The following is a 72,089-nucleotide window of genomic DNA, read 5'->3' as shown; positions in this document are numbered from 1 at the left end:
TCTTGCACACGATTACAAGGACAGATCACTAAGCAAGCCCTCGAAAAGATCGAACTAAAATAAGTAAAGGAAAAAAGATAGTGGGGATGATACGATACCGGGGCACCTCCCCCAAGCTTGGCGGAAGCCAAGAGGAGTGCCCATACCCGATGCTCAATTTTCCTTTGGTGATGAAGAAGAAGGTGGTGGTGATGGAGAGATCATGTCCTTCAAGATCAAGAGATACTCCAATTTACGTATGATGCTCCGGAGGAAGATGATGTGCTCTTGATGTAGAATATTTTCACGAGTGAGGTATTTATTCTTCACACGGACCGTTTCAATGATCCGAAAGGCTGCAATCTCAGTAGGGGTAAGATGAGCATAGTAAGGCTTAAGGATATCTTCTTCTTCCTCCTCGGTCGGCAATGCTTGTTCAGCAACCGAGGGTGGATATACGGTGGCCTTCTTGCCCTTGTCTCCCTTGACGGCTTCCGTAGGCTCCTCCTCTTTAGCTCAACCTTCATCAACCAAGCATCTTCTTCCATGTTGTTGTGGGAGGAGGAGGAAGACATGATGCCTAGCTTGATAGATCTGACCGAAAACAGCAAGAAAAGAGAACAAAAGATTTCTCCGTGTTACAGTGGTCAATAGGTTCGGGGGGAGCGGGGTATATAAAGTTTTTTATCTTGGAAAACAAGCAAACAGAAGAAAAACGGAGTCCGGAAGGTGTCCCAGGTGGGCACAACCCACCTGGGCGCGCGTGGCTGCCAGGCGTGCCCTGGTGTCTTATGCCCACCAGGGTATGCTTCCTGGAAGTTTCTTATTTTCCTAATTTTCTAAATATTCCAAAACTGACAAAAAATATTTTTGTGGATTTTTCGGAGTCCATTTACTTACCGTATCACGTACCTCCTTATTTCACGATTCTGGAGTGTTCCGAAAGGACTCTTTTATGTGTTCTTCCGGTGTCAAAGTTTGGATAATATACTTTCAACATTAATGGGCGTACCTAAGATATAATGTTTTATTCGTTGCCCATTAACAACCTTCAGGTTAGTACCTTCGGCATTATTTATTTTGATAGCTCCAGACCGATAAACCTCCTCGATAACATAGGGTCCTTCCCATTTAGAGAGGAGTTTTCCTGCAAAGAATCTGAAATGAGAGTTGTACAAAAGAACATATTCTACGACTCTGAACTCATGCTTTTGGATTCTTTTATCATGCCATCTTTTAACTTTCTCTTTAAATAACTTGGCATTTTCATAAGCTTGGGTTCTCCATTCATCTAGAGAGCTAATATCAAATAACCTATTTTCACCGGGAAGATTGAAATCATAGTTGAGTTCTTTGACTGCCCAATATGCTTTATGTTCTAACTCAAGAGGCAAATGACAAGTTTTTTCATAAACCATTTTATAACGAGACATACCCATAGGATTTTTAGATGCTGTCCTATAAGCCCAAAGTGCATCATCCAATTTCTTAGACCAATTCTTTCGGGAACTGTTGACAGTCATTTGCAAGATTAGTTTTATTTCTCTATTACTAAGTTCAACTTGACCACTAGACTGAGGATGATAGGGTGATGCAATTCTATGGTTAACATCGTACTTGGCAAGCATTTTATGGAAAGCACCGTGAATAAAGTGTGAACCACCATTAGTCATTAAATATCTAGGGACTCCAAACCTTTGGAAAATAACTTCCTTAAGCATTTTAATAGAGGTTTTGTGATCAGCACTACTGGTTGGAATAGCTTCTACTCCATCCGTCCGGGTTTATTGGGCCCGTTAGCCAAAACGCAAAGACCAAGACAAGACATTAAAATTAATGGCCTGTGATTTCTGAGCGGGGTAACAACCAATCAGAGTTTCTAGCAATTATGGCATGCAGCCGGCTGCACATTTCCTCTTTGCATGCAGCCAGTCACGCCCCACGTTCAACGCTTGCGGCAGTTATTGCACGCAGCCAGTTGCATGCGTCTCTTCGCATGCAACTAATTGCGTGAGAGTTTAACCAATCGAACACATATCCAGTGGAGGTGGATCGAGGGAAATAATTGTGTGCGTTTAGCGGCCTTACAAAAACAATACACAGCTAGTTGGCTCACGGGCCCAATAAACCCGGACGGAGGAAGTACCCATTTAGTAACATAATCAACAACAACCAAAATATGTGTATACCCATTAGAGGAAGGAAAAGGTCCCATGTAATCAAATCCCCAACCATCAAATGGTTCAACAACAAGTGAATAATTCATAGGCATTTCTTGACGCTTACTGATATTACCTATTCTTTGGCATTCATCACAAGATAAGACGAACTTACGAGCATCCTTGAAGAGAGTAGGCCAATAAAATCCAGATTCCAATACCTTCACTGGTACGCGTCGGTGCTAAACATACGGTTTTTAACCCCTTTCCGCGACGGCATTTGGAACCATCGCCAAGTGAGTGTGGGCGATAGGGGGGGATCCTTCCCACACGACCGAGAAACCGTCGGGGATATGCCCTCCTGGCACACACGCTCGACAAAATGAGGTCGTGTGCGACCGGTGAGCGCTCAAATACGGAAATACGTATAGTAGAGCTAAAAAATACAATTATACGGTGAAATTGTTTCCGGTCGCAAGTACATCCCACACAGTCAGTCCCCGCTAAACGTTTCCGTTCGTATGTACATCCCACACAGTCGCTCCAAGGAAAACGTTTCCGTTCACAGGTGCATCACACACAATTTTTCCCATTAAATCATTTGTGATAGCGTTGCCATTGCACACGATATTAATAATTTTATCGTTTGCGTTATTGAATGCATCACACACGGTGCATAGAAGAAACTGTGTGGCAAAAAAGCTGTCCATCACACACACTTTTTATGTGGTAAACGTTTGCGCAAGGTGGCCTAACGCAAACAGTTTTCAAGAGAAAGTCGTGTGTGCAGTGGAGATTGATCGCACACGTAGTGGATCCTAGAAACGTTTCTAATCTCCACGTATATCACAGACGTTTCGTTTTCGCAAACCGTGTGCAGTGTAATCCCTAATTTAAAAATCACATGTTTTGAATTTGAAAATAGGCAATCACTTATTTCATATCCAACCATGTTTATTACAAATATAGGTTCAACCACGAATCCATAATTCGATGCACATGTACATATACTGAAGAACTACAGAAGCACCAAGTAAAGAATGATGAACCACAGTTGTACTAAAGACTGTAAAGAGAGAGGCGAAAGACATTCTAGTTGCTGGAGAAGGTGAAGCGGAATGCCTATATTGTGCCCTCCTCCATGCGTAATGCGCGCACGACTCTAGGCCAACCCCTTGTGATGGCTGCCCATCCATCCTTCACTGTCTTCATTAGGACTTCTCGATGCTCATTGTAGTCTGGATGAAATACTTTAACCTTCATTGCGTGTCCACCAATCATGTACCTTGCGAGGTAATCTTGAGTGAACTGCTTCGGGAACCACTGGGAACGAAAAAGATTCAGACATTGTTGTCTAACAACTCATTATGGGCAGTAAAAAGAGAAGGCTGCAGAGTTTGTAGTTACCATCCTACAGCTCACTGTTGTGTTGGATAGAGCATAAACAAATAATTTGCTTGCCACCATTCGTATCTTTTTGCTAATAATCCTTATCAGTTTCCTCACTTGATGCTTGTTCATCAATATCTCATTGCCCCATACGCAAAAAGGGTCGATGCGTGGATCCTTGCCAAGGGCATATGTACCTACAAGCAACAAGTCAATATTAGAAGATAACTAGTGTCCAAGCCTGGATCTATATGCACTACATTATGGAACGACGGGGGGAGCTGAGTAAAAGCCGAGGGATGAAGCTAACCTCGGCGGAAAATGGTGGCCACTCCCGTTGTTGTCCTGCATAAGTAGTGGAAAGGCATGATAAGTACAGCAATCTTAACATCAAACAAATATAGCAAAGGTAAACAACATCATCTCCAAATGATAGATTGAATGTGTTGGTTTCAGCATGCTGTTAAAGCAGATATAAAATGGAAGGCAATGTTACCGACAGCAGGCTTAACAGCCATCAAATATTGCAATTCAAACTGGTATTGTTGAAAATGAATAGAACTTAGGTAATGCTTAAACATCACACTGGATAAATGTGTAAAACTGAAATAAAGGGCATGTGTTAACTACACCAGGAATAACTGGAACCAAATATAGCCGTTCAAACTGGTATTGATGTAGTCGAGCGGCACAATTCCGACTTGCACATAATGAACAACACATTGTGAATGACTGAAATAAACAAGGCATAAATGACCAGTATAACAACCAAATATAGCCATTGAAAACTAGACAGAGTCTCACTGCAACCAACCTAACAAGCAAATACAGATAAATAGGGCATATGCTTGAAAACTGGACAAATGCTCACTGCAACCAACCTAACAAGCAGAGATAAACAAGGCATCTGCCTGATAACTGGACACATGCTAAAAAAAGCAACCTAACAACCAAATACAGATAAACAAGGCATCTTCTTGATAACTGGACAAATGCTAAAAAAGCAACCTAACAACCAAATACAGATAAACAAGGCATCTGCTTGATAACTGGACAAATACTCACTGCAACCAAACTAAGAACCAAATACAGATAAACAAGGCATCTGCTTGATAGCTGGAAAAATGCTCACTCCAACCAACCTAACAACCAAATACAGATAAACAAGGCATCTACTCACTATAAACAACCAAATATAGCCATTCGTGAAACTGAAGTGGACAATTCATACTTAAACATCACATAGACCTATTGAACAATACATTTTTGCATAACTAAAATAATTAAACACAACACAGTTAAAGCACCGCACGACAAATGCTACTACAACAAAGGGTACGGGTTGGCAAGCTAGAAAAGGTAAGATTTGCTGATAGAATGTTGCCTCACATTTCATGGACGGGGTCCTTCCAGTTGGAAGAGCACAGACCCATGGTGCGCTCTCTGATGTCACAGATGGGTCGTTTCACCTTGGAAGAACCTTCGTGGGTGCCCTCCTCGTGGTCGTGGTCGTGGTCAATGAGATCTAACTTGGCAATTGAGGATCCCAAGCCGCCGCCGTAGAATGTGTCCTTCAGAAGTGACAAAATGGGCTCGATGGCGTATAAAGCTCGCAAATCCTTGACCGCTTGGCGGAGGAGATCAGCGGTAGGTCCGTCGAAGAGAGCTACGGCGGTTGAACCAGAGGGGTTGGGGATGGACCACTTAACCTGTGACATGGCCCGCGTGAAGCCGTCGGTGTAGACGAGCTTGATGTCGTAGCCAGCTTTCCAGAGATACAGTAATACGCTAGCCCGCTGACATGAAGCCTTCGGCATGGCAACGTAGTCAACGTCTTCACCGGCTTCCGCGGCGACGTGTTGCTACAGGATCGACAGGTCGGGGCGAACGGCGGCCACCTCGCCAACGTCCGCCGGAGAGGCCATGATAAACCTCTTCTTGGCCGAACGCTCATCGGGATCCCCGGGATACGTGGTCGAGCTTAGGCTGCGACATTCTAGAGCAAGGTATGTGGATCTGGCGGGGAGGGACACCGCAGCCTCATCTAAAAACTCAGGGGAGTGGGGCGACGGTATGGGAATCGCTGGGTAACCTGAACTTTATTATCTAAGCTAGGAGGAACGGGCAGACCGACAGGGTTGGTGGCGGCGCTGGCGGCGACCGCGAGCTAGGGTTCGAGGGGGACTGTGGAGGGGGAGTGGTGTTTGAGGATACGCCGCGGCTACTGAAAATTTTAGTAATGGTGGGTGGAGATGGTGGTGGACGAGGGAGGGCGACGGTTCAAATGCCTCGGCTACTGCAATTTTACTATAAGGTCGGTGCTGGAGGAGTGTGGGCGACGGTTGAAGTATGGCGGCTACTAAAATTTGGGTAAAGGAATTGATGCGGGGCGGGACTGCCCAAGATCACGCACGGTCCAATAACAATATGCGTGTATGATAATAACGAAAAGTGGCGCGGATCCGCCGATTTTTGCAACGCTCAAGGCAGGTAGTTTGTTTTTTATATTTCTAGCTAGCTGGTCTATCGCACACGGTTCATCCTAATTTCCAAATAAACTTACCCGCCTTTAGCTTGCACAGGTGGTGGTTTTACAGCGCACTTGCATCGCACACGGTTCAGCCAGTACCTCGACCCTTTGCTCGCGCTTGCGCGGTCGTGGTGATTTCAGCGCACTTGCATCGCACACGGTTGAGCCAGTACCTCCACCTTAATTTGCTCGCGCTTGCGCGGTTGTGGTGATTTCAGCGCACTTGCATCGCACACGGTTGAGCCAGTACCTCCACCTTAATTTGCTCGCGCTTGCGCGGTCGTGGTGATTCACATCGCACTTGTATCGCACACGGTTAAGATATTATACTCCATGTCCGTTGAGGGTCATCAGAGTCTTTGCAGCAAAAATAACGTTAGAGAGGGTCAAAAGACAACCACACCAGCATGTGGCCCAAATAAATATGAGTGAAAAGGGTGGTTTGTGATGTTCAAAATTCGAATGCACAACTTTGACCCTGCGGGCCCACGGTTGGGCGCGTCGTTGAAGATCGATGAGAGGGGCCAGAAGTCAAGAACCACCTGGAAGTGGAAAAATATATGTACGAATATTGGGGATGTTTAAAACTTTAAATACACAATGCATAACTTTGGTGGCACCTGCCTCGCAAACCCGAAAGCACCCTAACAACCACCTAGCTAGGATATATATTGACATAATGCCGTACCTAGCTAGGATGCTTGGCCCACCACCTCCCACTTCGTGACAGCGGGGCGGATGAACGTAACGATCGATACTTTGGTCATACATGCATGTTGCCATGACCTACCATAAGACGGACCAATGAATCTTTCGTTTGGTCAAATGACAGTTGTTGTTGTCGATAAACCGCTTGGGCCAATAGATTGAACCATCATAAAAATCGCACGAGAGGGACCACAAAACTAGCACCTCTTGCATGCAACCCAAAATGATGTACGTTGGGAAGGGGTGATGTGTGTTTTCAATATATAATAATGTACAATTTAGATGTGGTGCCTACCTCTCGATACAGACAACAACCATGAAGGCAAGGTAAGGACGAGATACGTACGCAGGGTTTGATGTAGGTCAAACCGAGCAATCCGAGCATCTGGAAGGGAATCCTGACAACGCATGAGCTCGAGCTTTGGTTGACCGACATTTGACGGTGACCGGCCCTAACACGAACTAGGAGGAATCCATTCATGGCCAACACATACCCCTCATTACCGGTCAAAGGGATGATATATATACACTCGGGGAGCCCACAGATATTCGTGTCATCACAAAAAACCGCACAAGGGAGACGTGGTCGATCAGAAGACCCCGTATACACTGCATGCGGCCCGAAAATATGTATGGGTACAATGGTGTATGATGTGTTTAAATCCCAAATGCACAACTTCGATGGGCCATGCCAACTACATTACAAACCGCACACCGTACCCGACTCCAAGCCTGGTTCAATACCTATGATGTCAGTTTCCCAACTTCGAGGCGGCAGCGGCGGGGGGGGGGGGGGGGGGGGGTCGTCCCACGCATGCGCTCAAACTTTATTTTGTCTAGCATGGGACACATCTATATATATCTATACATCTATACACCTATATAGTGTGCGAATAACTTTGAAAGTTGCTCGTTGGATGAAGCCAATCTGACAGTACAGAGATGGCAAATCCGAGCACTACTGGCCGTTGGATATCATCTACATTCCACCAGATTATGCCACATGTAGAATCTAGAAGACTCCATGGTTGAACTTAAGCATAATGCACAAACCTCAAAACACAAGCACTTCTCCTTTGTTCTCTAGAATCTTCCATATCTTAATTTCCCAAACCTTTTATTTCTAAATGAATTGTCACTTTTTGTTTTTACATTTACAATGCACAATTCCATGAATCTTAAAATAGTTTTTTTGTATAAAAATAATTGATTTTGGATGAGATGAACTATAAGAATTAAACGAACATCTACATCATGCATATCTAGGAGAAGAGGCGGGAAACCGATGAGAGGAGTGGCGAGATAGCCTGTTTTGAATGAAAACCTAGTAGCGAAGGAAGCGTGAGCTACACGATGCATGCGCACAATGCTTACCCATGTACTGCATGTGCTGTCAAAAGGGCTCAGGGTTTCCGTTCGATCTGGGAGCATCCAACGGTGCACACGTACGACCCGTGGGGTTTGGGTTTTGGCCAGTCAGAATGCACGACTCAGATCGCGCGCGCAGCTGGGGGGGGGTATCATACGTAAACCAACATTCGGTGGAAACCGGTGAAAACCATGAGAAAAAGATGTTTTGTAGTTTAAAAAAATGCGGGATGTTAAGAGGATGATGTTTTATTGCCACACAAAATTTCAAGTTGAAACATATTACGAGATGTGAGCTATGAAAAAGACAAAATCAGTGTTGAATAGTGCCGAATAGTAATGTCACTATTCAGGGCGGAATTTGTCTTTTTCATAGCTCACATCTCGTAATGTTTTTCAACTTGTAATTTTGTGTTGCAATAAAACATCACCTTCTTAACATCCCACATTTTTTTTCCAGATTTTTATGAAACTTTAAAATATGGTTTCCACAAAGTTTTCATTGAATATCGACTTTCGTGAGTGAACCGTGTGCTATTTGAAAACATTTCGTGAGAACAATCTCGGTTTTTCAATCCCCGTAAATCCAAAACTAAGCTGAAAATCGTGAAACCTGCCATGGTGTCACGACATGGCACTTATATGTCGAGGAATTTTTTTCGTCCATTGTGGCGCAAGTTTTATTACAAGCCTCTTACAAACCGGAGCTTCTCTCAAAGAAGCCTCGTGGTTCCGATAGGGAAACGTGTCCTCCTTGTGGGCGAAACGTAATCACTGCCTCTTTTCACCTTGTATTTTCTTCTACGGGCAACATGGAACGACAGGATATTCGTGCTGAAATTTAAACTTATTCAGGGTTCGTTTGGCCTTTTTATACACTAATTGAGTTTCCTAGGCATTTAATGTCCATAATTCAAATCTGAACTACAAATACATGCTCCAGTTCACCAAAATGGCTAGAAAAATTATACTTGTGTCCTTGGGTGCATGTTTAGGTCCCATGCCAGGAATGGGAACGAATTACAACCGTACCGGTGTCATGGCTCGTTCTCAAACATTTCGAATCTCGGTTTTTAAGTCCCCATAAATCCAAAACTCACCAGAAAGTCATCAAAGGTGGCATGGTGTCACGTCATGGCATATATATGTCATGGTAAAAACATTGTCCAATTTGGGCCAAGCTTTATTACAAACCTCCTACAAAAACTAGAGCTTCTCTCAAAGAAGCCTCGTGGTTCTGATAGGGAAACGTGTTCCCTTGTGGGAGAAACATAATCACTGCCTCTTTTCGCCTTGTATTTTCTTCCACAGGCAACATGGAACGACAAGATATCCGTGCTGCAATTTAAACTTATTCAGGGTCCGTTTGGCCTTTTTATACACTAATTGAGTTTTCTAGGCATTTAATGTCCATAATTCAAATCTGAACTACAAATACATGCTCTAGTTCACCAAAATGGCTAGAAAAATTATACATGTGTCCTTGGGTGCATGTTTAGGTCTCATGCCAGGAATGGGAACGAATTACAACCATACTGGTGTCCTGGCTCGCGTCAAACATTTCGAATCTCGGTTTTTAAGTCCCCATAAATCCTAAACTCACCAGAAAGTCATCAAAGGTGGCATGATGTCACGTCATGGCACATATATGTCGTGGTAAAAACATTGCCAATTCGGGCCAAACTTCATTACAAACCTCTTACAAACCGGAGCCTGTCGCAAGAACCCTCGTGGTTTCGATAGGGAAACGTGTCCCCTTGTGGGCCAAACGATAATCACTCCCTCTTCTAGCCTCGTATTTTCTTCTACGCACGACATGGAACAGCTGGAGATTCGCGCTGAACTTTGAAATTATTCAGGGTTCGTTTGACCTTTTTTATTCATTAATTGAGTTTTCTAGGCATTTAATGTCCATCATTCAAATCCGAACTACAAATACATGCTCTAGTGCACCAAAATGGCTTGAAAAAACGTACATATTTCATTGGGGTGCATGTTTAGGTCCCATGGAACGAATGGGAACGAATTCAACCGTCTCGCCATCCTGGCTTGGCCACAAACATTGTGTATCTCAGTTTTTAAATGTCTGTAAATCCAAAACTCACCAGGAAATCATGAAACTTGGCATGGTGTCACTACATGGTACATATAATTGTCCAATTTGGGCGAAGCTATATTACAAGCCTTTTACAAACTGGAGCATGTCGCAACCCTCGTGGTTCCGGTAGGGAAACATGCCCCTCTTGTGGGCAAAACAGTAATCGCTGCCTCTTCTCGCCTTGAACTTTGTTTTCTACAGGCAACATAGAATAACAGGAGTGTCGGGCTGAAATTTGAAACTGTTCAGGGTTCGTTTGGCCATTGTATATATATTACTAATTACTTGTCAGGACCTCGATTCCAAATCACATCGATCTAGCCTGTAACACCTCATATCACTTTGCGGCCTCATACACGGTATTCCCACGGGTGTCGCCTTACCATGGCCTGGGACCGTTTGCGTCTTTTGGCTCACGTATATGATAGTGTCGCTAGCATCCATATGACAGAGAACCCGGGCCGACATGGCTAGTCGTGAACCCAAAGCGGCACTAACTTACGGGGACAGGCATACATGAATCAACATCGAGCATGTCGGTCAGCAGCGTGTGAATCCGGGCTGTAGCACTGGGCTAACAGGACTCCGAGAACCCGAGCTGTAGCAGGCTAGGCAGGACTCCGGATGTCACCGCGTGACATTTCCCCGAAGGGACAGACACAGGAACGAAGCGAAACACATGCCGGCCAGTCAAGTGCTCCGGAGAAGTAGTGCTGGGCTAGCAGGACTCCGGTGAACCGGGTTGTAGCGGACTACTATGGCTCATGGACGCACTAGACTACATTTCCCCATAAGAGAGGCTGCCAAGGATAAACAACTAGATTGTTGGATCCCACACATACCAAGCATTTCAATCATACACACAATATGCTCGATATGTGTAAATACAACATGGCATCACAACAAAACTGTACAACTCAAGTACTTTATTTAAAGGCTCCGGAGAGCCATACATATCATACACACAAGTATGGGTCACACGACCCAGCATTCAAGTCATACAAACATAGAAGCCAACAGCGGAAGTAACATGTGTGAGTACAGACAACTAGAAAAGAAAAGAGGCTTAAGAAAGCCTGGCTATACTACACGGTCCATCGTGAGCTCAGGATCACCACCTGGGCTTCAGCCTACTCGTCGACATCGACGTCTATGAAGAACCCATCAGAAGGGGTTGCAGCGTCTTCTGTAAAACATAAATTGAGCAAACATGAGTACAAAGGTACTCAGCAAGACTTACATCAGATCCTACATACATGCACATTATCAAAAAGGGATGGTGGGGTTATTGCAGCAAGCTAGCTTTCACTCTTGGCTAAGCTATCTTACGAGACTCCAACTTGAAATTGTTTTGCGCACTCGAGTCCACTACACACCACTTCAATACACTAACGAGGATCCATCTCCGTCATTCTACGGAAGAGCCATCCTCGGCACTCACGCTTATCTTGAGGTTTTTAGTAGTATCCATTTACTTTTCTATGAACTGTATAGGCAACCAAGTAGTCCTTTACCGCGAATGCGGCTATTCGAATAGATGATGTTAACCCTGCAGGGGTGTACTTCTTCATACATGTTTCCACCACTTAGCGTCTGCACACGACATGTGCTCGGCAGACTTCAAGCGAAAGCCGACATGGGTGTAGAACACGACCTACCTAAACACCTAAGTCTCTAGTCCAGGTTTATCGCCTATCCAGGTTCCATCCGCAGGGAGTCCGGCCGAGGTTTCCACATACGGCCCCGAACGATGTGTGCAGGGTTCCCGAGATACCAAACGGGCATCTGGTACAACGTGCCACGTACCTACCGCATCACAGCCCACCCCGAGGGTCAGCGCTGCCCACGGCCTCCAATAAGCTACTAACACCAGAAACTACTTGCAACTCCTGGACAGAGGACTAGGGTGGATAAGAAGTCAAGCGGGGTCATATTTCAGGGCCCAATGCATGGTAGTAGCTGAATCTTAAATCACACTTATAGATCTCAGTGCTTAAGGACGGTTCCAATGAAACAACCCACCATGTACTTCTACATGGCCTCTCATCGATATCTTTACCAAATCGTGTTCAACACATCACCCTCATTACCGACATGATCATTTCACTCTAGCCCATCACCCAGATGAACCAGACCTGACACGACTCTAGGCATAGCAGGCATAGCAAGGTAGGAAACACATACACATGGCTCAATCAACTCCTACACATGCTAGTGGGTTTCATCTAGTTACTGTGGCAATAACAGGTCATGCAGAGGAAATGGGTTCAACTACCGTAGCACACAACAGTTTGAATCACGTTGTCTTAAATGCAGTAAAAGAGAGCAGAAGCGAGAACATGGGATTGTATCGATATGATCAATTGGTTGGTTGCTTGCCTTGCGGGTCCGTGGACTAGTATTGCTCCTCGTTTGGATACTCGTGATACTCTTCGGGGGCAGAACCTGCCGCAGAGAGCACCGATACACAATCATCACCAAACAATGTGCAACAATATGATGCATGCATGAGACATGGCAAAATGAGTGTATTGGGCTAATGCAACTAAGACCAGATGGGTTTGAACCATTTTGAATCAAAGATTCAAGTTCCAAGCTCATACATGGCCTTTAATAGTGCTTTCTCATGTTCTGCACTAAACAGCAGTTTAGCTTGCTTAAACATGCATGAAACCAGTACAGATGGATAGATTGGATTTTTCTGATCATTTTTCATATATAACACTTTGCATTTGGAGCTATAGATTAATTTCTATGAATTTTTGAAGTTTGTAGCATTTTCTGGAATTTCCTATATAAGAATAAATCCGGTAAATGAGTTATTGCGTCAGCATTGCGTCAGGGTGACGTCATCAGTCAACGGGGACGGTCCAGGTCAAACCAGTGGGTCCCGCGTGTCAGTAGTTAACTAAACTAACTAAATTAGTTAAAACTAATCTAGGTTAATTAGCAAGGCATGGCCCCACCTGTCATTGAGCCAGGAGGGTCAAACCCCTAGTCAACTGGGCTAACGCGCCGACGTTTAGCCGCCAGTGAGGCCAAACGCGGCAGGGCAGTGCGGGTTTCCTCCTCCGGCGACCAAAAGGGCGGCGGAGGGCATCTACGTGAAGCTGGGGACGAGCCGCGTTGAGTGGTGGTGGTGGTGGAGCTTGGGGTCGCCGGAAACGACGCCGGCGACGAGCTGTGCGGCTGCCGGATTCGGGTGAGGACGAACTCGTCGTTGTGGTGCTCTTGGAGGCTCAAGGCCAGCTCCTATTTGATCTACGTGACGAGGTAAACTCTTTGGACAAGGTGGCGAGGCCGTTGCGTGGCCGGAGTCACGTCGGCGACGAGCTCGGCGGCGGCGCGTGCGGTTGGGCTTCGTGCGGTCACTATGGTGCTCGAGAGCGGGAACGGAGAGGACGGGGAGGGGCAGAAGCTCACGGTGCACACGATGAGCTAGGCGGCGCGGTCGGGGACGAACTGCTACGACGATGACGGCGAAGGGGATCTTCGACGGTGGCGGAGTCGGGCGAGGTTGATGCAGTTGCTTCGGGGCATGCGAGCGCTCGGGGCTCGGCCTGCTCGATGGAGAAGACGACGGCGGAGCTGTTGGACACGGTCAGGTGATGCGGAGACGACGGTGGCCACGTCTAAGTCGGCGAGGTGGTTGCGGCTGCGTCGGCCATGGCGGAGGGAGGCGAGGGAGAGGCGACGGGGGCGAAAGGAAGTGTCCAGGGGCTCGGGGCGGCGACGTGGAGGTCGACCAGCTCGTCCACGGGCGAAGCGGCAAGCAGGTGGCGCCGTGGCGAGCTCGCGCTCGTCGGTGCTCACCTCTCTGCCTGCCTGGCGAGAGGAAGCATCTGACTGGCGCGGGCCAGCACAGTGCTGGGCCGCCAGGTGAGCCGGGGCGTGGGTTTGGCCAGGTAAGTCACTTTCCCATTTATTTCTGTTTTATTTTATTTTTGTAAGTTTGTTGCATTTCTAGAAATACCTAGGCATCTCCAAAAATCACCAAAGTGCCCATGGCCAATTTTTGGAATATATCCAGCATGGAACATTTTAGTTTGGGATTATTTGAGCATTTGAAATATTTTATATTATTTAAATGCCCAAACTCAAATAGCTAATGATTTAATCCAGTGACCTTAAGATGACCTAGAAATTTGTGCATCACTTTTGGCAGTGGTTTCAGACCAAGGTAGAGGTGATGAACATTTTAGAAGGGCATTTCAGGTTCATTGAAAATATTTTTAGTAAACCCTAGTTGGTTTCAGGGGGGTGCTGGGGGTTCTGTCATCCCCATTTCAAGTTTCTGATGAAAGATAAACATGATGCAACACTCTAATGCATGAGCTAGCTAGGGTGTGACAACTCACCCCCACTTCGAAAAATCTCGTCCTGAGATTTAGGGTCCTCTGGAAAGAAGGCGGGATACTCGAGTCGAAGACGATCCTCCCTTTCCCAAGTTGCTTCTTTCTCAGAATAGTGCGACCATTGAACCTTGAGAAACTTGATATTATGACATCGAGTGGTATGCTCGGCTTGATCGAGGATACGAACGGGGTATTCTCGATACGTGAGATTATCTTGAAGATCAAGCGTTTCGTGGTCCACTCCATGGATAGGATCTGAGAAGCAACGCCTGAGTTGAGAAACATGGAAGACATCGTGGACTCTGGAGAGATGCGGAGGTAGTTCCAATTGGTAGGCAACTTCTCCTCGTTTGGCAAGAATGCAAAAGGGTCCAATGTAGCGAGGAGCCAATTTGCCTTTGATACCGAAGCGATGGGTTCCCTTCAGAGGAGTAACCCGAAGGTAAGCCTTCTCGTCAACCTCAAAAGTCATAGCCTTATGTTTTCGGTCATATTGGCTCTTTTGACGAGATTGGGCTGTTTTCAACTTTTCACGAACGATGCGAACTTGCTCTTCTGCTTCCTGGATCATATCCGGGCCAAAGAATTGTCTTTCCCCGGTTTCTGACCAGTTAAGAGGCGTTCGACACCTTCGTCCATAGAGAACTTCAAAAGGGGCTTTACCCAATCTAGATTGGTAGCTATTGTTATAAGCAAATTCGGCAAATGGAAGGCATTTCTCCCAATCCAATGAGATAACAGAAGCTTGAAGCATGTCTTCTAGAATCTGGTTGACGCGTTCTACTTGACCACTTGATTGGGGGTGAAAGGCGGTGCTAAAGGAAAGGCGGGTTCCCATAGCATTTTGGATACTTTCCCAAAATCGAGAGGTGAAGAGACTTCCTCGATCAGAGTTGATTTCTAGTGGAACACCATGGAGAGACACTATCTGGGAGTTATACAAGTCTGCTAGCTGACTAGCGGTTAACTCTCACGAACAGGCAGGAAATGGGCCACTTTGGAAAGACGATCGATAACGACGAAGATAGCACTATTCCCTCTCTTGGTCCTGGGAAAACCGGTGATGAAGTCCATACCAATTTTATCCCATTTCCATTCAGGAATAGCTAATGGTTGAAGGGTGCCAGCAGGCCGTTGATGCTCTGCTTTTACGCGACGGCAGACGTCGCAATTAGCAACAAACTGAGCAATGTCTCTCTTCATCCTAGTCCACCAGAACCTCTGGCGTAGGTCCTGATACATTTTGGTGCTACCGGGATGAATGGTGAGAGGAGATTCATGAGCTTCCTTAAGGATCAACTGTTGTAGATGCTGGTTCTTGGGAACCACTAGACGATTCTCAAAGTACACAACACCATGATCATTTGTAGAGAAACATTTAGCATCTCCGCTAGCAATGTTCTCCTTGATCCGGGATATCCCTTTATCTCGCTTTTGGGCAGCGATGATTTGATCCGTAAGAGTAGGTTTCGCCACCAAGGTGGAAAGGAATCCTTGAGGAACAATGTGAAGGTTAAGCTTTCGAAATTCCTCATGGAGAAGTGGTTGACTTTGTTGTAACATCAGATTGTTACAATAAGATTTACGACTTAGTGCATCAGCCATGACATTGGCTTTTCCTGGGGTGTAAGTTATCCCTGAGTCGAAATCTGTGATCAACTCGACCCAATGTCTTTGCCTGAGATTCAAATCCGGTTGGGTGAATATGTACTTCAGACTTTGGTGATCGGTGAAGATTTCGCAACGATTACCGAGGAGGTAATGTCACCAGGTTTTGAGTGCATGGACTACAACTGCAAGCTCTAGATCATGGGTAGGATAATTTTCCTCATGTGGGTGCAATTGCTGTGAAGCATAAGCAATTACATGACGATTTTGCATGAGAATGCAACCTAGTCCTCGTCGCGAGGCTTCGCAATAGATAACAAAGTCCTTGGAGAAATCTGGTGGTACCAGTATGGGAGCAGATGTCAGGCGTCTTTTCAGTTCCTGAAAACTGTGCTCGCACTGTGGGGTCCACTCAAACTTTTTATCTTTCTTGAGGAGTTCAGTTAGAGGTTTAGCAACTTTGGATAAGTTCTCGACAAAGCGGCGACAATAGCTCACTAGGCCAAGGAAACTTCGAACTTGCTTGACCGATTCAAGTGGAGTCCAATTAAGGACGGCTTGAACTCGCTCGGGATTGACAACAATACCCTTACCAGAGATTACATGGCCTAGGTAGGTCACTTCTGGCAACCAGAATTCACATTTAGAAAATTTGGCATAAAGGCGATGCTCTCGAAGTTTCATCAACACTAGCCTTAGATGCTCGGCATGTTCTTCATCATTCTTGGAGTAGATGAGTATATCATCGAGGTAAACCATGACGAATTTATCCAAATACTCCATGAAGATTGAGTGCATTAACCGAGAGAAAGTGGCTGGGGCGTTGGTTAAACCAAAGGACATGACGGCGTACTCGTATTGGCCGTAATGAGTAACAAAGGCCGTTTTGGGAATGTCCTCGTTCCTGATTTTGATTTGATGGTAGCCCAACCTCAAATCCATCTTAGAGAAGACTGAGGATCCAGCAAGCTGATCATACAGATCGTTGATCCTGGGGAGCGGATACTTGTTCTTTATTGTGACCAAGTTGACGGGTCGATAATCGACAACCATCCGATCCGTACCATCCTTCTTCTTGATGAAGAGGACGGGACAAGCCCATGGAGACGAACTAGGACAGATGAAACCCTTTTTCAAGGACTCATCGAGTTGTTTCTTAAGCTCGGCTAGTTCTAGTGGTGCCATCTTATAGGGTCTTCTAGAGATTGGGACAGTTCCTGGAATAAGATCTATCACATCTCGGTCAGGTGGAACACCTGGCAGTTCTTCTAGAAAGACGTCCGGAAAGTCACGGACTACCGGAACGTCTTTGAGGTCTGGCAAAGGACTGACATTGAGAGAATATAGCTGCCGCTTGGCTACTCGGGTCAAGACATTGACTATCTCTCCCGAAGGATGTGTAAGTTGAACAGTCCTAGAGAAGCAATCAATCTTGGCATGATGGGCTGACATCCAGTCCATACCCAAGATGATATTAATATCCGAAGATTTGAGGGCTATCAACGATGCAAGGAAAACAAGTCTGTCGACCTGAATTTCATTCCCATGGCTTACTCTAGAAGTTTTCCATTTGGATCCCGGGGTTTGAATTACCATGGAGGTGGGCATATCACAAAATGTGGTGTTATGCAGACGAGCATAGCCTTCGGATATGAATGAATGAGATGCTCCAGTATCAAAAAGGACAGATGCCAGATGGCAATTAACAAGGAGCGTACCGAGAACGACGTTAGGATCCTCCTGAGCCTCTTCAGCTGAGACACAGTTCACATGGACACGTGCAGCGGTGGCCGGCTTGGCATAGTACACCTTCCCTGTTGGCTTGCCATGGCCAACAACCTTTCCAGATTGGTTGGGGTTGGGGTTGGTCTGGGGACACTCTCGCGTGTAGTGGCCCGGTTCTCCACACTTGAAACACGTCACAGAGCTGGTGCGTGGAGGAGCATTGTTGGTTGAACCACCATAGGACTTAGCTGGTGCATACTGCTGAGCTGGACGAGGCGCCTGATAGGATGGCCTCGGTGTGAACCTGGGTGGCAGGGCGGTGTTAGGTATCCACACCCGGCGCTTCTGAGAGCCAGAACCGGATGAGGAACCAGTGTCACAGCCATGCTTGCGTGTTGCCTCGAAATCAGTCTGACCTGTGTTAGCACTGATGGCCTTGTTCACAAGCTTCAGGAAGGAAGTACACTCGTGCAGACGGAGATCACGGCGAAGCTCGGGGCTAAGTCCCTTGCAGAACCTTGCCTGCTTCTTGGCATCGGTGGAAACTTCCTCAGTTGCATAGCGTGCTAGGTTACCGAACTCCCTGCTGTATGCATCCACAGAGAGTCTACCTTGGGTGAAACTACAGAACTCCTCATGCTTGTGATCCATAAGACCTTCCGGAATGTGATGTTCATGAAAAGCCTCACTGAATTCTGCCCAAGTAGTGACCTGGCCAGCTGGGCGCATGGCCTCATAGTTCTCCCACCAGAGACTGGCGGGGCCTTCGAGATGATAGGCAGCAAACGTGACCTTATCAGCCTCAGCTACGAGTGCAGAGCGTAGCTTGTGGGTAATGCTGCGAAGCCAATCATCGGCGTCGAGGGGCTCGACGGAGTGATGGAAGGTGGTTGGACGTAACTTGATGAAGTCACTGAGTGACACCAAGTTATTCCTCTGGTGCAGAGCTGTGTTCTGTTCGATGCGTTCCAGCAAACGGTTAGTCTCCCATTTGTTCCTCTCGGCCTCCAGCATGACCTCAGCCAGAGAAGGAGGATGAGGCAGGTTCGCATCTCTAGCTCCACTGCCTTCAGCCTGCTCCGGGGGAGCAGGGTTGTTGCGGGTGTTGACCATCCTAGGAAAACAAGACAAATGTTTAGACTAGGATGATTAGATTCTGACATAGAAATGCAGAATGTAAGGGATAACTCGGAATGCAAGATGTTCATCCGTATGAGATGGTAAATACAGAAACTGCTACATTTATTCCATCGTCATACACACCATACAAGGTTTAGTACAAGACCAAACTGAGTACAACTGCGGTGAAAGGAAGATTACATCCCATCGAAGGCATCCCAAGCTCCTATACATTATTTTTCTACATCTCCAGAATTTGGTACACACTAAGTCATATCCCACGAGTCACGCAGGACTGTGGATGATATAACTGTTACACTACTAGTGGTGCTACCATCAACTCAGACATCTCCGTAATAATCTTCATAGAGATTACCCCCATGTCCTGGAAGCTGGACGTGATCATCTGGAAACAGTCGATCCTGTGGAGCCTGCGGTCCATAAGGACACAGATGTGGCCTTGGTCCAACAAACAGCGGCAGACGAGGTCCACGGGGAGGAGTGATGCCCCCTACATCACGCCAATCCATACGATCTGGCAGACTAGACCGCACGGGGTACAGATCCCGCATATCCATATACCCAGCCTGCACAGCAGGTGCAAACCGGGTCAAAGTGGCCTAGTGATCAGACCGAGAGTTGAAAAGCTCCAATCGCAAAGCACAAATTTCGCGGTCCTTATCCTCAAGCATCTCTGCGGTAGTGCGGAGTAGCGAATCCTCATGAGAAGAGTCGGTGTAAATAGTTGTGTAGTAACCTTCTGCCCCAGGGAGTGATGCTGGCATATAGCAGAAGTCAGTGTTCCGAAGCAAGGCAGTTCTAGCCCGCATAATAGTCATCATCGAATAAGCAGCGTCCTGCACGCACATCTCGATGGTAACCCCAAGTCCATATGAGCAATGGAGGGGTTCAGTGGATCCAGGATAGGAAGGGAATATCCTGACTGTGTAGAAGTATTGGCTTTGATTGAAATCTCTAAACTCCTCCTCAACGGTGTACTCGGGATACCATCGGTAACCAGCCTCGATCATTACCCGGACCAACATAGCAGTGTGGCCAGGTACATCGAGGCAACGAGTCAACCGAACAACTTGATTCTGGGTGCGGGAGGCCATCTGAAACATGATGTAATGCAAAGACATTAGAATTTCTAGCAGAAATTGGACAGCATAACGGCTGTAAATGCTCAAAAAAGATTTTGAGACACTTTGCAAAGAATTGCATAGACACTCAACAACATCATATCAAGGTTCTGGGTCCATCTTATCAACATAATGGGGTAGTAGAACTGAACTAGGCTTGTATCCATCAAACCTATAAGGTACTACTGATTAGTAACACGTGAACCTGATAGAGAGAAGAGATCCTAGTCCTTAAACCCCGGTGGAAAGAATGGACTGACTCAGATCAGAATGCCATGTGGTAAAGGAGTAAAAAGAACCTTACATTCCATCCCACAATCAATTCCCCTACATATAACTAAAGCATTTCTAGACTCAACATCGACCAGTTTGGCTTGGAGAACCTACAGGTAGTCCGACTCTGATGCCAACGCTGTCAGGACCCCGATTCCAAATCACATCGATCTAGCCTGTAACACCTCATATCACTTTGCGGCCTCACGCATGGTATTCCCACGGGTGTCGCCTTACCATGGCCCGGGACCGTTTGCGTCTTTTGGCTCACGTATATGATAGTGTCGCTAGCATCCATATGACAGAGAACCCGGGCCGACATGGCTAGTCGTGAACCCAAAGCGGCACTAACTTATGGGGACAGGCATCCATGAATCAACATCGAGCATGTCGGTCAGCAGCGTGTGAATCCGGGCTGTAGCACTGGGCTAACAGGACTCCGAGAACCCGGGCTGTAGCAGGCTAGGCAGGACTCCGGATGTCACCGCGTGACATTTCCCCGAAGGGACAGACACAGGAACGAAGTGAAACACATGCCGGCCAGTCAAGTGCTCCGGAGCAGTAGTGCTGGGCTAGCAGGACTCCGGTGAACCGGGCTGTAGCGGACTACTATGGCTCATGGACGCACTAGACTACATTTCCCCATAAGAGAGGCTGCCAAGGATAAACAACTAGATTGTCGGATCCCACACATACCAAGCATTTCAATCATACACACAATATGCTCAATATGTGTAAATACAACATGGCATCACAACAAAACTCTACAACTCAAGTACTTTATTTAAAGGCTCCGGAGAGCCATACATATCATACACACAAGTACGGGTCACACGACCCAGCATTCAAGTCATACAAACATACAAGCCAACAGCGGAAGTAACATGTCTGAGTACAGACAACTAGAAAAGAAAAGAGGCTTAAGAAAGCTTGGCTATACTACACGGTCCATCGTGAGCTCGGGATCACCACCTGGGCTTCAGCATACTCGTCGACATCGACGTCTATGAAGAACCCATCAGAAGGGGTTGCAGCGTCTTCTGTAAAACATAAATTGAGCAAACATGAGTACAAAGGTACTCAGCAAGACTTACATCAGATCCTACATACATGCACATTATCAAAAAGGGATGGTGGGGTTATTGCAGCAAGCTAGCTTTGACTCTTGGCTAAGCTATCTTACGAGACTCCAACTTGAAATTGTTTTGCGCACTTGAGTCCACTACACACCACTTCAATACACTACCGAGGATCCATCTCCGTCATCCTACGGAAGAGCCATCCTCGGCACTCACACTTATCTTGAGGCTTTTAGTAGTATCCATTTACTATTCTATGAACTGCATAGGCAACCAAGTAGTCCTTTACCGCGGACGCAGCTATTCGAATAGATGATGTTAACCCTGCAGGGGTGTACTTCTTCATACATGTTTCCACCACTTAGCGTCTGCACACGACATGTGCTCGGCAGACTTCAAGCGAAAGCCGACGTGGGTGTAGACCACGACCTACCTAAACACCTAAGTCTCTAGTCCAGGTTTATCGCCTATCCAGGTTCCATCCGCAGGGAGTCCGGCCGAGGTTTCCACATACGGCCCCGAACAATGTGTGCAGGGTTCCCGAGATACCAAACGGGCATCCGATACACCGTGCCACGTACCTACCGCATCACAGCCCACCCCGAGGGTCAGCGCTACCCACAACCTCCAGTAAGATACTAACACCAGAAACTACTTGCAACTCCTAGACAGAGGACTAGGGTGGATAAGAAGTCGAGCGGGGTCATATTTCAGGGCCCAATGCATGGTAGTGGCTGAATCTTAAATCACACATACAGATCTCAGTGCTTAAGGACGGTTCCAATGAAACAACCCACCATGTACTCCTACATGGCCTCTCATCGATACCTTTACCAAATCGTGTTCAACACATCACCCTCATTACCGACATGATCATTTAACTCTAGCCCATTACCCAGATGAACCAGACCTGACACGACTCTAGGCATAGCAGGCATAGCAAGGTAGGAAACACATACACAGGGCTCAATCAACTCCTACACATGCTAGTGGGTTTCATCTAGTTACTGTGGCAATAACAGGTCATGCAAAGGAAATGGGTTCAACTACCGTAGCACACAACAGTTTGAATCGCGTTGTCTTAAATGCAGTAAAAGAGAGCAGAAGTGAGAACATGGGATTGTATCGATATGATCAATTGGTTGGTTGGTTGCGTTGCGGGTCCGTGGACTGGTATTGCTCCTCGTTTGGATACTCGCGATACTCTTCGGGGGCAGAACCTGCCGCAGAGAGCACCGATACACAATCATCACCAAACAATGTGCAACAATATGATGCATGCATGAGACATGGCAAAATGAGTGTATTGGGCTAATGCAACTAAGACCAGATGGGTTTGAACCATTTTGAATCAAAGACTCAAGTTCCAAGCTCATACATGGCCTTTAATAGTGCTTTCTCATGTTCTGCACTAAACAGCAGGTTAACTTGCTTAAACATGCATGAAACCGGTACAGATGGATAGATTGGATTTTTCTGATCATTTTTCATATATTACACTTTGCATTTGGAGCTATAGATTAATTTTTATGAATTTTTGAAGTTTGTAGCATTTTCTGGAATTTCCTATATAAGAATAAATCTAGTAAATGAGTTATTGCGTCAGCATTGCGTCAGGGTGACGTCATCAGTCAACGGGGACGATCCAGGTCAAACCTGACCAGTGGGTCCCGCGTGTCAGTAGTTAATTAAACTAGCTAAATTAGTTAAAACTAATCTAGGTTAATTAGCAGGGCATGGCCCCACCTGTCATTGAGCAGGGGGGTCAAACCCCTGGTCAACTGGGCTAACGCGCCGGCGTTTAGCCGCCGGCGAGGCCAAACGCGGCGGGGCAGTGCGGGTTTCCTCCTCCGGCGACCAAAAGGGCGGCGGAGGGCATCTACGTGAAGCTGAGGACGAGCCGCGTCGAGTGGTGGTGGTGGTGGAGCTCGGGGTCGCCGAAAACGACATCGGCGACGAGCTGTGTGGCTGCCGGAGTTCGGGTGAGGACGAACTCGTCGTTGTGGTGCTCTTGGAGGCTCAAGGCCAGCTCCTACGTGATCTACGTGACGAGGTAAACTCGTTGGACAAGGTGGCGAGGCCGTTGCGTGGCCGGAGTCACGTCGGCGACGAGCTCGGCGGCGGCGCATGCGGTTGGGCTTCGTGCGGTCGCTACGGTGCTCGAGAGCGGGAACGGAGAGGATGGGGAGGGACAGAAGCTCACGGTGAACACGATGAGCTAGGCGGCGCGGTCGGGGACGAAGTGCTGCGACGATGACGGCGAAGGGGATCTCCGGCGGTGGTGGAGTCGGGCGAGGTTGATGCAGTGGCTTCGGGGCACGCGAGCGCTCGGGGCTCGGCCTGCTCGATGGAGAAGATGACGGCGGAGCTGCTGGACACGGTCAGGTGACGCGGAGACGGCGGTGGCCATGTCTACGTCGGCGAGGTGGTTGCGGCTGCGTCGGCCATGGCGGAGGGAGGCGAGGGAGAGGCGACGGGGCGAAAGGAAGTGTCCAGGGGCTCGGGGCGGCGACGTGGAGGTCGACCAGCTCGTCCACGGGCGAAGCGGCAAGCAGGTGGCGCCGTGGCGAGCTCGCACTCGTCGGCGCTCACCTCTCTGCCTGCCTGGCGAGAGGAAGCAGCTGACTGGCGCGGGCCAGCACAGTGCTGGGCCGCCAGGTGGGCCGGGGCGTGGGTTTGGCCAGGTAAGTCACTTTCCCATTTATTTTTGTTTTATTTTATTTCTGTAAGTTTGTTGCATTTCTAAAAATACTTAGGCATCTCCAAAGATCACCAAACTGCCCATGGCCACTTTTTGGAATATATCCAGCATGGAACGTTTTAGTTTGGGATTATTTGAGCATTTGAAATATTTTATATTATTTAAATGCCCAAACTCAATAGCTAATGATTTAATCCAGTGACCTTAAGATGACCTAGAAATTTCTGCATCACTTTTGGCAGTGGTTTAAGACCAAGGCAGAGGTGATGAACATTTTAGAAGGGCATTTCAGGTTCATTGAAAATATTTTTAGTAAACCCTAGTTGGTTTCAGGGGGGTGCTGGGGTTCTGTCATCCGCATTTCAAGTTTCTGATGAAAGATAAAAATGATGCAACACTCTAATGCATGAGCTAGCTAGGGTGTGACATTACTAAGTTTTCTATGCATTTAATTAATGTAGTACATAATTCAAATTTGAACTACCACATGCTCTAGTGAAGCAAAATTGGTGGAAAATCGTACATGTGTCATTGGGTGCATGTTTAGGTCTCGTTTAAGGAATGAGAATTAATTACAAACTTATCGTCGTCCTGAAACAATGAGAATCTCGGTTTTTAAATTCCAGTAAATCAAAATGTCACCCAAAAAACATGAAACTTGGCATGGTTTCATGACATGGCACATATATGCCGTGGTAAAAAATCGTCCAATTTGAGAAGAGGCGCACACATTAGTAGCCAACGAAGTCCTTTTTGAAACAAAAAGCTGACACATTAATATCGCAAACGGTTGTATTATATTTACCGTGTCGAAATTTAACCATACACGATGGCGTGCATGCAGCTGTTTGATTAGACGGGACGAGCGCGAGAAGTCCGCCGTGCAGGCTCGACGGAACGCGTGCGAGCAGTCCGCCGCGCAGGCTCGACGGGACGCGTGCATCCTGTCCACCTGGCAGGCTCGACGGGACATGTGCGAGCAGCAAGGCTGCCCATGCTCACCGGGAAGCGAGCTCTTTGACCTCCATGCACCAGCCGCCGCCCGCCTCGCTCACAACTTCTCCCTTAATGGGTTAATTAAAGCACCTGGACGGAGGGTGTTTTCTTGTGATCCCATGGCAACATTTGCTTTGTCTGTGTTTTCAACTCGTATTCCGCCCTAATTTAAATTGCCACATAGGGCAACGGATAATATGACCACAAGTAAAATGGCAACGGATAATACGATGACAAATTTACAATAGCGCGGATAATAATTGTCTTACATATTCCGGATAACTTAAAATACCACATGCGGCAAAGCCCGGAAGACACGGGGGAAAGAGAAGAAGGAAATTGCAGACAACAATCTGGGTCGCTACTGTCTCTACTCGTCGATGGATCGCCGGGCGGCGAAATCCTCCAGCTCCTTCTTCAATTCCTCACGACTTTGCTTGAAAGCAGCGACAGATTCCTCCACCTCCTGCTCGCGCTTGATCCGGAGCTTCCTCAAGCCACCCATCAGTTCCTCGACGACCGCTTTCAGCGTCATCTTCGAGGCACTGCTCTGCTCATGCAGCATCTTCCAGCCGGCGGCCTCCTCCTCCTTCTCGGCGAGCAACTTGAGGAGCTTCGCATTGTCACCCATGAGTTGCTCGATGAGGCCGGTCGCCTTGTCAACCGAGGCATCGCTGATCTTGAGCAGCTTCATCAAGCCGTCGACCAGCTCCTGCTGTGTAGTGACGCCAGCGAGAATGTCAACGTCGCCGGCGAAGGACTTAAGGAACGCTGGCTCGTCGCGATGGCCGACGCCGTGAATGCACTTGTGAGAGCCATCGTGTGCCCGTCAGAGCTCGTTCGAGGGCTTCGCTGCGCGCCGGGACATCTCTGCTGCGGTTGCGGCTTCGCAGCGGGACCTCTCTAGTGCTTCCGCGGCCTTGTTCTTTGCTGCTTGGTTATATGTCCACCCTAAACTCCTCCTACTGGTCATGGTGGAACGACTTGACAGAAAAAACCAGTTTTGTGGGTGATGAGGAGAGGAACTGTGAAGTAATTTTCGAGTGGGTAGTTTTTATAGCCCGGTGCTAAGTGTGAACACATATTAGTTTGATAGGTGTGAATAGATTTGTAATTACTTATTGCGTTGTAATCAGCAATGTGACGAGAAACAAGGTCAAAATTTATTGATGGCAGAAGGTTGACCACGTGATTGCTCGCCATTGCGGTGGCCGCGGCGCGCTCCGCTCTGGCGTCCCTGCGCGCGCTCTGCTCGCTGTTGAGGCAAAGTTACAATGGCAACGGTTAATAATTCTTAATAATTGTCTTACATATTCATGATAATTTAAAATGCCAAATGTGGTCTTCTCAGAACACTCACGACCTACATATGCATACAATTATAATAAAATATAAGCTAAAAGGCTGAGCTGGCGGCCTTCCGACAATGGTCTTCTCAGACTCCATGATTAGCATAGCACCCTTGCGACCGTTCACTCCGAGTGTCCCGACCCGCCTCTGCCTACGGAGCTGCTGGCGCTGGGAGGCTCTTGGGGATACTGGGCCTCTTCCAGAAGAGCTTGACAGCATGCAATCACGTGCATGACAACTCCACGGAACCGCTCCATTTCCATGTCTCTGGCCTAGTAGCAAATTCCGTCGATCACCTGCATCCTCAAGATATCACGTTGGCGATGTTCTACTTTGTTGGGGACGTCAACTCCACCAAGGATGGGCTCGAGCCTGGCCACCACATCATCAGGATCGAGGTTGACACGGCCGCCGCGGGCAATGATGAAGCCGCAGGCTGCCTTTGTCTTGACTGAATCGCCGAGGTGCTCTGTCCATTCCTTGCGGGGCATCAGGCTCTCGATGAACACTGGTGACGGCGGTTCTTCGGGTGGGTCGTCGATCATGCCACCGAGCAGCTCTGGATCTTTTGCACGGTGGATGGCAAACTGCTCATCACACCTCCTCTGCAATATGTCAATTGTGTTCCCAAGGACTGTGACGCCGATATCGCTGCCGATGGGCCATGGTGCCTGCACCGGCCGATGAAGCTCTTGCTCCCCGACCTGCTCCGGCTTATTCTCCTCGCCGAAGATGTAATGCAGGTAGGCATCGACGTTGAAGCTTTGGTCATTGCCTGGCATGCTTGGAATAACTAATGGTAGATGGCTGAGGATTAGATCTTCGCATAGTGTTGCGGCGGTGCGTTGCCGCCTAGGTTATATGCAGCAAGCCGTTAGCTTGGAAACTGGTGAGGGAATAGGCGTGGATTTTATAATTCACCCATGTGGAGCGCGGGAAGACTAAGTGGAGCACACACACAACCCAAATACCGTATCTGATGCCACGTGTTATTTATCACACAAGTGTTAACATAAGGAAATGCATGTGTAACTTACTAATCATCGCACACGAGTACTCGCAGACGCATCGTGTGCGATACTCCTAGCCACCGCAAGCAACTAGTTTGCATTTTTCAAAGTTTTTTGTACACACAGAATCACACACGAACTAACTGTATTAACCGTCTGTGTTGTAAATTCTCAGCGCAAACAGTTCATCCGAGTCGGCTGTTTGCCACGTATCACACACATCTTGTTAAGTTGAACCGTTTCTGTTGCGTTCGCTAATCGAAAACAGTTCGTCCGAGTGAACCGTATGCCCTATATCACACACACCTTGATCTGGCTAACCGTTTATGTTGCACTCCCTAATATCAAATGGTTCATCGGAGCGAACAGTATGCGTATATCGCACACACATTGATATGGCTGCCTGTTTCTGTTGTTCTGCCTCATCGCAAATAGTTCGAACGGGTTAACCGTGTGCCCTGCATCGCACACGCAACTAAAATCTGAACTGTGTTTGATGCATCCTCCATCGCAAACGTTTTGCACCTTTTTTGACGGTTTTTTTACATCCCCGTTTGTGATTAATGCATCGCACATAGTTTCGTGAAAGGGTCTCTGATCGTAGTGTCGCGTTAGCAGCATCCTGCAGTAGTGCTTGTGAGCAGTTCTATCTCCAGCATGACGCCCTCCATAAGCTTCGGAGTGACATTTCCGTAGGATTTGTCCCTGTTCATGCTCAGGTACACAACATCTAATAATACCATCTACTCCTTCTTTATAAGGATGTGGGTCATCCCAAAAGTAGTGTCTTAAATCATAGAAGAATTTTTTCTTTTGTTTGTATGTAAAGCTAAGTGGTAAATATTTAGCAACAATGTAATTAGCATAGTCAGCATACCAAGGATTATTAGAAACATTTATTGCAGCTAACTGCTCATCAGGAAAACTATCATCAATAGGTAGTGGGTCATCAAGCACATTTTCAAGCCTAGACAAGTTATCAGCTACGGGGTTCTCAATCCTTTTCTACCAGTGATATATAAATCAAATTCTTGTAGCAAGATAACCCAATGAATAAGTCTAGGTTTAGCATATTTCTTTTCCATAAGATATTTAATAGTAGCATGGTCGGTGTGAACGATAACTTTAGAGTCAACAATGTAAGATGTAAATTTATCACAAGCAAACACCACTGCTAGGAATTCTTTTTCAGTAGTTGCATAATTCCGTTGTGCACTGTCTAGAGTTTTACTAGCATAATGAATAACATTCAGTTTCTTATCAACACTTTGTCCTAGAACATCACCAACAGCATAATGACTAGCATCACACATAATTTCAAAAGGCAAGTTCCAATCAGATGGTTGAACAATAAGTGCAGAAATTAAGGCTTTCTTGAGTGTTTCAAAGGCTTCTAAACAATTATCATCAAAAACAAAAGGAACATCCTTTTGCAAAAGGTTTGTAAGAGGCCTAGAAATTTTAGAAAAGTCTTTGATAAATCTCCTATGGAAACCAGGATGACCTAGGAAACTATGAATACCTTTGATATCTTTAGGACATGGCATTTTCTCAATTGCATCAACCTTAGCTTTGTGCACTTCAATACCTCTTTCAGAAATTTTATGACCCAAGACGATACCTTCATTAACCATAAAGTGGCACTTCTCCCAATTCAAGATAAGATTTGTTTGTTCACATCTCTTCAAAACTCGATCAAGATTGCTTAAACAATCATCAAAAGACTTCCCATAAACAGAGAAGTCATCCATGAAAACCTCTACAATCTTCTCACAGAAGTCAGAGAATATAGTAGTCATACATATTTGAAAGGTAGCAGGTGCATTGCATAAACCGAAAGGCATATGTCTATAAGCATAAGTTCCAAAGGGACAAGTAAAGTGGTACTTGATCAGGTTGAGAAACCGGCATTTGCGAAAAACCAGAATATCCATCAAGGAAGCAAAAGTGTGTGTGCTTAGATAATCTTTCTAACATTTTATCAATAAAAGGCAGAGGGTAATGATCTTTTCTAGTTGCTTTATTTAATTTTATGAAATCAATTACCATTTCTATAGCCCGTAACAATTATTTGTGGAATAAGTTCATTCTTATCATTAGGAACAATAGTTATACCTCCTTTCTTAGGAACACAATCAACATGACTTACCCATCTACTATCAGCTATAAGATAGATTATACCTTCTTTCAGAAGTTTTAAGATTTCCGTTCTTACCACTTCCTTCATTTTTGGATTTAACTGATGTTGGTGATCAAGAACGGGTTTAGCATCAGGCTCCATATTAATCTTGTGCTGACATAGAGTGGGACTAATGCCCTCTAAATCATCAAGAGTATACCCAATCGCAGCTCGGTGCTTCCTTAGAACTTTCAATAATCTTTCTTCTTCATGTTCTGAAAGGTTATCATAATAACATGATATATCTTATTTTCATCAAGACAAGCATATTTCAAAGTGTGTGGAAATTTTTGTAATTCAACCACGGGATCACCTTTCGGTGGAGGAGGACCTCCTAGAGTTTCAATAGGCAAATTGTGTTTAATCAGAGGACGTTGTTGTTAGGGAACATAGTAATTCTAAAAAATCCTACGATCACGCAAGATCTATCTTGGAGAAGCATAGCAACGAGAGGAGAGAGTGTGTCCACATACCCTCGTAGACCGAAAGCGGAAGCGTTTAGTTAACGCGGTTGATGTAGTCGAATGTCTTCACGATCCAACCGATCCAAGTACCGAACGTACGGCACCTTTGTGTTCAGCACACATTTAGCTCGATGACGTCCCTCGAGCTCTTGATCCAGTAGAGGGTCGGGGGAGAGTTCCGTCAGCACGACGGCATGGTGACGGTGTTGGTGATTTGATCCGCGCAGGGCTTCGCCTAAGAACTACGATGCTATGACCGGAGGAGTAAACAGTGGAGGGGGGCTCCGCACACGGCTAAGAAACAACTGTTGTGCCTTTGGGGTGCCACCTGCCCACGTATATAAAGGAGGGGGGGGAGGAGGAGGCCGGCCCAAGGGGGGCGCGCCAAGAGGGGGGGTCCTACTAGGACTCCGTTCCTAGTAGGATTCGCCCCCCTTCCTTCCAACAGAGGGGGGAAAGGGGAAAGGAGGGAGAAGGAGAAGGAAAGAGGGGGGTCGCGCCCCTCCCCTTGTCCAATTCGGATTGGGCAAGGGGGGCGCGCGCCACCTCCCGAGGCCTGCTTCCTCTCCTCCACTATGGCCCAATAGGCCCATTAACTTTCCCGGGGGGTTCCGGTAGCCTCCCGGTACTCCAAAAATCCCTGAACCTTATCGAAACCATTCCGGTGTCCGTATATAACCTTCCAATATATCAATCTTTACCTCTCGACCATTTTGGGACTCCTCGTCATGTCTGTGATCTCATCCGGGACTCGAACAAACTTCGGTCACCAAAACACATAACTCATAATACAAACCGTCATCGAACGTTAAGTGTGCGGAACCTATGGGTTCGAGAACTATGTAGACATGACCGAGACACATCTCCGGTTAATAACCAATAGCTTAACCTGGATGCTCATATTGGCTCCTACGTATTCTACGAAGATCTTTATCGGTCAAACCACATAATAACATACGTCATTCCCTTTGTCATCGGTATGTTACTTGCCTGAGATTCGATCGACGGTATCATCATACCTAGTTCAATCTCGTTACCAACAACTCTCTTTACTCGTTCTATAATGCATCATCCTACAACTAACTCATTAGTCAACTTGCTTTTAAGGCTTATAGTGATGTGCATTACCGAGATGGCCTAGAGATACCTCTCCGATACACGGAGTGACACCTGTAGAGCATCTTTATAATCACCCAGTTACGTTGTGACGTTTGATAGCACACAAGGTGTTCCTCCGGTATTCGGGAGTTGCATAATCTCATAGTCAGAGGAACATGTATAAGTCATGAAGAAAGCAATAGCAATAAAACTAAACGATCATTATGCTAAGCTAACGGATGGGTCTTGTCCATCACATCATTCTCTAATGATGTGATCCCGTTGATCAAATGACAACACATCTATTTGGTCAGGAAACTTAACCATCTTTGATTAACGAGCTAGTCAAGTAGAGGCATACTAGGGACACTCTGTTTGTCTATGTATTCACACATGTACTAAGTTTCCGGTTAATACAATTCTAGCATGAATAATAAACATTTATCATGATATAAGGAAATAGAAATAACAACTTTATTATTGCCTCTAGGGCATATTTCCTTCAGTCTCCCACTTGCACTAGAGTCAATAATCTAGATTACATAGTAATGATTCTAACACCCATGAAGTCTTGGTGCTGATCATGTTTTGCTCGTGGAAGACGCTTAGTCAACGGGTCTACAATATTCAAATCCATATGTATTTTGAAAATCTCTATGTCTCCCTCCTTGACTTGATCGCGAATGGAATTGAAGCGTCTCTTGATGTGTTTGGTTCTCTTGTGCTCCTTCGCTAAGGCTATTGCTCCAGTATTGTCACAAAAGATTTTCATTGGACCCGATGCACTAGGTATTACACCTAGATCGGATATGAACTCCTTCATCCAGACTCCTTCATTTGCTGCTTCCGAAGCAGCTATGTACTCCTCTTCACACGTAGATCCCACCACGACGCTCTGCTTGGAACTACACCAACTTACAGCTCCACCATTCAATATAAATATGTATCCGGTTTGTGACTTAGAGTCATCCGGATCAGTGTCAAAGCTTGTGTCGACGTAACCATTTACGACAAGCTCTTTGTCACCTCCATAAACGAGAAACATATCCTTAGTCCTTTTCAGGTATTTTAGGATGTTCTTGACCACTGTCCAGTGATCCACTCCTGGATTACTTTGGTACCACCCTACTAAACTTATAGCAAGGTACACATCAGGTCTGGTACACAACATTGCATACATGATAGAACCTATGGCTAAGGCATATGGAAGGACTTTCATTTTCTCTCTATCTTCTACAGTGGTCGGGCATTGAGTCTGACTCAACTTCACACCTTGTAACACATGCAAGAACCCTTTCTTTGACTGATCCATTTTGAACTTCTTCAAAACTTTATCAAGGTATGTGCTTTGTGAAAGTCCAATTAAGCGTCTTGATCTATCTCTATAGATCTTGATGCCCAATATATAAGCAGCTTCACTGAGGTCTTTCATTGAAAAATTCTTATTCAAGTATCCTCTTATGCTATCCAGAAATTCTATATCATTTCCAATCAGTAATATGTCATCCCCATATAATATTACAAATGCTATAGAGCTCCCACTCAATTTCTTGTAAATACAGGCTTCTCCAAAAGTCTTTATAAAACCATATGCTTTGATCACACTATCAAAGCGTATATTCCAACTCCGAGAGGCATGCACCAGTCCATAAATGGATCGCTGGAGCTTGCACACTTTGTTATCACCTTTAGGATCGAAAAAACCTTCTAGTTGCATCATATACAACTCTTCTTTAAGATATCCATTAAGGAATGCAGTTTTTACATCCATTTGCCAAATTTCATAATCATAAAATGCGGCAATTGCTAACATGATTCGGACAGACTTAAGCATCGCTACGGGTGAGAAGGTCTCATCGTAGTCAACTCTTTGAACTTGTCGAAAACCTTTTGCAACAAGTCGAGCTTTGTAGACAGTAACATTACCATCAGCGTCAGTCTTCTTCTTGAAGATCCATTTATTCTCTATGGCTTGCCGATCATCGGGCACGTCAACCAAAGTCCACACTTTGTTCTCATACATGGATCTCATCTCAGATTTCATGGCCTCAAGCCATTTTGCGGAATCTGGGCTTGATGACCCACAAGTATAGGGGATCTATCTAGTCCTTTGGATAAGTAAGAGTGTCGAACCCAACAAGGAGCAGAAGGAAATGACAAGCGGTTTTCAGTAAGGTATTCTCTGCAAGCACTGAAATTCCGGTAACAGATAGTTTTGTGATAAGGTAATTTGTAACGGGTAACAAATAACAAAAGTAAATAAAGGGCAGCAAGGTGGCCCAATCCTTTTTGTAGCAAAGGACAAGCCTGGACAAACTCTTATATGAAGGAAAGAGCTCCCGAGGACACATGGGAATTATCATCAAGCTAGTTTTCATCACGCTCATATGATTCGCGTTCGTTACTTTGATAATTTGATATGTGGGTGGACCGGTGCTTGGGTGCTGCCCTTCCTTGGACAAGCATCCCACTTATGATTAACCCCTATTGCAAGCATCCGCAACTACAGAAGAAGTATTAAGGTAAACCTAACCATAGCATGAAACATATGGATCCAAATCAGCCCCTTACGAAGCAACGCATAAACTAGGGTTTAAGCTTCTGTCACTCTAGCGACCCATCATCTACTTATTACTTCCCAATGCCTTCCTCTAGGCCCAAATAATGGTGAAGTGTCATGTAGTCGATGTTCACATAACACCACCAGAGGAGAGACAACATACATCTCATCAAAATATCGAACGAATACCAAATTCACATGACTACTTATAGCAAGACTTCTCCCATGTCCTCAGGAACAAACGTAACTACTCACAAATCATATTCATGTTCATAATCAGAGGGGTATTAATATGCATAAAGGATCTCAACATATGATCTTCCACCAAATAAACCAACTAGCATCAACTACAAGGAGTAATCAACACTACTAGCAACCCACAGGTACCAATCTGAGGTTTTGAGACAAAGATTGGATACAAGAGATGAACTAGGGTTTGAGATGAGATGGTGCTGGTGAAGATGTTGATGGAGATTGACCCCCTCCCGATGAGAGGATCGATGGTGATGATTTCCCCCTCCCGGAGGGATGTTTCCCCGGCAGAACAGCTCCGCCGGAGCCCTAGATTGGTTTCGCCAAGTTCCGCCTCGTGGCCGCGGTGTTTCATCCCGAAAGCTTTCTCCTTATTTTTTCTGGGACGAAAGACTTCATATAGCAGAAGATGGGCACTGGAGGCCTGCCAGGGGGCCCACGAGACAGGGGCGCGCCTAGGGGGGTAGGGCGCGCCCCCCACCCTCGTGGCCAGGGTGTGGGCCCCCTCTGGTTGATTCTTTCTGTAGTATTTTTTATATATTCCAAAACATGCCTCCGTGAAGTTTCAGGACTTTTGGAGTTGTGCAGAATAGGTCTCTAATATTTGCTCCTTTTCCAGCCTAGAATCCCAGCTGTCGGCATTCTCCCTCTTCATGTAAACCTTGTAAAATAAGAGAGAATAGGCATAAGTATTGTGACATAATGTGTAATAACAACCCATAATGCAATAAATATCTATATAAAAGCATGATGCAAAATGGACGTATCAACTTCCCCAAGCTTAGACCTCGCTTGTCCTCAAGCGGAAGCCGATAACGAAAAATATGTCCACATGTTTGGAGATAGAGGTGTCGGTAGAATAAAATACGGACATGAGGGCATCATGATCATTCTTATAACAGCAACATATATATATATATATATATATATATATATATATATATATATATATATATATTCACAAGGTAAAGTATGATCAGAAACTTCATTGAAAATTAACAAACTATGATCTCAGTCATTGAGGCAATTGCAATTTATCATAACATAGGAAAGAGTCAATATATGAGCTTTTTAGCAAGTCCACATACTCAACTATCATTTAGTCTTTCACAATTGCTAACACTCACGCAATACGGTTATGGAGTTTTAATCGGACACAGAGAAAGATAGGGGCTTATAGTGTTGCCTCCCAACCTTTTACCTCAAGGGTAATGTCAACAATAATAGTTCATGCTAACTTACATCCAATTGGATATATATATATCAGGATCTTTCCAACACAATGTGCTTGCCAAAGGATAAAATATAAGAAGGAAGGTGAAGATCACCATGACTCTTGCATAAGGTATAAGACAAAAGTAAAAGATAGGCCCTTCGCAGAGGGAAGCAGAGTTTGTCATGTGCTTTTATGGTTGGATGCACGAAATCTTAATGCAAAAGAACGTCACTTTATATTGCCACTTGTGATATGGACCTTTATTATGCAGTCCGTTGCTTTTATTGCTTCCACATCACAAGATCGTATAAAGCTTATTTTCTCCACACTAATAAATCATACATATTTAGAGAGCAATTTTTATTGCATGCAACAATGACAACTTACTTGAAGGATCTTACTCAATCCATAGGTAGATATGGTGGACTCTCATGGCAAAACCGGGTTTAAGGATATTTGGAAGCACAAGTAGTATGTCTACTTGGTGCAAAGGATTTGGCTAGCATGAGGGGGAAAGGCAAGCCCAACATGTTGGACGATCCATGACAATATACTTTATTTTGGATATAAGAAAACATAACCCATTACGTTGTCTTCCTTGTCCAACATCAACTTTTTAGCATGTCATATTTTAATGAGTGCTCACAATCATAAAAGATGTCCAAGATAGTATATTTATATGTGAGAACCTCTCTTTCTTTATTACTTCCTATTAATTGCAGCAATGACCAAAACTATGTTTGTCAACTCTCAACAACTTTTATTCATCATACTCTTTATATGTGAAGTCATTACTCTCCATAAGATCAATATGATCTCTTTTTATTTCTTTTTTATTCTTTCTCTTCTATTTTATTTTTATTACCTTAAGATCATCACAAGATAACCAAGCCCTTGACTCAAAACTAATCTTTATTATATATAGCTCACGGACTCGATTACATAGAAGGATCATAAAGCAAAACTCAAGACTAGATCATACTAAAACTTTATTCTACTAGATCAAGATATTACCAAAAGTATCGAACTAAGAAAAACGGTAAAGATAGGAGTGTGATGGTGATACGATACCGGGGCACCTCCCCCAAGCTTGGCAGTTGCCAAGGGGAATGCCCATACCCATGTGTTATATCTCTTTCCTCGGGGGTGGTGATGGAGTTGTTGATGATGTAGGCTTGTCGTCCATCTTCCAAGGCATAGGCTCACCATCATATAAGGATGATCGAGTCTCCAGGATCCTCGCAACTGCAGCAAAACTCATCCTCTTGAATCTATATTCATACTCACAGTTTTGGTTCTACAGGTCATAGATCCGGGCTTGGAGATGCTCGATTTTCTCGTGAAGCTTAAAGACGGTCTCCCCAATGTTCTTGGCATCCAGCTTGTGGTTGTTGGTGAACTCCGCGATCATTATGTGGTTGGCGTTGAGTCTGCATTCCACCATCCCCTGGCACTTGAAAACTTCTTGCTCCATTGCTTCGAGGCTTGTCTCCACGCTTCCGGTCCTCCTTGGTCCCTCGACATCGCGGATGTGCAGCAACCCATCACGCATCTCAATTGTTTGAGGGTGTTGCAGCACCTCTGCGAGGTAGGGATTGATAACCTTATCGAAGAACTTGTCCTTGGGAGCGCTTGAAGACGTCATGATGATCTAGATCTGTCAGAAAAACAGCTCGAAACAAAAACAGAGGATATTTCCGTGGTACGGTGGTCAAAACCTTCGGGAGATTATATAATGAATTTTTACCGACCAAAAGAAGTATCGTGCAAGAAAACGGAGTCCGGAGGGCACGCGAGGTGCCCACGAGGCAGGGGGCGCACCCAGGGGGTAGGGCGCTCCCTCCACCCTCGTGGATGCCTCGTGTCCCTTTCGGACTACTTCTTATTTTCCTATTTTCTTAAATATTCCAAAACGGAGAAAAATTGCCATTAGAACTGTTCTAGAGTCTGTTTACTTACCATACCACATACCTATTCCTTTTCGGAGTCTGAAATGTTGTGGAAAGTGTCCCTTATGTATTCCTCCGGGGTTACGGTTTCAATAACATTAGTTTCAACATTTATTGGGTTACCTGAGATATAATGTTTGATTCTTTGACCGTTCACCACCTTCGGATTTGTGCCTTCGAAGTTGTTGATTTTTATGGTACCGGAACGATAGACCTCCTCGATAACGTAAGGACCTTCCCATTTAGATAGGAGTTTTCCTACAAAAAATCTTAAACGAGAGTTGTATAGCAAAACATAATCACCTACATTAAACTCACGCTTTTGTATCCTTTTGTCATGCCATCTTTTAACTTTTTCTTTAACCAGTTTGGCATTCTCATAGGCTTGGGTTCTCCATTCATCAAGTGAGATAATGTCAAATAGTCTCTTCTCACCGGCAAGTTTGAAATCATAATTGAGCTCTTTAATGGCCCAATATGCCTTATGTTCTAGTTCGAGAGGTAAGTGACATGCTTTTCCATAAACCATTTTATACGGAGACATACCCATAGGATTTTTATATGCAGTTCTATAGGCCCATAATGCATCATCAAGTTTCTTGGACCAATTCTTTCTAGATAACAGTCTTTTGCAAAATTAATTTGAGCTCTCTATTACTAAGTTCTACTTGACCACTAGACTACGGGTGATAAGGAGATGCAATCCTATGATTAACATCATACTTAGCAAGCATTTTACAAAAAGCACCATGAATAAAATGTGAACCGCCATCAATCATTAAGTATCTAGGGACTCCAAACCTCGGAAAAATAACTTCTTTAAGCATCTTAATAGAGGTGTTATGATCAGCACTACTAGTTGGAATAGCTTCTACCCACTTAGTAACATAATCAACAGCAACTAAAATATCTGTATGCCCATTAGAGGAAGGAAACGGTCCCATATAATCAAAGCCCCAAACATCAAATGGTTCAATAACAAGTGAATAGTTCATAGGCATTTATTGACGTCTACTAATATTACCAACTCTTTGACATTCATCACAAGACAAGACAAACTTACGGGCATCTTTGAAGAGAGTAGGCCAATAAAAACCGGATTGCAATACCTTATGTGCAGTTCTATCTCCAGCGTGGTGTCCTCCATAAGCCTCGGAGTGACACTTGCATAGGATCTGTTCCTGTTCATGCTCAGGTACACAACATCTAATAACACCATCTACTCCTTATTTATAAAGGTGTGGGTTATCCCAGAAGTAATGTCTTAAATAATATAAAAACGTTTTCTTTTGCTGGTATGTGAAACTAGGTGGTATAAATTTAGCAACAATGTAATTAGCATAATCAGCATACCATGGAGCAGTATGAGAAGCATTTATGACAGCTAATTGTTCATCAGGAAAGCTATCATCAATAGGTAGTGAGTCATCAAGAACATTCTCTAACCTAGACAAGTTGTCTGCAACGGGGTTCTCAGCTCCCTTTCTATCAATAATATGCAAATCAAATTCTTGTAGCAAGAGAACCCATCTAATAAGTCTAGGTTAGCATCTTTCTTTTCCATAAGATATTTAATAGCAGCATGATCAGTGTGAACTATTACTTTAGAATCAACAATATAAGGTTTGAACTTATCACAAGCAAATACAACTGCTAAAAATTATTTTTCAGTAGTAGCATAATTTCTCTAGGCATTGTCTAGAGTTTTACTAGCATATTGGATAACATTTAATTTCTTATCGACTCTTTGTCCTACAACATCACCTACAACATAATCACTAGCATCACACATAATTTCAAAGGGTAAAGGCCAATCAGGTGGCTGAACAATAGGTGCAGAAATCAAGGCTTTCTTAAGTATTTCAAATGCTTCTACACAATCATCATCAAAGACAAAAGGAACATCTTTTTGTAAGAGATTAGTCAGAGGCCTAGAAATTTTAGAGAAGTCCTTAATGAACCTCCTATAAAAACCAGCATGACCAAGGAAACTTCTTATACCTTTAATGTCCTTAGGACACAACATCTTTTCAATAGCATCAACTTTAGCTTTACCAACTTCAATACCTCTTTCAGAAATTTTATGCCCCAAGACGATACCTTCATCTCTACTCCTAATGTCTCAGTTGGTAGTCTGCGTTCCGGGTTTATTTTCGTCCCACCTATCATGGTTTTTTTTCGTCACGGTTTTTTTCGCTGGTTTTATTTCATCCCACCTTGCACCCCGCTCCCCCTGGTTTTTTTCCCACCGGTTTTCTGCTCTCCCTCCCGAAACCCCCCCGAGCCGCTCCCGTCTCTCCCATCGCGCAAACAACTCTAGGGTTCCTTGAGCCGCCGCCGCACCGGAGCTCCTCGACCAGCCCTACCTCATGCCGCTCCACCCACTGCTTCTCCCTCCGCCCGCGCCGCTCTCTTCCCCGCCGGCGCTGCCCACCACGAGCGGGGAGGCCCCAGATCGTCTCGAGCAAGTCAGCGGGGCGGTGGCCAGATCCACCACGGCAACATCTCGTCCAGATGGGCCGCACCGGGAGAGGTAGATCGAGGCGGCGGGCATCGTGTGCGTCTTGTCTCTTGGGACGCCGCTCCGACCCGATCCGGCGAGGAGGCAGCCTCCGTCTGCGGCAACGAGGGCGGCGGCCGGCTGCGCGAGAGGATGATCTGATTGTGCCTCCATGACGGCATCGTGATGCCCACCGCCGACGGCGCTGCGTCGCGACCAAAGGGGCACCCGGCCACGGCCGGGGACTCACTGCAGTTGAAGCACGCCATCTCGCCACCATGTATGTTGTGTGTTCTTGTGCTGCAGGTCCTTGGGGTTGGGTGTTCTTGTCGCCACCATGTTCATGCAGACACGAATTGGACTGAGAAATGCTAACAGAGGAGGAGAAGACCATGCAAGTACATATGTGCCAAAATTGATAGATTTAACTCTAGGTATTGCATTATTTTGCTGCAGTGTAGTAGTACTCTTTAAAGAATTTGTAGGAGATAGCAAAAGGACTAGATGAAGGATCCATTGATTTAAAAACACGTGGAAAGCATTCAGTTTAGTAAATATTGTATATACCCTTCCCCTGAAAAGTTTGACGTTGTTACTTGGGAAAAAGGAAAATGCCCACAGATTACTTTTTAGTTATGCAAAGTTTAAACTTCAGTCATGCTTTATTGGTCGTTTTCCCCAATAAATATCTACCAACTGCAGGTCCTTGGGGTTGGGTGCGGCAACTCGCGGCTCGAAGACAATCTTTTGTGGTGGGGCGTCGCTGCCGCCGGCGGCACCTGCACAGACCGTCTCGCTGGGAACGAAGAGATGCTCCCCTGATTTGGAGCTGTAGAAAGGAGGTGGTTGCAGACGCAAAGTGGGGACACACAACTCCCAGTCATAATATTCTTTATCTTGGATCGTTGTTTGGGGATGGACGCATCAATCTGATCGCGCTCTCCTCCATGCCAAACGGATCCTTGGTTCGGAGGTGCGCGGCGCCGACGATGACAACCTTTCTATCGACGCAAGGGCAGCAGGAGCTCATGACGCTGTTGATGCCACCACCATGCACAGGGTTGATGCAAGGTGGGACAAGTATGTGTACCAGGAAAAGTACTCAATCGGTTTGGCATTTAGCTTTTTGATTCTGTTTTTAGTGAGCTTTTTGATTCAGATAATTTGTTTACCTGATGCCTTCACTCCAGGTAATCTGTCTGTCTGACATTTTGCTTTTTGATTCAGTGCGATCACTAATGGGGAGAACATAAAACTTCAATTGAGGGCATTGTGATTCTCTAGCTACATGTATCATGTAAGTGACGTCTTTCCATGAATCTTCTATTCATTATATAACCTCTCAGGCCCTTAGAAAAGTATCTCTGTTAACTCGATTTCTTTCTGCTGATTCTTATAGAGCTTCTGCAGGAGGGCGTCACCTGCGGCATCACTTGCATCGACCTCTCACCGATCACCGTCCCGAGGATGCACGACAGACTGGCGGAGCAGGGCACCAGTGATTGTTTCACCAATTTGCTCGACTCATTGTTCCCTTCCTCTGTCCACGCAACATTGCCCATTGTTGCTAAGTTGTTAATTCATCAGGCCCATTATTGCGGCTACATAGTCTGTTCATCTTGCCTGCCTTCTTAGGAGAAACCAATTTACTGAAGGTAACTATTCTTTATTTACATTTTATTTGTTTCTTCCTGCTACTTGTACAATTTGCGTCGGAAATATTCTGACTACTTGCATGAATTTAGACCCTACTTGCACAGTTGCTTGCATTTTGTGTTGAGAAACATCTGCTACTTAAATGTACATAATACTTGCAAGTTTTATTTGTTGACTATGCCATGATAGCTTTAGGCCTTTAGTTGTACAAAACTGCCAAAGAAGGTGACAACCACCTGCAGCTCAATCCTTGTTTAACTCGACAAACAAGCTAAAGTAAATGCGGAGCCAAGATAAATTGTTGTAAGCCTTTTACTGACTAGGAACGAGGGGTTGTAGGAAAGGAACACTGCACTATGAGTATGCCCTTTGTTAGCTCTTTACCCTTTTCTGTAACACTAGCCTATAGAAGGATGAATGGTGTCAAGCTCCGGGCAACAAGTAGGATTATCTCAGTAGTACAGTCAGCACCACTATCTGAGATTGTACATTTACGACCATGGTGGCACACAGAAAAGGAAGCTTGGTCTGAAACAAATTGCCAAATGCTAGGATCAACATTTCTTTTCTAGAGCATCTCCTTTTCGGGAAAGTTGTTGTCGAGAACTCAATTGCGTGTTCCTTTATTTTCAAGAAACTCTATATAGACCTTGATAGCTTGAATATAATGTTTTAGTATGGTGTATTTGTAAGGTACAATCCATTCATAATTATTGGTAGTAACATGTGTGTATGTGTATATTTAAACGTACTGTCGCTAGATCAAAATTTGGACATACATAGATAGCTCCAGATGTAGCCTAAATGTTTTTTTACTCCCCATATAATCACTGTTGTGAATCCTTGTGCGGTTGTGCCTAGATATATCTAAATGCATCTGCTGCTATATCTCTCAATACTCAATAGCACGGTTTCATGGCGAATCAGTGCCATTGCTATGTGTGTTGATGTTTGAACCGAACCAGCGATTTGTTAGAACTTATATTGTTTCTTGTATAGGATGTCAGCTTTCCAAATCATAAGAATATTTGCTTTGCTTTGTTTTTTATATTTGCAGGTTGGCAATTCCGAAGTTATTGCCTTTCTACTTTAAACTGAAATAATTCCTCTTTGTCTTTAATATGGAGATGGGCACTGAACTTTAAAAAACAGTATGAACTCAACCCCTTCTGTAAATCAAATATTTCATTTGCGGGGACGACGTGGGGCTCATGTCGAGCACTTCACCTGCAATGGGTGTGGCCTTCTCCGTCTGCCAAACATGCTACAAGTACGAGCACCATGAGGGAACTGCCTGGAGTGCAAGACCCGCCACAAGCTCCTCAAGGGTCAGTCAGGCTCCACCCACGGCCGAAGGCACTTGCAGATGTGAAGAATATCCATGTCCGATTACATCGCCAGAAAGCAAAAACCATGAGAGCCCACACTAATCATCAAGGTAAAAATTGTCCTGTAGACTTTTCTAATATTTCATTTGTATGTTGGTTTGGTAAACTTAGCATGCTGCGAGCTATTTTTAAGAAAGTTCAGTCATACCTGATGCTGCTATGAAAAATACATGTTAGGACTATTTACATGCCTATAATTAGGCCCACCAGTTTGGACGGCAAACAATTGCAGCTGCGAAGAATAGGATATCTTCTCGATCTCAGGGATCAGCCCATCTGATCTTTTGTTTGATTGGGGTTGCGGTTTTGTTGGGCATATAAGTTTGTGCTGGGTATATGATCATATTTTTGCTGGCACTGATGTATGGCCTTCCTTATAGTTATTTTTTATAAAAATAAATTGTGTCAGTTTTTCCGTCGATGATAGTAATAGTATCAAGTTCATATTGTAAAATAACTGATATGAAATACTACCCTCGGTTTAGATCTATTTCATGAAGGTCTCATATTAACACCTATGAGTGGGAGTTTCATAATATAGAGTTACTTATAAGATTGGATACTATTCTTTGATCTGAAAATATCTATTGCCGATAAGAACGTATTTCACATAATAAATTGCTGGTTCATGCTGGAGCTTGAAATGTATTCCTTTTTTTCTGTAGGGATTTTTGAAACGAGCAGAAGATTAGTAACTTCTACGACATCAAAGATCTGACCTTTTAGAGTATGCATCATATTGATTTACTTATTGATTTATTCACACTATATCAGATTTGTCTTGAACGTGATACTTTATTGACTGTACTGGACACGGGAAGTTAACTGTTTTAATTATATAGGATTAGTCTGCACCAATTGCTGCATAAGTTCTCCTTGATACCAATTTACATACTTGTGCTACTAGGCCTTTGGTCAGTTTGCAACTGGTATTTTAGACATGTACGAGTATTCTCATGGTATTTCTATATGTTTTAATTAGTACCAGATGGAATTTGCGAATTACTCTTACAAAGAGAAGAGAAAAGGAAACATTATTCACGAGTTTGCAGGAATATGGAAACTCAAGGTAGTCTGTTAGCATAAGTAAAAAATGTTTTTCATTTTATTTCTTGGTTCGACCAAATTATATTTTATCCGAACGTATGGATGATCGACACAATGGACGTACGTAGTTTCTGGTTAGCACTACTCGGATAACAATTATGCCTACTATTACCATTTTTGTGCATTGTTTGGTCTTATGCATTTTAGTTAAATACATCCTTTGTGACAAATAATGATTTTTGAGCATACTATCTTCTTTTCATGTGGGGAGATCGCTGATAGAAAAGAAAATTGTGTTTCTGATATGTTATGCTTATTTCTAAGTGCTTCCAATTTCGAACTACTAGGTATGCAGCCTTAGATGAACAACTAACCTCTTTATTTGCTTGAGGATGATTTGATTGTGCAATTAAGACTACATAATTTCACTTTTCATTTATATTTATTGGTGAGGGCGAGCTGGCGGCGGCATGGCGCGCTGGTGCGCGTGGCCGCGGGTTCGGCCAGGGTGCGAGCCGATCTGGCATGTGCGCTGGCGAAGTAAGGCGTAGAGGTGCTCCGGCCGGCTGGGTGCGTTGGTCCGTGGCGGAGGTGCGAGGTGGGCGTGGATCTGGCGCCTAGCATGCGCGAGGGGGGACATATGGGCGTTGTGCGTTTCTTCGCGGCGGGAGGTGTGACTGTGCTGCTCTGCAGATTGATGACGTTGTTCTCCTGGTTTCGTGGATCTGCAGTGGGGTAGCCGGTGGTTGCGGCGCCAGAGAATGCTGGGGCAGCGGCCTCGGGCTGATGGCTGCTATGGCAGGGGCTGCTGCACCGGCTCAGGATGGTGGATTTGGAGCGATGCACTCAGATCTGACCCTGGCAACTGCGTTGTTTCTATGTCGCATGAGTTGCTACAGCTGGTCGTCGCGTGAGGGCTATGCCGGCTGACGGCAGGGGGGTGCCCTACACAATGTGCTTGGCTCTGATGGTCTGGGTATCGTTGCGTGACCAGATTTGCAAGCAAGCTCACTGATAGGAGATCAGGGACTCGGGCGAAAGCTCCATGACCTTCTTAGAGGCATAGTCGTAGACATCTTCCTATCCTTTCATGTGCTTGGGTTCTCCGGGTGAGAACCTAAACTCCAGTTTTCTGGAGTGGGTGGCGGCGGCGTTTACGTCGTAACCATCTTCAGAGGCGTTGCCTTGGAGGGCCAGCCTTTGGATGTCGTGTGGGGCTCTTTCGTTTTCAAGGGCGGTGTATGTCGGGGCTGCGGCTCCGGGATCTTCTATTAAGTGTCGAGGCTGCGGCCTTGGGCAGTACTGCGACGACAGCTCCAAGAGGTAGGGCTGCTTGTCGGCATGGCTTGGGTGAGGACCTTGAAGTGCGGAAGCAGCAAGGTTGTCAGCTCCGTCAATGCGCCCCAGTCGGGACTGTTGGACGACATGTTGGGATAGCGGCCCAGGATGTGGTGCAGCGTTCGTGGTCTATGTGCGGTTGGCCTGAGCAGCGTGAGCTGCGGGTAGCTGTATCGTTCGGCGTAGTGCCGGCCAGGTTGTCGCTCATCCAGGTTACCGACCGGGAAGAGGTGTAGTGCCGGCCAAGACGAGAACAAGGGGAAGCTGCTTGGTTGTCTGTGTTCATCAAAGGTGCTCTCTCTTTTCCATCTTTCTTTTTATTTACTTAATCCTAGATGGGTGACTACTAATTTCCATGTCTACTGGGAGGAAGAAGGTTGGCGGACGTATCTTTGTGACTATGTCATTCACGTGCTTTGTTTCAACTCATAAAGTGGATCCTTTTTAAGCTATATCAAATCATAAGACATAATTTTCAGTTGATTTTTTTCTTCTAATTCCCAGTTTATTGCTTCACATAGACTATTACATATTTATGCTAGCCAATTCAAAGCTTTGTCCCAAGGGCAAGCATACCATTGAAAAAATAAATACATGTATGACAGATCAGCCAGCAACTTGTTGATCTGTGATTCTTTGAAATTTGATGCTTATAACTGTTTATAAGTCAGTATTGTTCAGAGCCAAAGATAAGTAACAATCTATTTGGTTAAGTTGAACACTTTCAGATCAGGAGTAGTAGAAATTCTTAAGGGCATTGGGATATTGAACTGCAGGTACTAATGCGTGTGTAGTTCATGTCAATCCATCCTATTATTTCATCCTTGTAGGCATACTGCTCATCTCCTTTTAATACTAATTCTCTTAATTCTTTTCTGATTTTTGTGGAGTTGTGCAGATAGCTTCGGCAGGTTTGTTAGGCTAATATAAAGTAGGGACCTTTGCTACATAATGATACAAAGATGATACCGAAGGTTGTTTTGCAACTAGCAAGGTATTTTGTTTACAAGCTGATTGTCAACTTTCTTAGAAAGATACATGGCTGTTGTGTCCTATCAGACAATATTAAACTTTTGCTATGATATTTCCTTATGCAGTTTCAAGGTCACATGGATGCTGACAGCTCTCAGGTGTATGGCCTATTTGTTGCTGGGTATTGTTGCCTTTCTTCCTGGTATGCCAATGTATATTGCTTCAGTTTTCATATTGAGATTGATACAAAATCTAGGCTCCGAAGTGCAGATTGAGAAGAGGTATACTTATTGTTGCCTTTCTTCGTGATACCAGGTTTATACAGCGGAGGATCCTGAGTTGATGCATATATTGGCTCAAAAAGTAACTAGGCTCTGAAGTGCAGATTGACAAGAGGTATGCTTACTGTTGTCTGTGTCAGTCTATCTACTCGATCACCTTCATATCAACAAGTACATTGGAGTTGTTTATCTCAGTGCATCAGAATTGTTTCTTTCATGCAGAGTTTCTGCTGCTAATTGTTAAATCTTAAAGAAACGTCTGTTCCTGAGGTTTACAAGTCCCCTTGTTCAAATATGAAAATGATTTATTTGCAAACTTCAATGCAAAATGGTTAGTCAGTCTCGAACAACTGCATCTATATATACTTTCTAGCTATGCTATTGATGCCACATCCAGATTACACTTTTCTTCTCTTTTTCTTTTCTTGGGAGTAGAAAGGTCTCTCTCAAGGATCGAGCAAATGCAGTTCTAATGCTTGTGTCGTCTAATTCAAAGCATGATGACTTTAAATGTTCATGAAATATTTCTCCTCTTAAATCTAAAAAACTAATATACATAGAAGCATGAAAATTCGATTTACTGGATTTATTGGATTCTATTTGTTGCATAATTTATTTCATATTAGACATAACGATGCCAATCTATTATATACAGTATCTTTGAACTAGGTTAGAAGTTGGCATTTCTATCATGCGAGCTTCAGAGAAGGATTAATCTGATTGTCCTTTGATATTCTAGAGTTTAGTTTGTTCGTTGCTTCAGTTACGGTGGTGTTATTTGGAATAATAATGTCTTCAGGTGCTTGTAACATCGGTAGAATGGTGGAATTCTAGCAGTCATTAGTTTCAGTTTTTGTATAAGAAATACCATCAACCTATTATTAGTGAGCTTTGTATTGTTTTTCTCCGTGTTTACACCTCTCTTGCTCCAAGCCTGGTGATTCAATTCTAACAGAGGAGCTTGCTACAGCCATCCAGGGGCCAGGGCGATTAGATGCCCATCACTCACGGCGGCAAGAAGTTCCGTGTCGAGTTGATGAACCAGCACCAGCTGGGAGCCCGGATGAAGAAGGTTGTCCCCGCGGGGAAAAAGGAGAAGTGATGAGATGTTTTTGACAGCTAATGGATGATGTTATCTTAGTCTGTGAATTTTTGTTTTGGTCGATTTAGAAACCTTGTTTGATGTCTGAAGATCCCTTTTTGCCCACTGTTCAAACCATCTCTTCATTTTTGTGTAAATGGTAACAATACACTTCAAACAATTAAGTTGTCATCCCAAAAAATATTTTGTAAAAGGATGTACTTATCGCCTCAATAATCCTTAATCGTCACGTAGATTTCATTTTCATTTAATTATTTTTGAGAATAGCATAGATAGTTTTCTTTAAAATTACAAATATTTGATATAGTGTATGTTAATTGAGACATGCGTTGCACGTGTTCCTTAATGCATCAATCATTTTCAATTAGGACGGGAGTCTGAAAAATGTTGTAAGGTTATCGCCATTTTTTTTAACTACAGAAGTCTGAAGATTAGAAGCATGATCTTTTGTTTTTCATGTTGCTCTACCTCTGTAGTGTCAAATCGTAGTTACTTTTATCACATATGCTAAATTATCCTTGATGGAAAATAATCCGAACAAAATATTTGGACGTAATGGAGGCCTAGCCAGAGTAAGGGGGAAAATTGTGGGAGTGGACGCACATCATGTAGGCGAGACGGCAGAGTTTGTGGTCGTACTGGCCATGAGTGGGCATAAACGAGTTTACACTAATTACTTTACATTAATGTTGTTGTTTGCAGACTTGAAAGGAGAAAATATTGGCAAAAAGTCCCTCAAAATTCATAGTGTGGGTGTAGAAGGTTTGGGGATTTTGAGCCGGATGGGCCATTGATGGTTGCGGTTAGCTTGGATAGGAAAGGTAGAGATAGTAAGTGAAGAGGAGCAGGAGAACGAAGACGAAGAAGAATAGTGGTTTATAGGCAGAAAAAAATTAAGAATGTTGCTTAATGTGCATGAGGATCCAAACAATGTAAATTTGACACGATTAAAGTTGACTCATGTCGAGCCTCAGGGTGGTGGTGGAGTGGAGCGGTCATGGTGGATGGTTGGCTGCGGCCGCCATGTAGTTGTGGAGCAGGTCCTGGGAGAGAGGTGGTCGGTGAGCCCGTGCCGGAAGAAAAGTGCCGCCGGTAGGCAAGGTAGGGTGGTTGGTGACCATCACGCTGTTTTTGAGTGAGCAAGGCGTCCGCCATCGCGTAGGCAAAGAAGTCGAAGCCTGGGTCAAGGTTGGCCACTGTGGTTGGCGTGAAAGTTGACGGACCGAAGGCCATTGAGGAAGACATTTTTATTATAATTGCTCAAATATCGTGCGAATGAAACTAAAGACAACATTTCTGATATTGTGCAAGAATTTGTTGAACGCATCAAATAGATATTAATTTGTAACAAATTTTTAGTTCGATCATCGCTCTATATGTATGCATTGTCAAATTGCCTTTTGTTAACAATTTACAATGTAAGTGAAGTGGACTTAAATTATTACTCGATTATACCTGTGCTATCTTTTTTTTACGTGTGAAATATAACATGCATTATGTTTACATAATTTCAGCAAAATATTTCAAAAGCCCGTGGCAACGCACGGGCATTATACTAGTTAACCATAAAGTAGCACTTTTCCCAATTCAAGACAAGATTAGTTTCTTCACATCTCTGCAAAACTTGATCAAGGTTGCTTAAGCAATCATCAAAAGAAGCTCCATATACGGAAAAATCATCCATGAAAACCTCAACAATCTTTTCACAAAAGTCAGAGAATATAGCAGTCATACATCTTTGAAAGGTAGCAGGTGCATTGCATAAACCAAAAGGCATACGTTTATAAGCAAAGGTACTGAAAGGGCAAGGAAAAGTAGTCTTTTCTTGATCCTCTTTTGACACGAGTATTTGAGAGAAACCAGAATAACCGTCTAGAAGGCAAAAATGTGTATGTTTGGATAATCTTTCTAGCATTTGATCAATAAAAGGTAAAGGGTAATGATCCTTTTTAGTAGCTTTATTTAGTTTGCGGAAATCAATTACCATTCTATAACCTGTAACAATTCTTTGTGGGATCAATTCATCTTTATCATTAGGAACAACAGTAATGCCTCCCTTCTTAGGGACATAATGGACAGGACTTTACCCACTGACTATCAGCAACGGGATAAATTATACCTGCCTCCAGAAGCTTTAGTATTTCTTTTCTTACCACTTCTTTCATCTTAGGATTTAACCGTCATTGGTGATCAACAACTGGTTTAGCGTCTTTTTCCAATTTTATTTTGTGCTGGCATAGAGTGGGACTAATGCCCTTAAGATCATCAAGAGTATATTGAGGGAGTCCTGGACTAAGGGGTCCTCGGGCGTCTGGCCTGTTAGTCATGGGCCAGACTGATGGGCTGTGAAGATACGAAGACTACACCCGTGTCCGGATGGGACTCCCCTTGGCGTGGAAGGCAAGCTTGGCGACCGAAAATGCAGATTCTTTTCCTTTGTAACCGACCTTGTGTAACCCTAGGTCCTCCCGTTGTCTATATAAACCGGAGGACTTAGTCCGGAGGGGGATATACTCATTACCATAGTCATACAAGCTAGACCTCTAGGGTTTAGCCATTACGATCTCGTTTTAGATCAACTCTTGTAATACTCATATTCATTAAGATCAATCAAGCAGGAAGTAGGGTATTACCTCCATAGAGAGGGCCCGAACCTGGGTAAACATCGTGTCCCCTCTCTCCTGTTACCATCGACCTTAGACACACAGTTCGGGACCCCTACCCGAGATCCGCCGGTTTTGACACCGACATTGGTGCTTTCATTGGATTTCCACTGTGCCGTCCCCAAAGGGTTTCGATGGCCCCTTCAATCATCAACAACGACGCTGTCCAAGGAGAAATCTTTCTCCCCGGACAGATCTTCGTATTAGGCGGCTTCGTATTGCGGGCCAACTCGTTTGGCCATCTAGAGCAGATCGACAGCTACGCCCCAGGCCATCAGAACAGATTTGGGAGCTTGAACTATGTCGCAGACGTCCATGGAGATTTGATCTTCGCCGGATTCGAAACAGCGGCAACCACTCCTGGTCACCTTGATGAACATGACTTAAATCAGTCATCAAACCGTATCCAGGAGATAGCTCCTGTAACGACTCCGGCCTTAGATCCGGAGCATACAGCGCCATCCAAGGATTGGAGGCTCAACCCCATCGCGGAGGCCACAGACTCCCCGGCGTTGGAGCCGCACATGGACTTAACCTCACACAATATTTGTGTTTCCGGAACTCCGGACTCGTCTCCGGCCGTAAGTTCCGAACCATGTGAACCCGCAGATGCTGAACTTGATTGTTTATCGATCTTTGAGTTCGGCGCCGCAGACATCTTCCAGCACTCGCCCTTGGGCGTTGTGCTAAACTCATTAAAGAGACTGTCCTTGGCGGGGGACTCACAGCCGAACTATGTTCGGTTCGAACTAGGGGCTAATGAAGGAGAATCTTGCTTCCCACCCGCCACCCACTTCATAGCCACAGTCGAGGATTTAACCGACACGCTTGATTATGACTCCGAAGACATCGATGGTATGGACGACGATGCCGATGAGGAGCAAAATCAAAGTCCGCCATTCACTGGACGCTAGACATCCACCTCTTCGTATGATGTGTACATGGTGGACACACCCAAAACAACCAATGACGATGACAAAGAAAATCCAGTCGAGAATAAACCTCCTGAGACACAGCAGAAACGCTGGCGTCCTCGGCGCCGCTCTAAGTCACGTCGTTCAAAATACAGCAATGCTGGCACCGGTGAAAATAATACTCCGGACGATGCCGAAAACAATAAAGACCTTGCTGACGTAACATCCGAACAGGAGGAGCAAGAAAACGGGCAATCTAGCCCCGACAAACAGGACATGCCCAACGACTCAGAGGACGGTAGTTATCGTCCGCTCTCTGAGGATGAGGAAAGCCTCGGCAACGAAGATTTCATCGTGCCTGAGGAACCTCTTGAGCAGGAGCGCTTCAAGCGCCAGCTAATAGCAACGGCACGGAGCCTGAAAAAGAAATAGCAGCAGCTTCAAGCTGACCAAGATCTCCTCGTCGATAGATGGACTGATGTCCTGGCAGCCGAAGAATACGGCCTCAGACGCCCAGCCAAGAGTTACCAAAGCAAAGGCTGCTACCCCAGTTCAATGAAGAGGCGCCGGAGCCCATACCCCCCTCGCGTAATGCGGCCGATCGACCACCACGCGGTCGGGACAGTGCGGCGGACCGACCACCACGTGGTCGGGATAGAGCGGCAACTCAGGCCGAACAGCAGCCTGCCCCACCGCCTCATAAAAATAGAGACGAAACAGCTCGGGGTCATACATACGACCTCCGACAGACCCTGGATAGTAGAGCGGGACATACCCGATCGTTTATGGATCGCGAGGGCGCCCCTCAACACGTGATGATGGCTACCTATTCGGGTGTGACAAACCTAGTCACACCAGAGCTGATTACCGCAGACAAACTCCATTGGAGCTACGGCGCAATGCGGCCAGATATAGAGGCGCCGCACACCCTCTTTGATTCACTGATGAAGTAATGGACCATGAATTCCCCGAAGGGTTCAAAGCCGTCAATATTGAATCATACGACAGAACAACCGACCCCGCGGTATGGATCGACGATTTCATTCTCCACATTCACATGGCCCGTGGAGATGACCTCCATGCTATCAAATACCTCCCACTAAAGCTCAAAGGGCCAGCCCAGCACTGGTTAAACAGTCTGCCTGAAAATTCCATCGGTAGCTGGGAGGACTTGGAAGAAGCTTTTCTTGACAACTTCCAAGGTACATATGTCCAGCCACCAAACGCCGATGACTTAAGCCACATAGTCCAATAGCCTGGAGAGTCAGCTAGGAAATTCTGGACTAGATTCCTAACTAAAAAGAACTAGATCGTTGACTGTCTAGATGCCGAAGCCTTAGCGGCCTTTAAACATAGCATCCGTGACGAATGGCTCGCCCGCCATCTCGGCCAAGAAAAGCCCAAATATATGGCAGCCGTCACGGCACTCATGACCCGCTTTTGCATGGGTGAGGATAGTTGGCTGGCTCATAGCAAAAACACAGCCAGCAAGGCGGGCCCCTCCGAGGTCAAAAACAGCAATGGCAAGCTCCGACGTAACAGACACAAGCGCCCAAGCAATGGTGACAATACCGATGAGACTACAGTTAACACCGGATTCAACGGCTCCAAGTCCGGTCAGCGGAAAAAGCTGTATAAAAGTAACAGTCAGGGACCATCCAGCTTGGACCGTATACTCGATCGTCCGTGCCAGATACATGGCACCCTAGACAAACCAGCCAATCATACCAACAGGGATTGTTGGGTCTTCAAACAGGCCGGCAAGTTAAATGCCGAGAACAAGGAAAAGGGATCACAAAGAGAGGACGATGACGAAGAGCCCCGGCAACCGAACTCAGGGGGGCAGAAGAAGTTCCCCCCTCAAGTCAAAACGGTGAACATGATATATGCTACACACATCCCCAAAAGGGAGCGCAAGCGCGCACTAAGGGACGTTTATGCGATAGAGCCAATCGCCCCAAAATTCAACCCATGGTCATCGTGCCCGATCACCTTTGGTCGTCGGGATCATTCGACCAGTATCAGGCATGGCGGATCAGCCGCACTAGTCCTGGACCCAATCATTGATGGATTCCACCTAACGCGAGTCCTCGTGGATGGGGTAGCAGCCTCAATCTGCTCTATCAAGACACAGTGCGCAAAATGGGCATTAATCCATCAAGGATCAAGCCAACGAAGACTACCTTCAAAGTAGTCATACCAGGTGTAGAGGCCCGCTGTATGGGATCAATCACACTAGAGGTTGTCTTCGGAGCCCCCGACAACTTCTGAAGCGAAGAGTTAATCTTCGACATCGTCCCATTCCGCAGTGGTTATCACGCACTGCTCGGACGGACTGCATTTTCTCGGTTCAACACGGTGCCGCACTATGCTTATCTTAAGCTCAAGATGCCCGGTCCACGTGGCGTCATAATGGTCAACGGAAACACGGAACACTCCCTCTGTACAGAGGAGCACACCGCCGCCCTAGCAGCAGAAGTACAGAGCGACCTTCCCAAGCAAAACCGTAATCCGGCTGCCGAGCCCCTGGACATCGTAAAGAGGGTCCAGACTACATTGCAACAGGACAGCTCGGCTCATCAAGAGCTCGATTAGCAATTTCGCCTCCGTCCCAGCCCTGATCAGGTAGTGGCATACGTACCACGCGTGCATAATTACGCACTAGAAATCCCATGGGCATCGACGAAAGCACAGCTAGCTTGTGATCCACAGTTCGGCTCGACCGATCCCGGACACACATATACTTTCACTATTCCCTTTTTTCCAGGTTTCTTTCACATAGGCCTTCTTTGATGGCCCGACTACCGTTCCTGTCAAAGCATAAAAATACCAGGATGGCAAGAAGCACAGACGTATAGGGGAAGCTCTAGAGGTCAACTCAACGACCACTCTACCTGTTGTAAGGACCCACACGCAGCTCGCCTTTGGTCATGGCATGTTAAATAGCCAGTTGCTTATCTCACTATTTGTATTAATGTGCTTTGATGAATTAACCCAATTATAAAGGAAGCAGTTCGTGGCCCAAGTTTAAGGGCCCCAGATATTACCTCTGCTCTCTCCTTTTCCCATTTGATAACTTATCTTCTAGCACCCGTACACTTTGGTATGTTTCATATTTGCCAGGGGCGCCCCAGCGCCCCACAATACGGCAACAAAGTCCGAACACTTTTTATAGTATAGTTCGGCAACCTGAATTTAGCATTATATGCATTGGCTCCGAATCATGTCTTTGGTCAATAGTTGGGTTGCCCGGCTCCTGTGCTTGCTACCTTACATTCCGCTATATCAGCTAAGGTAGTAAAGGGAGAACTACTGCGATTGTGCCCTGGATTATCCAAAGGAGCACCTCAGTAGAGAAAGCCGAAAACTGACTATCATGATGCGGCGAGAGCCGGTCAGCTGTTCGGTGGTTGCAAATCGTTGGAGATTTCTTCCGCGTTACGCGAAATATTGGTACTTCCCGATCAGACGCTTATAGCACTCTAGTTCGGAAACTAGGGGCTGCGTCCATGTTTTTATTGTCGAACTCCTATGGCTAAGTGAGGGTGTTAAAGCCGAATAGTCTGGTTTCCTGGTTCGTTGCGCTAAACAACTCCTTCAAGGACCATATAATTGGATCAAGATTGTTTAGATTCCATCCCAAACACCTCCGTACTACCTACATGGGGGCAGAAGCCGACGACTGGCCAACCCTCAGACCTCATACAACACGGCCGCACAGGAGATAAAATTAAAAATATAACAATCATTATATTACAAACCCACTTTGTTTCATCATACAAGGCAAAGACAACACGAATGTATTCATTCAAAAATAATGTTCTGCCCACACTGCGTTGCCACAATACGAGACCCCTCCAAGACATCCGCAAAATAGTGCTCGGGTGTGCGGTGCTCCTTGCCCTCTGGCGGCCCCCTGGCCAGCTCGACGGCGTTCATCTTCGCCCACCACATCTTGCAACGGGCGAAGGCCATACGCGCACCTTTAATACAGGTCAATCGCTTGACGACGTCCAGCCGAGGACAGGCGTTCACCAGCCGCCTCACGAGTCCGAAGTAGCTGCCAGGCATAGCTTCGGCTGGCCATAGCCGGATTATCAAATCCTTCATGGCTAGTTCGGCCACCCTATGCAGCTCCACCAGCTGTTTCAGCTGATCGGTGAAGGGCGCGGGATGCTCTGGCGCAAGATATTGCGACCAGAACAGCTTTTCCTTGGAGCTCCCTTCTTCGTCTCGGAAGAACTCCGTGGCGTCGGACACACTTCGCGGCAGATAATCAAAAGCCCCTGGAGAACTCCGAATCCGGGTTAGTAAAAGATACTTCCTCTTCGCATATTTGCTTGTATACTGAATGCCTTACCCGCCGCGATCTTCCTCGCCTCTTGGATCTCTTGGAGGGCGCCCTGGGCTTCATTCCGGGCCGTCTCCGCGCTCTGACACCTTGCAAAGTTCGGCCTCTTTGGCCGACGCGTCACGCTCCAAGGTCTCGCACTTCTTCACCGTGTCATGGAGCTCTTGTTGGACCTCGTTGACCCGGGCCTTGAGCTTCTTACGGGCAGCCTGCTCCTTGACGGCCTTCCCCTCAGCTTCGCCCAGGGCCTTTTTCAGGGCCTCGACCTCGGTCGTTGCTCCTATACATATCAGGACACTTCGTTCAATATATATCATCCTACTCTTTCCGAATACTTCTTGGGTTATTACATACCTTGATTCTCCTGGATCTGCCTCTTCACCTGGCCGAGCTCCTCCTCGGCCTTCTCCAGTCTCCGCTTAAGTTTGGAGACTTCGGCAGCATGCGAGGTCGCGGACAGCAGCGACGCCTGCATATTCATTCCCGAAAAATTTAGTTAGTTCCGTACAATAAAGGATTGATCCTCTGTCCGACTTTTCTTTCCGAACACCGGACAGTGTCCCAGGGGCTACTGACTATATTGGGATTTTTACGTCGCTTACCTCAAAACCTGTCAGCAGGCTGCTACAGGCTTCGGTCAGTCCGCTCTTGGCAGACTGGACCCTCTCAATCACCGTACCCATAAGGATACGGTGCTCGTCCACAACGGAGGCACCTCAAAGCGCCTCCATCAGATTATCCGGTGCCCCTGGTTGGACAGGGGCCACCGGTGGAATGGGTGCACCCCCCTCTTTCAAAGGAGGTCGCTCGCCGGATTCCGGAGCCGTATGGGTCGCCGTAATCATATTCGGCTGAGGGCCGAACTGAATACGGCCCTCCTCGCCAGTCTCTGTGGAGATTTGCTCCCCTGTGTGCCCGGCGGTAGAGGTTTCTGTCGGTGTCAAAACCGGCGGATCTCGGGTAGGGGGTCCCGAACTGTGCGTCTAGGATCGATGGTAACAGGAGACGGGGGACACGATGTTTACCCAGGTTCGGGCCCTCTCTATGGAGGTAATACCCTACTTCCTGCTTGATTGATCTTGATGAATATGAGTATTACAAGAGTTGATCTACCACGAGATCGTAATGGCTAAACCCTAGAAGCCTAGCCTACGTGTATATGGTAATGAATGTGTCCTATCCGGACTATGCTCTCCGGTTTATATAGACACCGGAGAGATCTAGGGTTACATGGAGTCGGTTACATAGGAAGGAATCTTCATAGTTGATCGCCCTAGCTTGCCTTCCACGCCAAGGAAACTCCAATCCGGACACGAGTATTGTCTTCGGTCTTCATGTCTTCACGGCCCACCAGTCCGACCCATGGATAGCAGGCCGGACGCCCGAGGAACCCGTAGTCCAGGACTCCCTCAGTAGCCCCTGAACCTGGCTTCAATGATGAGGAGTCCGGTGCGCAGATTGTCTTCGGCATTGCAAGGCGGGTTCCCCTTTCTCCGAACTCCAAGATAGTCTTCGGACGCAATAGATATATCTGGACCTGTATGTATAGTTGCAGAAAATATACGAGCCTAATTTATTGGCAACCGTTTATGATATCATGCCTGCCCGGTCACTATTTCCAACTGTTGGCTGGCGCGTCGCCCCACGTCTCGGGACGCGGTTTTATTGGCTTGTCTTGCCAAGGCAGAGATCATGTTCCCTTATTCACGGGATTTTCTATAATGCAGGCGTGGGTAACCCAACCGTCCCCCGGGTACAACTCTGTGGAGATTGGTAAGTTTCGAGACCCATGTGGATACGCTTAGTACCTGGGGGTCTTTATATAGGGTCTCAGACTCGTCTTCTTCCTTTGCGCTTGCTTCTTCCTCAACCCTAGCCACCCCGAGTTCCACCCCTCGGGTTCCTATCGCCACCAGCCCCCATCATATCCGGATCCAGCCGTCCCGGCTAGTGGGTGGCTTCTTCTGTCAGAGAGGAGGATATTACGAAGCTCCGCGCAGCGAGGTACCTGACCCTGGAAATCCTCCATTGGCTTCCTGCACAGGGGCAGGTCATTCCTACCCCCAAATCCGGCGAGAGGGTAGTGTTTGTGTCCCACTTCCTCCATGGGTTAGGGTTCGCGCTTAACCCCTTCGTCCGGGGGCTCATGTTTTACTATGGGCTAGACTTTCACGATCTGGCCCCGGACTCTATTCTCCTCATCTCGACATTTATCGTCACATGCGAGGCCTTCCTCCGGACTCCTCCGCACTTTGGTTTGTGGCTCTAGACCTTTGACGTGAGGCCGTAGGTGACAGAGGAGGAGCAGGCAGAGTGCGGCAGCGTTACAATAGGCAAGCTTGCCGGCGCGGTTTGGTTTGAAGGATCTTTCGCCAAGTCTTCCGACCTATGGCAGCAGGGGTGGTTTTATATCAATGAGCCGCGAGGCTCCAAGTGGGCAGTTACGCCTGCGTTCCGACCCAGACCTCCAATTCAGCTTGCTTCATGGATCAATAAGGGACTGGACTGGGGATCCGTCAATGAAGTGCAGACTCTGCAAGGTCGCGTCCAAAGCCTTACCGAGAAGGGCGTCGGTCTTGTGAACATCGTTCAAGTAATGCTAGTCCGCCGGACCCTGCCATGTCAGTGGCGGCCTCTTCGTATGTGGGAGTTTAATCCTGAAGGACGGCGGACTCTTCAGCACTTCCTTGGCACTACACACGAGGGAATGTGGAAATTATATTTCGGGGAACAAGAGCAATGGCCGGACACCACTGAAGATGATGGCCTTGACTGCAATCATCCGGACACCGCGGTGAGTATTCGATCTCCGCACACCCTTCATTCAAGTGTCTCTTGGTAAGATATTGAATCAACCCATCCCTTCACAGGACTGGATAAAGAAAGCGGTGTTGATCTGGTGTCCGGCGCCCCTTCCCGAAGACTCTCTGAACGCCCTACTAACGAGGATGCTGACTCCGACACTGTACCAGGTGTCTGCGGAGGAGGGCAAAGGTGCAGAGGAAGCCCGCCGTGGTAGGAAGAGGGTCGCTTCTGAAGGTCAGGAGGGGAAATCTTCCAAGAAAGGGAAAACGCCATCGACGGGCGGCTTGGGCCGGGCAAGCGATGTTGACGTGGAGCTTTATGCTGAGGATAAATCTCTGGCCAAACCGTAAGTGCAGCAGGGTACTTTAATCATACCCCCTTCCTTTCTTGTTACTGAAGTAATCCTCCGACATACGTATGTCCTCGCAGGTTAACGCCTGGTGTTTCTCAATCGTCCTCTTCTTCGGGAGACCTTCTTCCAGAGATGATGGAGAGTGATACGCCCTCCCCGTCCCCCTCGCCCAACAGGGCGGATGATTCTGAGGTATCGTCCTGGGGGGCTCCTCCCGGTCAACAAGCAGTGCAGGAAACGAAGAGGGCATTACCCGAAGGTGGTGCCTGTGTCCCTCAGGGTTTAGGAATCAAGCATGGCGGCCCCGCCCTATCCGGTTTAGAGCCGGAGACAATCCTGGGGGCGAGTGGGCGGATTCCTTCAAAGGAATACCGTACTCCGGCGGCGGCTTCCGAAGACCCAGAAGTGCCGGATATGCTGACGGACATGCTGCGACGAGCGTCCGTTTCGGAGGAACACCGTGCCTTCATGGTTACGGAGTTCGAAAAGGTTCTATCCGGGAAGAGCGGGTTGAACGAGGCCTTCACGAGCCTCCTAAGGGGTTTTGAGGTTTGTGATGTAGTTTTGCCAATTGAATAATATTGACAGAATGCACCTATTGTATATGCCGTAGCCCCTGAGACTTGGATTGCCTTCCGACGGAAGCGATCGGAGGATCAAAAAGATATGCTCAGTTGCTAACCTTGATTTAACTTGGAGTACAGGCTGCCTCCCCTCCTGCGGCTACCCGAAATATGGAAGAGGCCGAACTGCAGCGGAAGCTGGATATTGTGGAAGATGACATTGCATTGATCAACAGGCGTCTTGACGACTCGCAAGGTATATATGTCGAGCATTCCTTACACCAATGTGCTTGTAACTTAGGCCTGACGCCGAAAAGGGTTTATATGAAATGTGCATGATTGCAGATGGTGCTGCCGCCATTGAAGCTCTTCGGGCGGAGCTAGCCCGGGCCAAGGAGCAGGCCCGGCGTAGTGATGCGGCTGCCGAGAAGGCATCGGCGGATCTAAGAGCCGAACAAGCAGCTCGTCGCCAAAGTGAGGAAAAGATATCCGCACTAGCACTTGAATTGAAGAATACTGCCAGCCGCTGTGAATTCCTTGAGAAGGAGAATAAAGCCAAAATGGCTGAGCTTGATAAGGCCGTACGAGAGGCGAGTGAAGCTCGGTCTGAATCTAGGGCAGCTCGTGAAGAGATTCGGCAGGCTAAGGAGATAGCGGCCGGTAAGCCCTTTTTACTTCAGACCAAGTTTGGCGATCCGGACTATGCTCAGCTGAACTAGGTCTGGAGTTCTCTGACGGAATTTTTGGACTTGCCGAAGAGTTCTTCCGATGCGGCGCAATTTTACCACGCACAAGAGGGGTATGCAACGGAGAAGCTTTTCTGGTCACAGTTCGGCACGTCGAAGCGCCCTCTGTTGCTCAATGAACAGATGTCCCAGTGGGCCGAGCTTCATAGGATATCTGGCGACGCCATGAAAAACGTCGTAATCCGGTTGTGGCCAAGTGAGCCTATTCTGAGTAGTTATTTTGGCCTGGTGCGGCGGCTTGTTGACGCGGTGCCACACATCGACGCTGTGAAGCGGTCGGCGTGCATTGAGGGTGCACGGATGGCCTTTGCCCGAGTCAAAACATTTTGGGGAAAGATGAAGGCCATTGATGTTGCGGCGAGGAGTCCACCCGGGGGCAGGACCGTAATGAGCCGGAGCACTATTTTGAAGACATCTTAGATGCCGCCCACTTAATAGAGGGTCAATGCTCGAAAGATATAATGTTCGAGTGATTTATATAATGATGTAACAGACAACCTTATAGTTAATCTATTTATATTTTGCTCAAAAGATTGAATTCCTCCTCTGTGGCCATTTTAGTATAATCTGAAAGTTTTCCAGTCGTCGGCTTCAGCCCCCTCGTAGGAAGTATGGGGGTGTTCGGAAAAGCATTAAATCACTCTTTATCCAACATCTTGGTCCATAAAGGAGGTGATAATGCGGCGAACCAGGCAATCGGACTATAGGGCGTTAACACTTTCACTTAACCATAGGAGTTTTATGGTGGGGCTAGGAGATAGCCCCTGGTATGTATACGACGCATAGTGCCTTACATATGTTGATCTAAAAAAGATCCCTCGTGTGACACAGAGAATCACTAAAGATTCGAATAAGTCGTCAAGTGGTTGACCAGCTCTCGCCGCATCATGACAGTCAGTTTTCGGCTTTCTCTACTGAGGTGCTCATCCGGTCTAGGCCAGGGCACAATCGCAGTAGTTCTCCCTTTACTACCCTAGCCGATAGAGCGGAACATAGGGTAGCAAGCACAGGAGCCGGGCAACCCAACTATTGACCAAAGACAATGAATCGGAGCTGATGCATATAAGGCCAAACTTGCGACGCCGAAGTACGCTATAGAGCTGTTCGGACTTTTACTGGCGACTCGTTTGTTCCCATACTAGGCCCTTGGCAAGTTATGCCGAGGCGCGTCTTGTAAGGCAGCCATTACGGCCGGACTCGTTGTAGAAAGAGCATGAAATATAAGTTCGGGTAAAGTTTACTGGAGCAATATGCCAATGATAAATATATAAAGAGTAAAAACCACAACCCAGCTATTTGACATGCTCGAGGTTGGGAACAGAGGAAAAAGGGCATGGTATAGGCTTAAAAAGAAGAGTGCGGTCTACAAAAGCTTATTTTTGGACCTCCTGTCGCACGTCTGCGCCGCCCGTCCTCGGGGATGGGCATCCTTAATGGGAGTGGCCCCTTAGGTGGGTGCGGATCCGAACTTCGAGAGAGGTGGAAGTAGATGTTGTCCTAATGGTCACCTGCTTTTAAGAAATTATACAGAAAAATAAGAAAGACGGCTAAAACGTTACGGGGATCTTTGCAGGGTTGTCCATATTGTGCTTCCGCCGATGCCCATGGTATCTTGAGTGCGTAGTTATGTACGCGTGGTGTAAACTTTGCCAGCACAGTAGGTGGGCGGCGGAAGACGAACTGCTATTTCCGTTCTGGGAGTGGTCGAACTTCAGAGGGAAAGTGCTTCTGGCCCCTGGTGTTCGGCTAGCTAGCTGATCCGTCGTCTTTTTCGCCTGGTGGCCTCCTTCCCTTGTGATCGGCGTTGAGTTTGCCTGCCTGCTTAAGGACCCAACAGTTTCTGTTGGTATGACTAGCTGGCCTATCAGGGTGACTGTGAATCTGACAAGGTCAGTCCAATATCCTGTCAAGAGTGGATGGTCCATCCTGGCTTGCCTTTAGTGGCTTCTTCCATTGACCGGGCTTCGGATTGTGAAATCCGGCATTCACCGATGTGCTGCGGCTGTTGTGTTTGGTTTGTCGTGGCTTGCCATTGCCGTCTCGAATTTCGGAAGTGCCCAGGTCGCTGGCGTTGTTGCTTTTACGAGCGAGCCAGTTGTCTTCTCCCACACAAAAGCGAGTCATTAGAGTGGTAAAGGTTGTCATGGCCTTGGGTCCTTCCTGGCCGAGGTGACGCGCTAGCCATTCGTCCCGGACGCCGTGTTTGAAGGCTGCGAGGGCTTCTGCGTTCGGACAGTCAACAATTTGGTTCTTTTTGACTAAGAACCTAGTCTAGAACTCCCTGTCTGACTCGCCGGGCTGCTGGACAATGTGACTTAAGTCATCGGCATCTAGAGGCCGGACATATGTTCCTTGGAAGTTGTCTCGAAAGGCGTCTTCCAGGTCTTCCTAGCTACCAATAGAATTTTCTGGTAAACTGTTTAGCCAGTAGCGAGCTGGACCCTTAAGCTTGAGAGGTATGTATTTGGTTGCATGAAGGTCGTCTCCGCGAGCCATGTGAATATGGAGGAGGTAATCCTCGATCCATACCGCGGGATCTGTGGTTCCGTCGTATGATTCGGTGTTAATGGGTTTGAACCCGTCTGGGAATTCATGCTCCATTACCTCGTCGGTGAAGCAGAGAGGGTGTGCGGCTCCTCTATGTTGGGCCACACTATGAAGCACCTCCGGCGGGCTCCGCTTACGGAGTTCGGACCGGGCGTGGTTGGCTCTGTAGTGTCCGAATGGGTGACCATCATAGTCGGTCGGGGTGTATCTCCGTGATCTGTACATCGATCTTGTGCGCCCTGCTCTATCTTCCGGGCCTCGGCTGATGTCGCGGGTGTTCCCTCGAACTATTTTACTCTTGATTTGATGGCCGGATGGGTTGGTATGTTGCTCTGTTTGGGCTGCTGCTTTGTCTGGACCGAGCTGTGGCCGGCCCGCCGTATTGTTCGATGGTGATGTGGGCTCCAGCGCCCTACCATCATATTGAGGGAGCCACCCAACCTTTAGGTGGCTTTTGTCTGGGCTACTAAGGCCGTATTCCTCGGCGGCCAAGACCTCGGTCCATCTATCATTGAGCAAATCTTGGCTTGCTTGAAGTTGCAGCTGCTTCTTCCTTAGGCTCCTTGCAGTGGCTATAAGCCAGCGTTTGAAATGCTCCTACTCGAGAGGTTCCTTAGGCACGATAAAATCCTCGTGGTCGAGGATCTCCTCTTCCTTGGAGGGTGGGAGATAATTGCTGTCCTCCGAGTCTCCATATGTGGCCTGTTCATCAGGGCTGTCTTGCCCGCTTTCCTGTTCCTCCTGTTCGAATTCTACCTCAACAGGGTCTTCATTGTCCAGAGTGTTATCTTTTCTGGTGCTAGCACTATTTTCTCTTGGGCGATGTGGCTTGGAGCGGCGCTGTGGGCGCTGGTGTTCGGACTGTGTACTAAGAGGTTTATTCACGGCTGGATCCTCCTTGTCATCGTCGAGAGCATCGTCGGGTGTGTCTATCATACACACGTCATACCAGGAAGTGGCCATCCCGTGTCTAGCGGGTAGGATGCTCTGGCCCTGCCCCTCATCGTCGTCCATACCGGCGATGTCTTCGGAGCGGGGGTCAGGCGTGTTGGTTGGGTCCTCGACGGTGGCTATGAAGTGGGTGGCGGGTAGGAAGCAAATTTCTCCATCATCCACCGTGAGTTCGAACCGAACATAGTTCAACGATGAGCCATCTGCCAGGGATAGGTTTTTTAATGAGTTTAGTAGGTCGCCCATGGGCGAGTGTTGGAAGACATCTACGGCGCTGAACTTGAAGATCGATAACCGATCGAGTTTGGTATCCGCGGGCTCGCAGGGTTCGGAACTCGACACCAGAGAAGAGTCCGGGGTTCCGTTGATGCAGATGTCATACGTAGCGGAATCTGCGAGCGGCTCCAACGCCGCAGAATCGGTAGCCCCCGCGATGGGGTTGAGCTTCCCATCTTCGGGGGACTTGATCTGCTCCGGATCTAAGGCCAGAGTTGTTGCAGGAGCCTGGATGCGGCCCGATGACAGGTTTAAGCCATGTCCATCTGGGCGGCGGGGAGCGATTGCCGCGGTCTCGAATCCATCGAAGATCAAGTCTCCACGGATGTCCGTAACATAGTTCAAGCTTCCAAATCTGACCTGATGGCTAGGGGCGTAGTTGTCAATCTGCTCTAGATGGCCAAGCGAGTTGGCCCGCAGTACGAAGCCGCCGAACACGAAGATCTGTCCGGGGAGAAAGGTTTCTCCGTGGACATCATCATCATCATCGACGATTGAAGGGGCCATCAAACCTTTTGACGACGGCATAGTGGAACTCTCAATGAAAGCACCAATGTCGGTATCAAAACCGGTGGATCTCGGGTAGGGGGTCCCGACCTGTGCGTCTAGGATCGATGGTAACAGGAGACGGGGGACATGATGTTTACCCAGGTTCGGGCCCTCTCTATGGAGGTAATACCCTACTTCCTGCTTGATTGATCTTTGATGAATATGAGTATTACAAGAGTTGATCTACCACGAGATCGTACTGGCTAAACCCTAGAAGCCTAGCCTATGTGTATATGGTAATGAATGTGTCCTATCCAGACTATGCTCTCCGGTTTATATAGACACCGGAGAGATCTAGGGTTACATGGAGTCGGTTACATAGGAAGGAATCTTCATAGTTGATCGCCCTAGCTTGCCTTCCACGCCAAGGAAAGTCCAATCCGGACACGAGTATGGTCTTTGGTCTTCATGTCTTCACAGCCCACCAGTCCAGCCCATGGATAGCAGGTCGAATGCCCGAGGACCCCGTAGTCCAGGACTCCCTCAGTTTCGCCCTCCGGCGCCCCCTTGACAGCGTCCGAAGCCTCTCCCTAGCCTGGACCGGTCCTTCGGGACAACATCTCGTCGTCTCCTTTGGCCTTGGGAGAGTAAGCGGCCGGCGGTGTCTCGCTGGCCATCTCCTTTGAGTCCAACGAACCTCTTGATGAGGATCGCTGGGAGTTGTTGTGGGCCAGACTGTAATAACATAATTAACCATGTCAATACATTCAAGAGGAGAGGCCGGACATATGGGTGTGCGGGAGTCATAGCACTTACGATGCAGCTTGAGGCTTGGTGCGAGGGTACCGCTCCGGACTGCTGTTGACGTCCCACGCGGAGTTATCCGCGAAGGAGCCCTTCCCCTTCTTGGACGTCCCCGCCTCCAGGTTCGTGGAGGCCGCCCTCTTCTTCCTTCCCTCATCAGGGGGATAGTTGTTCTCCTCCTCCTCCTCATCGTCGTCATCTTCGGCGGCGGAGGAGCGGGTCTTGTCTTCGGACGTCGCGTCCGAAGCGCTCTTGCGACGGGGGCCACTCCGGACCCCCTTGGCCTTCCCCTTGGCCTTCTTCACTGGCGCTGTATAGGGCACCAGCACCAGCATCTTTGCTAAATGAGGAATGACTGGTTCTTCGGGTAGCGGAGCCGGACACTGGATCCGCTTCGCCCTCTTCATCCATTCCTGAAGAAACAATGATAGTAAGATTTCAAATATCCTCCTTGAAAGCAGACAAGTAGAGGACATGTTGGAAACTCACCTCGCTGGCGGGGTGGTTAATGTCGTGCCCATGATCCGAATTCGTGGCTGGCGGTGTTTCGTTGCCCTTGAAGAGCAACTTCTAGGCATCTTCGTGAGTGGTCTCGAAGAGCCTCTTCAGGGTATGGTGCTTCTTCGGATTAAACTTCCATAGCGGGAGGTTTCGGCTTTGGCACGGGAGAATCCGGCGAACTAGCATCACCTGGATTATATCGACAAGTTTGACATTCTTGTCCACCATGCTTTGAACGCGCGTCTGCAGCGCTATCAGCTCGTCTGACGAACACCAGTTCGGGCTCTTCTCGACCCAAGAGGTGAGCCGCATTGGGGCCCCAGGGTTGAATTCGGTAGCTGCGGCCCAGTTGGTGTCGCGGGGTTCTGTAATGTAGAACCATTGTTTCTGCCATTCCTTGACAGTCTCCATGAAAGTGCCTTTCGGCCAGGAGACATTGGACAGCTTACTCACCATGGCTCCTCCGCACTCTGCGTGCTGGCTGTCCACCACCTTCGGCTTCACGTTGAAGACCTTGAGCCATAGCCTGAAGTGGGGTTGGATGCGGAGGAAGGCCTCACACACGACGATGAATGCCGAGATGTTGAGGAAAGAGTTCGGGGATAGATCATGGAAATCTATCCCGTAATAATACATCAGCCCGCGGACGAAAGGGTGGAGTGGAAACCCTAGACCACGAAGGAAATGAGGGATGAATACCACCCTCTCGTTGGGCTTCGGCGTGGGAACGATTTGCCCCTGGGCTGTAAGACGGTGGGCGATTTCCTTCGCCAAGTACCCGGCCGCCCGAAGCTCGATAATGTCCATCTCCCCGACAGAGGAGACCATCCACTTGCCTTGACCTCTGGATCCAGACATGGTCGAGTCCTAGCTTGAATGGGTAGAAGATGAGGACTTGGGCACTGGAGCTCAAGATTGGAAGGGCGAAGGAAGAGAGAAGGCATGGGAGAAGAAGGGGGAATCCTTATCCCCTTATAATGGCAGTAAATATTGAACGCCTCCCCAGTCGCCACGAAATTCGCCTATTCCCAAGGACTATGTAAATGGCATGGTTGGGTTACCTACGCCCGTATTGATGAGAATCCCGCAATAAGGGGACACGATCTCTGCTTTGACAAGACGTGCCAATGGCAACCGCGTCTCGAAACATGGAGCGACGGACGAAAAACGGTTCGAAATTATGACCGGGCAGACGTGATGTCGTGTTACAAAAAGTTGTCAGTGGATTGGACTCGTGGAGTATTATATTCTCCCTGCGGTTGTGTGTGGTGTGAGTTAAAGGTCCGGATACAATCATCACGTCTGGAGACTATCTTGGAGTTCAAAAAGGGGAACCCTCCTTGCAATGTCGAAGACAAATCTGCGCGCCGGACTCCTCGTCATTGAAGCCAGGTTCAGGGGCTACTGAGGGAGTCCTGGACTAAGGGGTCCTCGGGCGTCCGGCTTGTTAGTCATGGGCCGGACTGATGGGCTGTGAAGATACGAAGACCGAAGACTGCACCCGTGTCCGGATGGGACTCTCCTTGGCGTGGAAGGCAAGCTTGGCGACCGAATATGCAGATTCTTTTCCTTTGTTACCGACCTTGTGTAACCCTAGATCCTCCCGGTGTCTATATAAACCAGAGGACTTAGTCCGGAGGGGGATATACTCATTACCATAGTCATACAAGCTAGACCTCTAGGGTTTAGCCATTACGATGTCGTGGTAGATCAACTCTTGTAATACTCAAATTCATTAAGATCAATCAAGCAGGAAGTAGGGTATTACCTCCATAGAGAGGGACCGAACCTGGGTAAACATCGTGTCCCCTGTCTCCTGTTACCAGCGACCTTAGACGCACAGTTTGGGACCCCCTACCCGAGATCCGCCGGTTTTGACACCGACATATATCAAATAGCAGCACGGTGCTTCTTCAGTGTTTTCAATAATTTCTCTTATTCTTGCTCTGAAAGGTTAGCACTAATAATAACAAGATATATCTTCTTTTCATCAAGATAAGCATATTTAAGAGTATCAGGTAATGGTTTAAGCTCAATCACGGGATCACCCTTGGGTGGAGGAGGATCCCCTAGAATTTCAACAGGCAAGTTGTGTTTCAAGATAGGTCCTTGTTTGAAGAATACTTCATTTATTTCCCTTCTTTCATTCATAAACATATCATTTTCATGGTCTAGAAAATATTGCTCTAAAGGATCATTAGGAGGCACGGCAATAGAAGCAAGACCAATAATTTCATCTTTACTAGGCAATTCTTTATCATGGGGTTGTCTACAAAATTTAGCAAAATTAAACTCGTGAGACATATCCCCTAAACCAATAGTAACAACATCCTTTTTGCAGTCTATCTTAGCATTAACAGTATTCAAGAAGGGCCAACCAAATATAATGGGACAAAAGTCATCTTGTGGGGAACCAAGAACAAGAAAATCAGTAGGATATTTAACTTTCCCACACAAGAGTTCAACATCCCTAACAATCCCAATTGGTGAAATATTATCTCTATTGGCAAGCTTAATTGTAACATCTATCTCTTCTATCTCAGCAGGTGCAATATCATGCATAATTTATTTGTATAAGGAATGAGGTATTGCACTTGCACTAGCACCCATATCACATAAGCCATGATAACAATGATCTCCTATTTTAACATAAACAATAGGCATGCCAACAACAGGTCTATGTTTACCCTTAGTATCAGGTCTAGCAATTCTAGCAGCTTCATCACAGAAGTAAATAACATGCCCATCAATATTATCGGCCAAGAGATCTTTAACCATAGCAATACTAGGTTCAAATTTAATTTGCTCAAGGGGGTGTAGGTGTTCTAGTATTACTCTTATGAACCACAGTTGAAGCTTTAGCATGATCCTTTATTCTAACAGGGAAAGGTGGTTTCTCAATATAAGCAGTAGGAACGATAGGATCAGCATTATAGGTGATAGTCTTTTCTTCAACTTTAATAGGTTCAGCTACTTTTACTTCAATGGGAGGATGATATTTAAACCACTTCTCCTTAGGGAGATCAACATGAGTAGCAAAGGATTCACAGAAAGCAGCTACTATCTCAAAGTCAAGTCCATATTTAGTGCTAAGTTCACGAAAACATCGGTATCCATAAAAGATTTAACACAATCAAACTTAGGCGTTGTACCTGACTCCTTACCTTCGTCGAGATCCCAATCCTCAGAGTTGCATTTAATTCTTTCCAATAAATCCCATTTGAATTCAATAGTCTTCATCATAAAAGAACCAGTACAAGAAGTATCGAGCATGGAGCGATTATTGAGAGAAAGCCGAGCATAAATTTTTTGAATAATAATTTCTCTTGAGAGCTCATGATTGGGGCATGAATATAACATTGACTCAAGCCTCTCCCAAGCTTGAGCGATACTTTCTCCTTCGCGAGGCCAAAAATTATATATATATATATATATATATATATATATATATATATATATATATATATATATATATAATTGCGATCACGATGAACAAGATGCATAGGATAAAACTTCTCATGAAATTCCAATTTCAATCAGTTGTAGTTCCATGATCCCATATCATCACATAGCCTAAACCATGTCAATGCCTTTCCCTTCAAAGGGAAGACCTTCTTCTTGATAACATCCTCGGGCATACCTGCAAGCTTAAATAATCTATAAACTTCATCCACATATATTAGGTGCAAATCGGGATGCAATGTTCCATCTCCTGTAAAAGGATTAGCTAACAGTTTCTCTATCATACCCGAAGGAATCTCAAAGTACACATTTTCAGTAGGTTCAGTAGGTTGAGGAGCAACTCTTTGCTCTACTGGTCCGGGTAAAGATACCCCGAACAAGCCCCTCAAACGATTACTTTCCATAGTAACAAGTGACAATAAATTTCGGCACACTATATAAATTTTTCCTTACCGAATTCCACTTACCAAAGGCGCTTCACTCCCCGGAAACGGCGCCAGGAAAGAGTCTTGATGACCCACAAGTATAGGGGATCTATTGTAGTCCTTTCGATAATTAAGAGTGTCAAACCCAACGAGGAGCAGAAGGAAATGACAAGCGGTTTTCAGTAAGGTATTCTCTGCAAGCACTGAAATTATCGGTAACAGATAGTTTTGTGATAAGGTAATTTGTAACGGGTAACAAATAAAAAAAGTAAAAAAAATTGCAGCAAGGTGGCCCAATCCTTTTTGTAGCAAAGGACAAGCCTGGACAAACTCTTATATGAAGGAAAGTGCTCCCGAGGACATAAGGGAATTATCGTCAAGCTAGTTTTCATCACGCTCATATGATTCGCGTTCGTTACTTTGATAATTCGATATGTGGGTGGACCGGTACTTGGGTGCTGCCCTTCCTTGGACAAGCATCCCACTTATGGTTAACACCTATTGCAAGCATCCGCAACTACAAAAGAAGTATTAAGGTAAACCTAACCATAGCATGAAACATATGGATCCAAATCAGCCCCTTACGAAGCAACACATAAACTAGGGTTTAGGCTTCCGTCACTCTAGCAACCCATCATCTACTTATTACTTCCCAATGCCTTCCTCTAGGCCCAAATAATGGTGAAGTGTCATGTAGTCGACGTTCACATAACACCACTAGAGGAGAGACAACATACATCTCATCAAAATATTGAACGGATACCAAATTCACATGACTACTTATAGCAACACTTCTCCCATGTCCTCAGGAACAAACGTAACTACTCACAAATCATATTCATGTTCATAATCAGAGGGGTATTAATATGCATAAAGGATCTGAACATATGATCTTCCACCAAATAAACCAACTAGCATCAACTACAAGGAGTAATCAACACTACTAGCAACCCACAGGTACCAATCTGAGGTTTTGAGACAATGATTGGATACAAGAGATGAACTAGGGTTTGAGATGAGATGGTGCTAGTGAAGATGTTGATGGAGATTGAACCCCTACCGATGAGAGGGTCGATGGTGATGACGATGGTGATGATTTCCCCCTCCCGGAGGGATGTTTCCCCGGCAGAACAACTCCGCCGGAGCCCTAGATTTGTTTCGCCAGGTTCCGCCTCGTGGCGGCGGTGTTTCGTCCCGAAAGCTTTCTCCTTGTTTTTCTGGGATGAAAGACTTCATATAGCAGAAGATGGGAACCGAAGGCCTATCAGGGGGCCCACAAGACAGGGGGCGTGCCCAGGGGGTAGGGCACGCCCCCCACCCTCGTGGCCAGGGTCTGGGCCCCCTCTGGTTGATTCTTTCTCCAGTATTTTTTATATATTCCAAAACGTGCCTCCGTGAAGTTTCAGGACTTTTGGAGTTGTGCAGAATAGGTCTCTAATATTTGCTCCTTTTCCAGCCCAGAATCCCAGGTGCCGACATTCTCCCTCTTCATGTAAACCTTGTAAAATAAGAGAGAATAGCCATAAGTATTGTGACATAATGTGTAATAACAGCCCATAATGCAATAAATATCGATATAAAAGCATGATGCAAAATGGACGTATCAGGGCTCATCATCGCTTCCTCATATTTCGTAGGTTCGTCATGGTCAAGTAACATGACCTGCAGAACAGGATTACCATACCACTCTGGTGCAGATCGTACTGTGATTGACCTACGAGGTTCGGTAGTAACTTGATCTGAAGTTTCACGATCATCATCATTAGCTTCCTCACTAATTGGTGTAGGAATCACTGGGACTGATTTCTATGAAGAACTATTTTCCAATTTGGGAGAAGGTACAATTACCTCATCAAGTTCTACTTTCCTCCCACTCACTTCTTTCGAGAGAAACTCCTTCTCTAGAAAGGATCCATTTTTAGCAATGAATATCTTGCCTTCGGATCGATGATAGAAGGTGTACCCAACAGTCTCCTTTGGGTATCCTATGAAGACACATTTCTCTGATTTGGGTTCGAGCTTATCAGGTTGAAGTTTTTTCACATAAGCATCACAGCCCCAAACTTTAAGAAACGACAGCTTAGGTTTCTTGCCAAACCACAGTTCATATGCTGTCGTCTCAACGGATTTAGATAGTGCCCTATTTAACGTGAATGCAGCCGTCATGGATCGCACCATATCTAATAAAGTACGGTTACGACATTCGGACACACCATTACGCTGTGGTGTTCCAGGTGGCGTGAGTTGCGAAACTATTCCACATTGTTTCAAATGAAGACCAAACTCATAACTCAAATATTCACCTCCACGATCAGATCGTAGAAATTTTATTTCTTGTTACGATGATTTTGAAGGAAATATGCCCTAGAGGCAATAATCAAGTTGTTATTTATATTTCCTTATATCATGATAAATGTTTATTATTCATCCTAGAATTGTATTAACCGGAAACTTAGTACATGTGTGAATACATAGACAAACAGAGTGTCCCTAGTATGCCTCTACTTGACTAGCTCGTTAATCAAAGATGGTTAAGTTTCCTGACCATAGACATGTGTTGGCATTTGATGAACGGGATCACATCATTAGAGAATGATGTGATGGACAAGACCCATCCGTTAGCTTAGATAAATGATAGTTTAGTTTTAT

The 72,089-nt window shown here is 46.3% G+C and overlaps 1 long non-coding RNA gene across 12 annotated transcripts; it reads left to right on the top strand.

Moving 5' to 3' along the window:
• The first annotated feature begins 39,554 nt into the window (after nt 1–39,554).
• On the top strand, nt 39,555–47,784 carry LOC109769779 (uncharacterized). 12 transcript variants are annotated; one of them, XR_005772418.3, is made up of 12 exons: nt 39,555–40,241; nt 40,510–40,878; nt 41,035–41,104; nt 41,218–41,462; nt 42,521–42,901; nt 43,517–45,527; nt 45,965–46,012; nt 46,135–46,230; nt 46,334–46,410; nt 46,524–46,604; nt 46,712–46,820; nt 47,460–47,784. It is a non-coding gene; the product is annotated as an uncharacterized lncRNA (long non-coding RNA). The 12 variants fall into 12 exon arrangements; XR_012204554.1 differs by lacking the exon at nt 46,712–46,820; XR_012204553.1 differs by lacking the exon at nt 45,965–46,012 and having other exon boundaries at nt 39,578–40,241; nt 41,207–41,462.
• The last annotated feature ends 24,305 nt before the right edge of the window (nt 47,785–72,089 follow it).

Source organism: Aegilops tauschii, chromosome 3, assembly GCF_002575655.3.
Source record: "Aegilops tauschii subsp. strangulata cultivar AL8/78 chromosome 3, Aet v6.0, whole genome shotgun sequence".
Classification (NCBI taxonomy): Eukaryota; Viridiplantae; Streptophyta; class Magnoliopsida; order Poales; family Poaceae; genus Aegilops; species Aegilops tauschii.
Note: the sequence above shows the minus strand (reverse complement) of the source record. Positions and strands in the feature narration are given on the sequence as shown.